This window comes from Patella vulgata, chromosome 7 (genome assembly GCF_932274485.2).
Source record: "Patella vulgata chromosome 7, xgPatVulg1.2, whole genome shotgun sequence".
In the NCBI taxonomy this organism is placed as follows: Eukaryota; Metazoa; Mollusca; class Gastropoda; family Patellidae; genus Patella; species Patella vulgata.
This window is the reverse complement of record NC_065885.2, coordinates 62,038,721-62,110,809: the sequence shown is the minus strand read 5'-3', so window position 1 is coordinate 62,110,809 and position 72,089 is coordinate 62,038,721. Positions and strand designations below refer to the sequence as shown.

Sequence of the window (72,089 nt, the reverse complement as noted above, 5' to 3'; positions counted from 1 at the left end):
TTTATAAAGATGATCCCATCGCTACACCGTGTTTGCGAGATTTTCTTTTCCTTTAATAATTGGCGGGCTTTAAAAGCAATTAGGGTAGATCTTAGTTTTGTTAGATCACCATTAATAAAAATGTTATTCCTTTTCATCACAACAGGTACGAGAGAAAAAACTTTATCAACAGTGCCGCTTGTTTCCTGGGTCTTCAACGATGTTTCTTTACTTGAGTTGAGTCATTATTTACATTATTGACACCTGCATTTGTTTTTGGGGGTCGAATATTTTTATGTCTTTTGGCGTTTTTCATGAATGCTTGTTTGGTATAGTAGCCCTTGAATCTCACTATGATAGATCTAGGTTTGGAAACAGAATCATATGCGCCAGGGGGGCCTACCCTATGACTTCTATTTATGTCATTTCTGGTTATTGGTACATTAATGATTTTACCTACTTCGATCACTAGCTAGTCTGTGTCTTCTTGTCTTTCTACAATTCTTGAAATACGCACCCCTTCTCTCCATATTGTTCCAGTTCATCACACTTATTGTAGGTTTTCTGTCCCACCCAAACGACTGCATATTTTCCCTTGCCAGGCCCACTCTCCTGATCGCGGGAACTTCGATGAGAAATTCTGATGAAGTATTTGACAACACCAGGATCGAACATGACATACACCAACGTCTTATTCATTGAGCCACCACGGGCCGGACCCGCTATGCATCTTAATACTAGTAATAGTAAATTGAAATAAAAAAAAAAAATATTTGAAAATTTATTTTCCAATTTAATCAAAAAGTGAATCCAAAATATTACGTAGCGTAAATATTGTAGTTTCAGACTTTTCTGTAGGCCTGACTAATCTAAGTACTAAATATATGGGGCGCTTTCTGGTGACGTGAAAGCCGTAAATGTCAGGAATTGTCATTGGGAAATGAAAAAAAAAAATCTATACAAAACCATTAAGAAGATGTGTAGCCAAAAAACTAACAGATCAGCGCAATGGGTATTCAATATTTTATTACATGATAATGTCACTATCTAATCTATTAATTATGGTAGTGTTTTGACATAAAGTAAAAGTTCTGAAGCAATGCCTATTCAGAATATGTGTTTGTTTTTTAAAAAATAAATAAATAAAGACCTCTCTCTCTCTCTCTCAACTGTTTCTAATTTTTATTAAGTGGCCTATTCCAGCAGTTTGTGATCCTGCTAGATATATAAAAAAAACTACCACTCAGAATAAATTATCAACTCACATTGTATTTCCACTCTATTTGTCTATGTCGACAGCAAGCCTGGAAATAAGGCACCTCTCACAGACAATGTCAGGTACAGATTCAGGCTTTGTCAGGCACAAAACCTCTGGTGCCTGTCATTTGTCCGGCACTGATTTGTCTTTTAGATTGATATTATTAATACTTGTCCGGCACTAAGTTGAAAATGTCAGATACTATTTCATTAGTGCCTGACATTTGGTCAGGTACATCTAAAAAAATTATTTCCAGGCCTGGTCGACAGACAACAATCACATCAACCAACAAATGTCAACATCATCATCAACTTTACACAACACAATGTTACATTGTAAACAATGGGTCTATCCTCAGCGTTGATTCCTTTGCAGCCTTTAGGTCTATATAATCCGTACAGCCATAACATGCTCTCGCTTCTTCAAATGATTTTTCACAAAAATAACATCTACAGCTCATAGGTTTGACGTCGTCTTCATTTACAGCTTCTGCGAATGGTTGTTCATGGAGGCCGCCATATTTGGGACTATTTCGTGCTTCGGTCGGGTCTATTTCAGATATACATAATCAATTCTGTTAATATTTTAGCCTGGGGATTGACTAATAATAGTTAATTTATTTCAGTTTTCAACAAATATTAAAAACTTTAACGCAATTTAAAAAAAATGGCCAAATTCTGGCTGGGATTATGAGCAAAATGGCCATTCACTGTATACGTTCGAAAAAGAAAGCTAGGTACCATTTAATTTTCGTACTTTAGTTACGTACGTAGTAGCCAATGACGTCTATACTAACCGACGTCATTGGTAGTAGCTTGCCGTAGCGACCACTGATCTATATAATAATATTGTTTCAATATTACACCGAGTAGATCTATCTGATAAGGCCGACTTCAAGTTTGGTCAAAGGTCAGGGGGTGTAAACAGGGCTAGCGCTAATCCCAACCCTAACCCTAACATTAATGCTTACCATAACCCTAGCCTACAATCTCGCCAACAGTCACGTGTCCTAACCTTATTTAGGCTACATCTCCCTGACCTTGAAGAAAATTGAGCTGGCCTTAAATAGATTTAGGCCTAACTGTTCTGAGCCGATTCTTGCATTAATAGAACAATACAGAGAGCTGCAATATTGACAACCTAGACGTTTGCATTGACCTGGTCTGAACTTTCATCTTGCTAGTGAACAGACATTTTGGTTTTACAAGAATGAGTTGAAATTAGAATGAAAGTTAATTTTCCGGGGTGGATTCATCCTTGTCAGTGTTGCAGGACAGACAGTCTGGCACGGGACAACGTAAAGTCGTTCGGGTGGGACAAAAAAACGAGGTTCCGTGTACACATTGGCGTACACGTAATATATCCCTTGGCAGATGGAATTCGATACAAGAGTGGGTCGTAGCCCCGCTGTCCGGGCAAAATTTCCCTCATAGCACACTGTATAGCGTATGTCCGTTTTCATTAGCCCAGTTCGGAGCAGAACAGTAGGACGTTAAACCCCATTTCATTTCATTTCATTTCTCAGTTTTCATCCCATCCGTACGACTAGACTTTATATCATGTCTAGTCGTTCGGATGGGACGAAAAACCGAGGTCCCGTGTACACATTGGCGTGCACATAAAAGATCCCTTGGCAGTTGGAATTCGATATAAGAGTAGGCCGTAGCGCCGCTGCCCGGGCAAAATTTCCCTCATAGCACACTGTATGGCGTCTGCCCGTCTTCATTAGCCCAGGTTAGGAGCAGAACAATAGGACGTTAAACCCCATTTCATTTCATTTGGTTGTGAAGTAGGCCTAACATCTTTTTTGGTGAATTGATAAGATTGCCGAATTTCTGCTTAAGCTAGAAATGTTGAGGATGGTGGAGCTATTCGTGTTAGTCCCAAATTAAACTAGTTTTTGTCCAATGGACTTGAAAGGCTCTTCCTCCCTCTCTTCCTCGGCCCACACAGCCAGGATTCTCTCTCTCACACTTCGTATATCGACTGTGTTGATTTAGATTATGTTCTACTGGTGTAAATACTTACCATAGGTAACTGCACAGCATTTGATGTCAAATACATTATCCACAACAGCTGCGTTAAATGTACCACGTATACCTGCTATAGCACCACTGTCTGGACATTTAAAGTCCATCATTTTACCTGCTGTATTAACACTACCTGAAGAACAAATAATGATAGCAAGGATAATGGTTAGGGGGGTAGAACTACGTTCTACGTATCGCCACGGAGCGTCAGTGTTTCGTCCTATCCAACCGTCTTGGCGTTTTCCCTACCCCCGGGATCAAACCAGCGCCCAAAAGACCGAATCACTATGATCCCACAATATGTGTGCATATGCTAGAAACATCAGGATAGATCTCGTGCTCTTGACATGTTTACCCCCGAAGCCCCCAGCCCACCGCTGATTCCATGTCTCTATAGAAACGTGACGACATGCCTTGCTAGATGGAACAAACGTGTCAAATTACAATTGGCCATCATGAAACAAGAATCATCCATTATAATATATACATTGTGTTATAATTTGTGCCTGGCGGTGTCTGTTGCAGGTGCCTCATGTTAAGTACACGTGGGCATCATTTAACTTTACCGAAGCATGGCATAAAAAAAGATATATATTTATGTACATAAATGAAATGAAATAGGGTTTAACGTCCTACTGTTCTGCTCCGACGGGGCTAATGTAGACGGACATACGCCATACAGTGTGCTATGAAGGAAATTGTGCCCGGATAGCGGCACTACGGCCTACTCTTACATCGAATTAAAACTGCCAATGAATCTTTCATTTTCATTTCATTTACTTTGCATATGGCGTATTATAGGACTGATGGGGTTTCGATTCCCCGGTTGTACGTCCAACCTCTTGGGTTTTCTCCGGGAGTCCGGGACCTCCGGTGTCCTCCCACTACTAAAGACCCCTGCGCCCAAGCGAATTATTCAAATAAAATTGAACCATGTATTACTCCCGAAAAGCCCCCCCCTCTCTCTCTCTCTCTCTCTCTCATTTTAAACAATTGTGGGCCTACCCAAAAAAAATTTTTTTTGGGGGGGGCAATTAATTATTTGAAAATAATATTATTTATACTTGAATCATGGTAATATATAAAATAGTAACAAAGAGTTTTGAGGGTTTTTTTTTCGTTCTTGGGCCGCAGCTATATTTCCCATGCAATGAAAAAAAAAGAATGAAAATTATTTTTGTGAATGATAGTATGTTTAAATTATACAACCCGGGCCATTGGCAATATTATCATTATTCCAAATATATCCATATGTCGCAATAGATCCCACAACGTAGCTCTCATCAATGTTTGTTAGTTAATGTCGTGATTTTAAGTTAGGAGAGGGTGACGGCTGTCCTAAGTTAAAATTGATTTTAGTTAAAATTGTCCCTAAAATAGCTTTGTGAAACGCCACTATTTTAAGTTAATATATACGAACACTTCTATTACTACAGGTAGATATTAATACAACATAACGTTAGGACTGTTGGGATTAGCACTAGCCCCGAGAACTGAACACGGTTAAAGGGAGATAACTCTATTTATCATGTTACTCTTCGCTGTCGCAGGCGACTTTCGTCGACTAGACAGGTCGCTGCGGCAGGCGACTACGTATGTAACTAACGTACGAAAATTAAATGGTACCTGGCTTTTTTTTCGAACGTATACAGTGAATGGCCATTTTGCTCAAGTAATCCCAGCCCGAATTTGGCTATTTTTTTTTTTAAAAATTGCGTTAAAGTTTTTAATATTTGTTTAAAACTGAAATAAATTAACTATTAGTCAATCCCCAGGCTAAAATATTAACAGAATTGATTGTGTATATCTGAAATAGACCCGACCGAAGCACGAAATAGTCCCAAATATGGCGGCCTCCATGAACAACCATTCGCAGAAGCTGTAACTAACGTACGAAAATTAAATGCTACCTAGCTTTTTTTTTCGAACGTATACAATGAATGTCCATTTTGCTCAAGTAATCCCAGCCAGAATTTGGCTATTTTTTTTTTTAAATTGCGTTAAAGTTTTTAATATTTGTTTAAAACTGAAATAAATTAACTATTAGTCAATCCCCAGGCTAAAATATTAACAGAATTGATTATGTATATCTGAAATAGACCCGACCGAAGCACGAAATAGTCCCAAATATGGCGGCCTCCATGAACAACCATTCGCAGAAGCTGTAAATGAAGACGACGTCAAACCTATGAGCTGTAGATGTTATTTTTGTGAAAAATCATTTGAAGAAGCGAGAGCATGTTATGGCTGTACGGATTATATAGACCTAAAGGCTGCAAAGGAATCAATGCTGAGGATAGACCCATTGTTTACAATGTAAAATTGTGTTGTGTAAAGTTGATGATGATGTTGACATTTGTTGGTTGATGTGATTGTTGTCTGTCGACCAGGCCTGGAAATAATGTTTTTAGATGTAGCCTTCGATATCGACTGGATTAGAATCCTATATGCTGCTAACGCTCATTGATAATTAAATCAAAACAGTGGATAATCGAGACTATGCTTTTTAACGTACTAACTTTAGTAATGATGAACGAGGCTATGCGCAAATTTCCAAAGCTGATATCTCGGTTCATAGTGGATCAATTTGACTGAAATTTTCAACAAATTACCTTAACATTATCAAGTTGTTAACTAGTATAGCGAGAACTGCCAACTCTTCATCTAATCTCCCATAATGTATCTTTAAACTGGAAAATAAATTTTCAAACATTTTTTTTAATTTCAATTTACTATTACTAGTATTAAGATGCATAGCGGGTCCGGCCCGTGGTGGCTCAATGAATAAGACGTTGGTGTATGTCATGTTCGATCCTGGTGTTATCAAATACTTCATCAGAATTTCTCATCAAAGTTCCCACGATCAGGAGAGTGGGCCTGCAGTCGTTTGGGTGGGACAGAAAACCAAGGTCCTATGTTGTGCACGTAAAAGAACCCTTAGCAAGATAACTTTTTTAATCTTTAGAATGAGTAAAACCAAAACAGTTATAATTTTTACTCTGCTCTAATACAATGTACTTGTAGCTGGACCCAAATGTACCCAAAGTAAGAAATGAAATGAAATGAAATGGGGTTTAACGTCCTACTGTTCTGCTCCTATACTGGGCAAATGAAGACGGGCATACGCCATACAGTGTGCTATGAGGGAAATTTTGCCCAGGCAGCGGCACTATCGACTACTCTTATATCGAATTCCAACTGCCAAGGGATCTTTTACGTGCATTCCAATATTTACACGGGACCGTGGCTCCCCGAAAGTAAGATATTCAATCATAAATTATTTCATAATCATAATAATATTGAATATTTTTTTTTAGGTTGGTTTGGTAAATGTACATATACATGGTCGAGTAGGAAGTGGAAACAGACTGATGTTATCTTGTCCGAATTAAACTGGTTTATCAAGAATCCTGAACTGCCCATACCATTCTGTCTCACAGATAATGGCAGTACTGCTACTCTTTACATAGAAACATAATATACAGTTGTTATCTCAAATATTAGCGAGAGAGAGAGAAATGGGGTTTAACGTCCACTCGACACAAACTAGGTCATTTCGGGACTAACATATGGTTTAATTTTATTTACATAATTCGCTTGCGCGTAGGGGTCTTTAGCAGTGGGAGGAAACCGGAGGAACTGGAGAAAACCCACGAGGTTGGACAGGCGACCCTACTCCTTGTCACGTACAACCGGGGATTCGAAACCACGCCAGTCGACTCAATGACAGATTTTATGATACACCGCGCGCACGCTAACCATTCAGCCATCCAACCCCCCTCAAATATTAGCAACTGATAGTCAGTGGTTGTTCGCAACGAAATCCAGACTGGTTGCATTGATTTAGGACTTTGATAAGTTAAAGGCTTTATCAAGGATGGTTTTTAACCAACTGCCGCATACAACATCTACAATTAATACAATAAAACCAAGACAAATTTGTTATAATGCAAGACTGATACTGCTACAATTATAGATATACCAAGAATTATATCAGATTTCTACAATATGATACAATACTTAACACCGAATCTTGTATATGAGAACACTTATTGACCCCCCCCCCCCCCCACACACACACACACACACTTTGATTTAAATACATACAGTTTTGATAAATTGTAATGAAATGAGACATTGGGAGTGGAACATCTTTTTCTTGTACAGATACCATTTTCTTACCAGTAATCATAAACAAACCGTGAAGGTTAAGAAGAAAAACAACAATCGGTGAAAAATCACATTTATCAATCAACAGAATAATAAATCATGTGACATATCAAGAAAAACAGCATTTAACTGTGTACATTGTCATCTACAATTCTACACAAATACCAAATACATGATCAAATGGTACATTTATTTCAAATTCAACTAATTTTAAACATCAAGTGGTTTCAACTTGAAGTCTATTTAACACCTGGATGTGGACCAAGGCCTAACTAAATATTTGTTAGTGCAACATACAGTTCAAAATACAAAAAAAAACACTTCTCATTCACTTTGACATATTCGATCATTTGTACACTGAAAAAAAACTTGTGTATAAACAACACAAACTTGTGTTGTTTTCAACACAAGTTAGGTGTCTCTATCTAACAACACAAAGTTGTGTTGAAACAACACAAACTCGTGTTAAATATTGAAACAACACAAAACTTGTGTTAAAATTTATCAAACAACACAAACTTGTGTTGAAACCTGTGTGAAAATCTACACATCACTTGTGTTAAAATTTCTGAAACTTGTGTTTGAATTTCTGAAACTTGTGTTAAAATTTCTGAAACTTGTGTGTTTCATACAATTTTGTGTATAACCACCAATAAAAACTTGTGTTGTATTTTACCAATTCATATCCCGTATAGCAACCTTAACCATGCAGCCCTTTGTTCTGTTTTAACTGTAATGTTTGATAAATGACATGACAATAATTGTGTTTGTTAAATTATTATTTATTCATTAAATTATTATTTATTCATTAAATTATTATTTATTCATTAAATTATTATTTATTCATTTATTTATTAAATTATTATTTATTCATTTATTTATTAAATTATTATTTATTCATTTATTCATTAAATTATTATTTATTCATAAAATAAACATAGCTAATTAAATTTGAAAAAAAACCCTCAAAGCAAGCACTGAGACATTTGGAATACTAATAAACAAAGTTAAGTCCAATACTAATAAAATTGTGTTATATCATAACAAAATCCCCCCACCCCCTCCTCTCCCAAACTTTCAAAATAAAAAAAGGCTATTTAATTTTTTTTTATAAATTACCCTTAAAAAAATAAATGAGAATTTAATAGTTATGTACACAATATCCCTACTCCATGCCCCCTAAAAATAGAATTTACATATATCTGAATTTAATAACAGCCAAACCAAGCACTAAAGACATTAATTATGCACTAAACCGAAATACTTTCAAAAACTGAAAAGCTACAAACAAATGAAGTATAAGAGACATGTACAAAATATTTATATACAAGTCATAAGCAATGGGGAGCCACGGTGGTTCAGTGAGTATAAGGAGTTGGCTCGCTTATATGGAGGGCCTTTTTTGTTCCCGGTTTGGGCCGAGAAAGTGCATGGCAAGGGACAATGTATACCGGTCATCGCTCAGATGGGATGACAAACCAAGGTCTCATATACACTTTAAAGAGCCCTTCACAGTTGAAATATTTAATAAAAGAATAAGTTGTAGCACTGCTGCCTTGGCAGAACTACCCACATAACATAGAAAAGTAGGATGTTAAACCCCTTTTAATTTTATAAGCAAGGGAAAGTCACCTTAATGTACCTCAAGGGTTTTTTGTAGTTCTGTGTATATTCGATCTACATTTGGTTTCAAGAGAGTGTCCTATAAGTGATTTAAAGGTCACTTTACAGTCTGTTTTTTTTATACAAATTTCTAGAGAGAATTACAATATAATTGTGTTTGGGAAGGAGAGAGAGAGAGAGAGAGAGGTTGGGGGGGGGGGAAATGGGGTTTAACGTCCTCTCGACACAAACTAGGTCATTTCGGGACTAACATATGGTTCAATTTTATTTCAATAATTTGTTTGCGTGTAGCGGTCTTTAGCAGTGGGAGGATACCGGAGGAAACCCATGGGGTTGGACAGGCAACCCTACTCCTTGTCACGTACAACCGGGAAATCTGTTTGAACAGGGTAGAAAGACTCTCATAACATAGAAAAGTAGGATGTTAACCCCCGGAATGGTGCTGGGAGGGTGGCCTTGCAAGAAACAGCGTGCACGTAAAAGAACCCTTGACACTTGAATGCAAGTCCTTTATGGGTAAACTTTCCGTCATAGCATATGCCCGTCTTTATTAGCTCAGTCAGTACAGAACAGTGGAACGTTAAACCCCATTTCATTTCTAGAACCCGCAGTATCAATTCTCATTTATAAGGGACGTCAACAGGCCCGTAGCCAGTGGGGGACAAAGGGGGGGGGGGCAAAAAAACCCTCTTTACATGACCTATACATCATCGAGAACTTCCCTTCATGGCAGAGGGGGAGGGGGACGATCATAAGGTCTGTCTCTCCCTTCATGGCGTGTAATAGAGCGCCTTCTATAACAGTTGTTGTTAGTTTTAAATAGGCCATGTTATAACCATCTCTTTTCACATTTAGTTTAACCTTGATTTATATTTTGTACAGACTCTTTATTAATGTGCATATCATTATGTACATGCCTTTGTAATCCACTTTTTATATATTTTTCATTCATAATGTATAATTTACATGCTGTACGAAAAGGGTGTTTTATGTAATAATATATATATCTATCTATATAGTTATATGACACTTCAGGCATGTCACGGTATAAGACAGGCTATACCTCACCGAATAGCATGAATTTAATTTTATACAACAAAACAACAAAATAAAAAATCTGCTAGTGTTATACAAATTATAAAGAAATGAAATGGGGTTTAACGTCCTAATGTTCTGCTCCTAAACTGGGCTAATAAAGACGGGCATACGCCATACAGTGAGGGAAATACAGTGTTATACAAATGATATTGAAATGAAATGAAATGGAATTTAACGTCCTGCTGTTCTGCATACGCCATACAGCGAGGGGAATTTTTCCCGGGCAACAGCCTACTCTTATATCGAATTGACGAATTCCAACTGCCAAGGGGTCTTTTACGTACACGCAAATGTGTACAGGGACCTCGGTTTTTCGTCCTATCCGTCCTGACATGGGGAAACCACGCCGGAAAATCTGGATGAACTTTCTTGGCGAATGCAGGGATCGAACACCCGACCTCCAGACTATCGAGCTAGCGTCTTACCCACTTAGCCACTATGATCCCCCAAATTATATAGAGAGGGGACATGTATTGTGACAGGACGATTAACAAAATACCACCCAATACTTACTAAATACTACTAAAAACGACCCCAGCATTGAGTAAATCTCCCGTCCTATATATTGGACTTAAAGCAACGGGTATCTGATTGTCTACACACCGCAGAATGTAAGTAATTCTCAACACGAATATTCGCTAATATTCGCTCGTCGAATATAACATTCGAATAGCAATCACCATATTCGAATATTTTCGAATATCTACATTATTTATTCTATTTGCTCTCAGATATTATAAAAGACAACTTTCCTTACATTCGAAACTTAAGCTTGTAAGGGTGTTACCCTCTAAAGGCCTACCGTCTTCAGAGACGGTTCGTATTCAGTGACAGTCATTCGGTAGTAGCTTGTTACCTACTATAGTTAGTCATTAGGGTCGAGATGGAGTTGGCTGTAGCTAAACTAACTTTAAGACATCGTCTATCTATACCATTGCGATGAATTGACTTGGATTCGTCAAGAAGAAACAGCTGGGTGAACCCACATTCGTCACCAACACGAACTTACTCTTTTCTGCAACTTGACCACGATGACATCAGTGCAATGATGAAAACAGCTGCAGTGCTAGGCCCGCGAATTAGAGGACATGTCCATATAGGCGCACGAGCCAGGGAGCAGGGCGAGTGGGGGAGGGGAGCTGCCCCCTAACTTTCAGGCAATCTGACTTCTTGGGCAGACGGGTGAAAACAAAAATTATTATTTCATCTAAACACTAAATTTACTTTTCTTTTACATGAATGCCACGATTTTGTACTGATTTTACTATGGATTAAAGGGACAATAACACTCTTGCTGGCTTGACAGCTCCAGAAAAAAATATAATAGCCTTATTCTAAGTATTAGATGTTTAAGTGTCCTACCTGTTGTGTAAATTATCCATTACATCCTATTTTATTTGTCCAGAGGGTTCGAAAATATTTTTAAATCCAAGTCACATTTTTGAAAAGGTTTACGTTAGGCTTTTCAAATCATTTAGTTGAATTTTTCCAATTTTTTAAATTAGATGTGTTAAGATGAAATTTGTATCATCAATTAATTGGAATATTGTAAAATAGTACAATTTTATGACCAGAATAAAGATTGGGACATATTATTCAGTTACAACAAGAGTGGTATTGAGCCTTTAAAGCATTTTTGTAGCACCATGGGTCGTTTGTCAGACGTGCTAAAATCAGGCGTATGACCCATGCATTCTTTTCTTACTACATATCTTAGTAGCCTTGTGATCGTCTAGTATTTGCACTTGTCTGCTTTGGCTTCCTTTTCATAACGTTATGTATTTTCTTCTTACTATCTCATTAAAACGTTTATCTTTTCATTAGTTAAGCAGTTTGTCTCACCAGGAATAACAATGCAACAGTTAAGTTCTACATTTTATATAAAGCACTGGATACATATGGTACAATGCATAATAGATTACAATAAAGTCATTCTCTCAAACCTAATCCACCCGACTCGCTGGAAGAGAGTCTGCTGATAGAAATTGCTACATCTGACGAATGCTCAGAGATATGATAGTCTTGTAGCTTTGGGTTTGGACCTTCAATTATCTAATTGGTCAAATATGACGTTATTAATTATAACGATTGGTTACTTAGTCTAATGACGTCGAAAACCACTCTTATATGGACAGTGGAAACTTACCACCAGAATTGTCACACGTGATATTTTGTTATTAACCCAGAATTAAATGTTTACCAAATTATAACTGTTTTTATGTCTAAATCCATCACTCATTATTTTAATGCATATGAGACACGACTTCTATACAACATGTTAATCTAATAATTATTTAAATGAAATGAAATGAAATGGGGTTTAACGTCCTACTGTTCTGCTCCTATACTGGGCTAATGAAGACGGGCATACGCCATACAGTGTGCTATGAGGGAAAATTTTGCCCGGGCAGCGGCACTATCGCCTACTATCGAATTCCAACTGCCAAGGGATCTTTTACGTGCATTCCAATGTATACACGGGACCTCGGTTTTTCGTCTCATCCGAAGGACTAGACAGCTGTCCTTGTCAGGCCCACCGTCCTGCATCACTGACAAGGGTGAGCCACGCCGGAAAATCTTGATGAACTTTCTCGGCCAATGCAGGGATCGAACACCCGACCTCCAGGCTAGCGAGCCAGCGTCTTACCCACTTAGCCACGTGATCCCCTAAATAACAATTATTTAAAGATATATACTATTCAAAAAAAGTAGGGGATATTTGATTTTGGGGACATAATACTAAAATATGCAAATGACTACGAAAAAAGTCACTATAGAACCTAACAGAAGAAACATTTCCAGTTACATGTGACGCCCAAACGCACCAATAGCTACCGCATGGAATGCAGGTGATGCTTGGGATCATCACGGGGGTCCAACCCAAGATTTGCACGACTCTGACTTTGAATGTTACAGTCATTGTGGCATTGAATTCCAGGGTGGAAACGCCAGTTTAATTGTTTTAGTGACCAGAAAACAAATTTTGATATGCGTCGGCTTACCCAAAATGAAAGGTTACGTGCCCTTGGCATGCTACAGATCGGCACAACACAGGCGGTTGTGGCGCGGACGATGAATGTTTCTCAGTCTGTCATAAGCAGGCTATGGTCCAGATACCGTGATACACAATCTGTACAGGACAGACCACGCTCAGGTCGACCAAGGGCGACAACTCAAGCCCAGGATCGATTTATCCGTACCTTGGCCTTGAGAAATCGTGTCATCACAGCAAATCAGATCAGCGCTCGTCTTCAAACAGACACTGGTGTGAGAGTGAGTGGCCAGACGATTCGGAATCGACTGCATAGGGGTCACCTTCGCGCCTGACGTCCTTGCGTGATCCCTTGTTTGAGAGATCATCACATTCAGGCAAGACGTCGTTGGTGTAGGGATCATCAACACTGGGATAATCGACGCTGGAGCAATGTGATGTTTTCAGATGAGTCAAGGTTCACTGTTGATTTTTTGGACAGACGTAGGAGGGTGTGGCGTCGTCGAAACGAGCGCTTCCAAGACGTTAACGTCATCAGACATGATCGATTTGGGGGTGGTTCTGTTATGGTGTGGGGAGGCATCACTGTTGCTGGAAGAACGGCTTTACATGTTGTTGCAGGGCGTGTTACAGGCCAGTACTACCGGGACAACATCTTGGCAGTCCATGTTGTGTCGTTCGCACGACGTCATGGCCGCCGTTTCATCTTCCAGGATGACAACGCAAGATGTCACAGGGCCAGGATCGTTACAGGTTACCTCCAACAACAGAACATCACCACATTACCTTGGCCAGCACTGAGTCCCGACCTCTCCCCCCATCGAGCATGTCCGGGACATGCTTGGACAGAGGTTACGTCAACGTCAACAACGTCCTGCCAATGTCCAAGAACTTGCTGCTGCGTTGCAACAGGAATGGGACAATCTGGACCAAAATGATTTAGACGTCTCATTAGGAGTATGCCACGTCGGATCAATGCTTGTTTGGCAAACAGAGGAGGATTTACCCGTTACTGACTTGGTTGTGATGCTGTGGTAACTTTGCTGTTTGATCCCGGGTATCATTTTACCCTTATAATGGTCAGTCTGTGCCTTACTTAGTCTAACGATCATTTGGAATAAATCGATGAATGTGAATTTCATTTCATTTTGTCATTTGTTTCTTCGTTAGTTTCATTAGGTGACTTTAATAACACTTAAAAATCAAATATCCCCTACTTTTTTTGAATAGTATATTATTAATACAATGCTATTAATTTAAAGAGCAAAAAATCTACCAAGCCTACTACATTTTATTTGGAGCCACTCTACTTTGTGCGACAATTTTCGGCATCGATTATTATTTGTGAATATAGCTGCAACATTCTGATCGGATGAATGGATTTCAGGTCGGCATAAAGTGAGATTTCGGTTGCAAACCGATTGGAAACTTTGAAGTTGCTTCATTTGCGGTCTAGAATAGCAGAAAAATGCATTTGTGGCGGTTAAATTTTCAAAATTTTCTCGGGGAGCGCGAGTCCCCCATACCCATCGAGGATTGATGGGTTGTTTGGGATTTGGAATTCAGGAAGGTCACCTAAGGTAGGCTATACTGGACTATATTGAGGTTGCTGTATTCACGGGCTGGAAAAACAGGAAAATGCGTTTGCGGCAATTAAATATTCAAACAATCATCGAGTTCGTACGCCTATGCATCACGGGACCATTTTATGTATAAACTTATCTGATATTTCTAGGTTTATTTTGGTAAGATGACACCGGTGAAACGTGAAATGGCTTACTTATTCAACAAGGACATTACTCAAATATCTATTTTATTTTTGCACATGTGACGGCGTTAAGGAGCATAAAAGGTCTAACAATTCATTTCATGCGTGCAAACCAGTGAGATTTTACGTTAGAAATAGACGATGTTAATACAACCGTCTTAATGCAAGGTTCCCACTATCACGATTCGCGCCAGGAAAACGCGTTTGCGGCCCGTCAAACTTTCCAAATTTTCTTCTTTTTTTTTGGAGGGGGCCCCGCTCCTTCGCCTCTCGCAGATGACCGGCACCGTCGTCTGTAACCCGAATTTTTTGGGGGGCATTTAAGATTCTGTCCCTGACGAAAAATGAGAAGCTCCAAGCCCTTTGCGGGCGTTTATCTTTCGATTGTTATACTGGAGGACCCACTGCGCCCATGGTGACAAAAAAAGCTAAGCAACTGTCAAGACTGTGTTCGAGAACTGATAAAACTCGGAAAATCGTTTCCCGTGATTTCCGGGGAATGCTCACTAGTCCGCGGGTTCACCAGTCCGCGGGTTCATTAGTCCACCGATATCTATCATTAGGGGTTAGGTTAGGGTTGGGGTTAAGGTGCACTAGTCCCCGGGTTCACTATTCCACCGCTATCTATTATTAGGGTTAGGGTTAGGGTTCGGATTAGGTGTTTTGATACCTATATTTCCTATATTTATAGTATTTCTTACAGCGTCAGACTAGCAAACCCACGGACTAGTGAACCCCTCTCGGATTTCCGAGGTCTCCGACTTTTCGGTATGGCCCCTCTTAGGACCAGATTTGAAATGAATATATTATGGACTTCCTGACAAAAGCGACAAATTTTCCTCAAATGCTATCCATAAGTTTAGCTTTCCATCTTGGATCTTCAAGATTTCTGCTATGTGAAAAAACTATGTCTGCCGAAATTTCAGCTCCCAAGCCACTTAGGATTGCAATTTTAGGTCACTCTCACTGGTAGACCATATTCCATAATGCAATAGGTGAAAATTTGCTTTTGTCCGGAACGATGCATATAAGCAGCATGACTAAGTTACCGTGTATTTAACCTGACACTTTAATTTGCATAAACTATAGTCTCTATTGACATGCGTACATCGTTATGCGTACATCGTGAAGTACATAGGACACCCTGGAAAACTGTGCGTGGTATATTATATTCACAAAGGAAGAATCGGACACAACTGACCATTGTAAGTTTAACTTTGAATTGGAGATAAGGAAAAGTGGAATGACCGCTTGATGTAGACACAATACAATCATTTATTCAGCTCAGCATATCAAATTAATCTGTGAACCAGAAAAGTGTGTCAATAGTTATTATTAGGGGCCTATTCTGGGCATTATCTGTCTCACACACATAAATGCAATTTGTATTTCAGTATACTGAGAGAGAGAGAGAGAGAGAGAGAGAGAGGAGAGAGAGAGAGAGAGAGTTTAGCGTCCACCCGACACAAACTAGGTCATTTCAGGACTAACGTATGGTTTAATTTTTTATTTCAATAATTCGCTTGCGCGTAGGGATCATTAGCAGTGGGAGGAAACAGGAGGACCTGGAGAAAACCGTCGAGGTTGGACAGGCGACTCTAATCCTTGTCACATACACCCGGGGGAATCGAAACCACGCCAGTTAACACAGTGACAGACCTAATGATACAACACGCACGCGCTAACCATTCGCCCCCCTCCACCCCCACCCCCTGCAGTATGGTAGATATTTATTTGGCACAAACATATTAAATAAAATCATAAAGTTACAAAATTATAAATTACACGCATTATATAAATAATCAAATTTCCAACGTGCTCCCTATATTTATTGTACAATTTATTTTTAGAAAAACTAATTTGGTTGCAGCCCAGTTCCCTGCTCCCCAAATCTTTAATCTGAGCGGGGGGGTGGATGGGTGCGCGCGCTGTATCATAAAGTCTGTCATTGAGTCGACTGGCGTGGTTTCGAATCCCCGGTTGTACGTGACAAGGAGTAGGGTCGCCTGTCCAACCTCGTGGGTTTTCTCCGGGTCCCCCGGTTTCCTCCCACTGCTAAAGACCCCTACGCGCAAGCGAGTTGTTGAAATAAAATGAAACCACATGTTAGTCCCGAAATGATCTAGTTTGTGTCGAGTGGACGTTAAACCCCATTTCTCTCTCTCTCTTTTAATCTGAGCATGTGTAAAGAGAGAGTAACACATACATAAGATTTATTACCAATATCATAAACAATTTTTTTTATGTATTAAGAAATCATATAGACGTCTACTTGCATAGCAAATAATAATTGCATTATGTAGTGTTCCGCTCCGACGGGCATTATTTGAGATATAGATAACTAGCTGGGACCGGTTGCTTAAAACTAAGTTATTTTAACGATTCGTAAAACTCTAACGGATCGTTATCTCGCTAACATGTTGTTTGTTAACGGTCCGTTAAATTTCTGTTGCAATATGTAACGGTAACGACCCGGTTAATTTCATTGCGGGGGGGGGGGCATTGTGAAACGACATGACGATTTACCAAATATTACTCAATACCACCCAATACAAATTAAAAATTAGGTGGTTAAGGGAGATAACTGGAATGGCGAGCCGTTTGAATTTGTCTTATTTCTTTTGGGCAATTTTTCCACGAATGTTTTAAAAATAATTGAAATATTCTGTCAGTTTTTATACTCCCACATGGAAATGTGGTGGTATACCCCCGTCGTCCACAATTGCTTTACAGTCTACATTTATCACCTGATATTTTTAAACTTGATACGTGTAGCTTACATTGGGGAGATGAAGAAGTCTATTTAATTTCAATAATTCCCGTTAATTTATTCTGGAGTTATGACCCTTGTTTCACTTTGTTGGACCGTGTGAACGCTCTAACGACAAAAGTTATAACCCGATCTGTATGGAATTTGTATGCACCATTGAAAACCGTGGCTATTGAATTTCAGAAATTTCTATTTAGTACGTCTAGAGCAGTGGTTCTCAACCTTTTTTTGCCAACAGCACACCTTGGAACACATGAAAATATAGCGGCACACCTAGCTATATATATATGAAAAATATTTGAATTTTTCAAAATAAAAACATGGCAAGTCATAGACGGCATACAACCGTAGACACAGACTAGTCATAGACACATAGAATGACTCAAAATAACTATAAAGAACTTACTTTTTTGCAGTTCTTCGAATTTCATCAATCAAATAACTGGCTTCTTTAGTCAGAAATTGTCTTAGTGTGCCGTTCAAAATTTCGCGGCACACCTAGAAAGATTTTGGGGCACACCTGTGTGCCGCGGCACACTGGTTGAGAATCACTGGTCTAGAGTTATGGCCCTTGTTTCACTTTGTTATACTTTGTGAACGCTCGAATGACAAAAGCAATCACCCGATGTGTTTTGAAGTTTATATGCATTATTAAGATTAGTGAAACGAAAAAGCCTGCTGTCAAATTTCAACAATTTCTGTAAACTACTTCCAGAGTTAAGGCCCTTGTTTCGGTTTGTAGAACATTGTGAAACCTCAAACAACGATAATTATAATCTGAACTGTATGAAATTGTCTTGTAAATGTCCACCATAACCTACAAGAGAATTAATATGCGACAACCTTTGCCCCCCCCCCCTCCCCGCCACCCAGCCACCGCCACGGACGATTTAGCTGCTATGGGCGTATTCTTCATTGCCTGGCAACCTAGTTTTTACAATGAGGTAGTATTTGTTGGTAGCATTGGGTAATCATCCCGCCCTTGTGATATAAGTTAGAATGACGCCTACGGTTTTATTTTACAGAAAATGGCAGCCAGTGAATATGCAGCTCGTTTATCAGGTTATTTAAATGGCGCTGCAGCATGTTTAGCTTTGTCTATAACACGAGAATCTGGATTATTAAAGGTTTTTATTGAGCCACATGAACCTATGACAATTCCACAGATAGCTTCTAAAACTAATCTTAAAGAACGGTAGGTCTATAATACTGTATCACAGATAGCTTCTAAAACTAACCTTAAAGAACGGTAGGTCTATCATACTGTATCACAGATAGCTTCTAAAACTAACCTTGAAGATACATTATGGGAGGTTTGATAAAGAGCTGACAGTTCTTACTATAATAGTTAAAAACTAGATAATGTAAAGGGAATTTGCTGAAAATTTCAGTCAAATCGAACGACTGTGAACCGAGTATTTAGCGATTGAATTTTCGTCCTAGCCTCGATCATCATTACTAAAGTCGGTACGATAAAAAACATGGTCTCGATTATTCATTTCATGATTAAATCATGAATGAAATTTGCGCCGATCCTAATCCAATAAATATCGCAGGCTAGCCATGACATCGAAAGTTGACTATGGTCTGGATAAGTTAATTAATGTCTAATTAATAATTTAGATAAGATTTCAGGCCTAAAGAAAGACCTGAAACAGGCAGATTTAGCTCTTGTATTATGTATGTTTAAAGAACGGGTAGGTCTATCATACCTTTGTCACAGATATTGTTTTTACTAATCGTAACGGTGGATCTATCATTACCATAAAATTGTTATAAAGTAGATGAGGGGGTGGGGGGGATCCTGGATAAACTTCACGATGTTAGGCAGATGAACACACACCTTGTCGTACACCACCTGATGAGGCTGGTTGTGTTTAAATTGTACATTACCAGGTATATAAAAAAGTAATTGGGTTGCCTAGTAACATCGAGTATAATGTTGTACGTTACCAGGTATATAAAAGAGTTATTGGGTTGCCTAGTAACATCCAGTATTATATTGTATATTACCGGTATATAAAAGAGTTATTGGGTTGCCTAGTAACATCCAGTATTATATTGTATATTACCAGGTATATAAAAGAGTTATTGGGTTGCCTAGTAACATCCAGTATTATATTGTATATTACCAGGTATATAAAAGAGTTATTGGGTTGCCTAGTAACATCCAGTATTATATTGTATATTACCAGGTATATAAAAGAGTTATTGGGTTGCCTAGTTGCATCGAGTATAATAGAAATTGATGAAGCATCAATCAAATATTTTTTACCAGATGAACTCCGATCAACTCTGGTTCGCGTGATGAATTTCCAAGCGTTGATAGATTTTGCTATACAACGTAAAGAAGATGTTAAAACCTGTCTGAAAATGGATGGACCAAAGGGTAAATACACCCGTTTTAGTTTAGTATATTATGGGAATGGAATTTAAAATCTAAATATAGATCATTTTTGGGACGTCCATGATATAGATCTTTTTTTTTTCATCCATTCGCAGCAGGAGTACGCTTTCCATGGCCCTACTGCAGCTGATTGAAACCTTAATACAATCAGCCCTCACTAGATCGAGCTTAGACAGCAACATGTAGCTTATCGGACACTGAAGGTTAAAATTCACGTTTGCGCCTTATTTAAGGAAATTAATTGGAATTGGTGCGACAGGCTCTTCATTCCAACACCAGGACATCCTGAATTGCGAGTCAACTCTATATTTACTGAGCCTCCGCGGCTACCAGGCGTGTGACCTTTAACCTTGGCTTCTTGCTAATGTCTTGCGATATGATTCCTTTGAAAGCGGACGTTAAATATTACCACGTGTCTTGCATAGCTATACCTCTGAACACCTTTGAGACTGGAGCGTTCAGCCATTTGACCAACGATTCAGAACAAAATGTGATATGGTCTTTCCAACTATCCTATGGGGCATCCAGAAAGGAACAATGCTAGGATCAATATTGGTTGTTCTTATAGAATTGACAGCAATGTCCATAGCCTGAGTCCTCAGTTTCAGTACCGACTTCCAGTATATGTTTCGTCTTCACCACCATGCTATGTTACACGGTGTTTTATATTGCAGGATATTCTGGACAATCGTTTCCCAGATTTGGAGAAATCCTCAGCAATATGTTATGTTTTGATCTAGACGCAGTTATTGAGGACGAAATCTTTTCTCGTACTCCTGAGGTTAAACAGAAATTGGGTAAGTTACTTAAATTATGACAATATAATATCCCGCACTCATGTTCGTCATGTGCCCAAGATTGGACGTCTGTTTTTAATACTAAAACAATCCATGCAAATGGTAAGATTGCAAAATCATATTCTAATATGTTAAAATACAGGAACAACCTTTGCCTTCCCCTGGATTTTGTCTCGTGATATCATCATTGTGGAAGCAGACGTTAAAAGAACAGTCGAGTCCAGTACAGTACGTTCTTGAGGTTCCAAAATCGATATGACACGATTGTTCCAATACACGTTTTGGAATTGATGTCTTAAATGTAAACGGCAAAATATTTCTGCTGAACGCATTTTAATTTTATGATCCGAACATTTTGAAATTCCATTAGGCCCTTTCTTAACTCCAGGGAAATACATGAGGTGGCTGGTTTTAACCTCGCGGAAAGACAAGACGTGGTGGGTTTTAACTCCACGGAAAGACAGGACGTGGTGGGTTTTAACTCCACGGAAAGACAAGACGTGGTGGGTTTTAACTCCACGGAAAGACAAGACGTGGTGGGTTTTAACTACACGGAAAGACAAGACGTGGTGGGTTTTAACTACACGGAAAGACTGGACGTGGTTGGTTTTAACCTCACGCAAAGACTGGACGTGGTTGGTGTTAACTTCACGCTATTTCGTAAATAAGAGGCGGCCTTTTAAATGTAGATGGGTAAAGAATTTAATAAATTGATTACTTTGTATGCTAGTTGATATTTTGCAGAGAATGGAATAGATTTTGCGGAGTTTGGTTGTGGATTGGGTCCAGTAATTCTAGAACTAGCCAGTAGATATCCTAACAGTAGATTTATAGCAAGTGATTACTCACCGCAAGCCATGGCGACCGTCGCTAAAACTATTGAAGACAAGGGTTTGAAGAACATCAAGGCCCAGCAAGCTGATCTTTATCAACTCCCGGACGAATGGGTGGGGAAGTTTGATGTGGTTTATATCCGTGATTGCTTACATGATATGGGCAGTCCATCGAAAGGTGCAAAGGGATTGGTCAAGGTTCTGAAAGATGATGGAGTCCTTTTAATTGTTGAAATAGTAATCAAGGGAGATAACCACCGTGAGAATAAGGAGGATCCCATGGCAACAAAGTGTTTCATACCCAGTACTACCGTGTGTGTTCCAGAAAGTTTAAAATTTCAAAACAGAATATTATCTCTATAAGATGCAGATCTGAAAAAAATGAAATGAAATGAAATGGGGTTTAACGTCCTACTGTTCTGCTCCTAAACTGGGCTAATGAAGACGGGCATACGCCATGCAGTGTGCTATGAGGGAAATTTTGCCCGGGCAGCGGCGCTACGGCCTACTCTTATATCGACTTCCAACTGCCAAGGGATCTTTTACGTGCACTCCAATGTGTACACGGGACCTCGGTTTTTCGTCCCACCCGAAAGACTAGACAGCTGTCCTTGTCAGGCCCTCCGTCATGCATCACTGACAAGGGGAAACAACGCCAGAAAATCTGGATGGACTTTCTCGGCCAATGCAGGGATCGAACATCCGACCTCCAGGCTACCGAGCCAGCGTCTTACCCACTTAGTCATCTGATCCCCCTGTGCAGATCTTTGTTTTTGGTCCCAAATGTTATATAAATCATTAATTAGACATTTATTTACTTAAATCAGTTCATAATCAACTCTCTAGATCATCGAATGGTTTTGATTTTCAACGGATTTAAACACGATTGACAGCTAATAATTTAATTATAAAATGGATAATCGAGATTTTGTTTATTATTGTAACAACGGTAGCAATGTTAATCAAGACTACACTGGTCTTCATACACAATAACTCTACTCATAGTGAAGTAATTTGCCTGAAATATTCACCATATTCACATTTCATTATATATTTTTAAACTATTATAAATAAAATAAAACCAAGTACGAACAATCCAAACCATAAGACAGAATTCGAAGTCCTAAAAAACGTTATAGGCAAAATAGTGTATTCAAGCAAAATAGTGTAATCGGCAAATGGACTGCTCCTCGTGTACAAAATACACGACAAACAATGGTAACAGGGGTTAGGGTACTGTCAGCTCTTTATCTAAATCTTATCTTAATTTGAATATATGCAGGCGTCGTTAAGAACATTTGAGCCTGGATCTCCACGCTCGTCCTTACTATACCAACATGCGGATAATTGTACTCTAACTTTAGCAGATTAGGGGGGTTGGACGGCCGAATGGTTAGCACGTGCGTGCTGTATCATAAGGTCTGTCATTGAGTCAACTGGCGTGTTTTCAATTCCCCGGTAGTACGTAACAAGGAGTAGGGTCGCCTGTCCAACCTCGTGGGTTTTTTTCCAGGTCTTCCGGTTTCCTCCAACTGATAAAGACACCTCAGCGCAAGCGAATTATTGAAATAAAATCAAACCATAGTAATGTGGACGTCGGGTGGACGTTAAACTCTCTCTCTCTCTCCCCTCTCTCTCTCTCTCTCTCTCTCTCTCTCTCTCAAGGTGGCCTAAATAACCCAGACAAACGGCCTTTAGACTCTTTTACCTTAAAGCGGAAATTGCAAATTTTTAAGTTATATTTTTAAAATTTATTAAAATAAAGCCTGAATATAAATGATATCCATAAACAGTCCTACCTTGTTAAAGAATAATCCTATTAATCCTATAATTCACTATTGCCAGCTGAGAAATTGGCAAAAATATCATTTTCCTCTTCATTTTCAAACGTTTGAATATCGCTACTCCATGGTGGAGAATAGAAAACAAGGGGGGTAATTGGGAGGTAATTGTGTTATTATTTCCTGTGTAAATGAATCTTAAGTGTGAGAATGACACCTATAATCGTATAATTGTGAGTTGACAACCTATTGAGCAAAAGACATAGAAATAATTACGTTTTGACTTTCTTAGAAAATTTGCAATTTCCGCTTTAAGATGTTTTGCATTAACTCTGTGTTAAGTAAAAGCCACGTTTGATACATATCTCTTCATTGTAAATTATATATTTTATATTATTTTCTTTTTTAAAAAAAGGGAAAAAAAAGGGTTTTAACTCTACTTACACAATTTTGAAATTTTTAAGCTAAAATGCAAAAGACCAAAAACAAGATTTTATATTGTAAATAAATTAATGAGTAATTAATGATTCTATCGTAATTGTAATTGTATTAATGTCTTTCTGGGAATAAATATTACTAAAAAAAACAAACCTAATCTAATACTACTTTTATTTTTCGAAAGAGCGGCGGTGGCTCAGTGAGTATGCCGCTGCCTCGCTACCGGTATTGCCCGATACAGTTCCTCGTGGTTTCCTCTTGTCGCTGGTGCACGATGGAGGGCCTGGCAAGGTACAATGTTAATTTAAATTGACCATAGTCGTGGTTACATTGTCGAAGACCGTGGATGATAATGAGTTAGGGACTAGCCTTCTTTAAACTAAAGATATAATGAGCTAACAATCTGTTATTATTCAACAGTCGGCATCTTCCTTGCTAACGATATATATGATATGTTCAAACCCAACCAGTCCCACTTATAATTTTCGCTGAAATCAGCTGACAGGCTTCATTTTAATCCGTCTGAATCCACATCGGGAGATTTTCAATTTGATTAAAATACAGATATATATTTCGTTTCGTTTTATTATACCCTACAGTATAAAAAATAAGTAAACAAAATTTTGAACTATAAGAAACGATACGAAATAGGATCTGTGTTTTAATCAGATTGGGTGATTTTATATTTTGTACGTTTAATATTTTTATGTTATTGAATAAACAGAGTCGGTGAATTTTAGCATGGGGGAGAGAGAAGGGGAAGGTAAATGGGGGACCCGGGGACAACCCACGAGGTTCAGCCGTGACAAATTACACATTGTGCGAGTTATAAAGATCAATGACTTTAAAATACAGAAAGATATAAAAAAAATGACTACAATAAATTTGTTACACTGTGATTCTTAGATACACTTCCTCGGACTTTTACGACATGATTTCCCCAATGTTAGTGATGCAGGGCCAAGAGTCTGGCACTGACTGGTGTCTAGTTGTTCGGATAGAAGGACAAACCGAAGTCCCGTGTACACATTTGCTTTGCACGTAAAAGAACCCTTGACAGTTGAAAGTCGATATAAGAGTAGGCGCCGATATCCCTGAAAACGTTCCCTCATATAGCACACTGTATGACGTATGCTCGTCATCATTATCCCAGTCGGTGCAGAAAAGTAGGACGTTTCTTTTCATTTCTTGTTGTTAGATGCCGTTTCTAGCCCGAGTATTGTCGGACTACAACAAGGGCGAATTTTTATACTATCAGGTTATCGAGTCTCAGGATATACTGTTCTGTTTAGTGTATTAGGGAGAGAGAGAGAGAATTGGGGTTTAACGTCCACTCGACACAAACTAGGTCATTTCGGGACTAACATATGGTTTAATTTTATTTCAATAATTCGCTTGCGCGTAGGGGTCTTTAGCAGTGGGGGGAAACCGGAGGACCCTTAGAAAACCCACGAGGTTGGACAGGCGACCCTACTCCTTGCCACATACAACCGGTGATTCGAAACCACGCCAGTTGAATCAATGACAGACTTTATGGTACAGCGCGCACGTGATAACCATTCAGCCCCCCCCCCCTTAGTGTATTAGGGCCATTACCTACAAATGATCGACGTGTGATGTTAATGGATAATATATGGCTATACAAATATAGATGATTGGAATGTAATTAAATAAGACAGTTGAAATCGTGCATATTGGAGGTCAATCTCGATTGTAAATAAGATTTTGGGTTAATCAAGCGTCCTGGTAATTTACTGGGTCGGTGACATAAAAAGTCTGGTTCTACAAATTCATCAATACTTCTTTTGGGACCATCATTTGCGACAGACGAACTTACAAGAATTCGGAACAGCTCCAAGTTCGTACGCCCGAATATTGTAAACTGGTATTCCGGATTGGTAAATAACGTTTTTCAGAGACTTCATCCCTGAAGTGCTACCAAGTCCAATACCCCCTTTCTGGCACAAACTTTCAGGAACACACACCGATGCACTCAACATAAAGTGTAGCGGTGCATGAGGGTCTTCCTTGTTTTCACGGTGGTTATCTCCCTTGAGAAATAGTTCTACCACGAGCATAACACCGCCATCTTTCAGTTCTTTTACTATCTCTATGGCAGTTCTAATCGGCTGGCCTAGATCATGCAGCGTATACCGTATATAAGCCACATCAAACCTTCCCGCCCATTTGTTCGGAAGATGATGAAGGTCGACTTTCTTGGCCTTGATGTTTTTCAGGCCCTTCTGTTTTATAGTTTTAGCGACGTTTGAAATAACTTTTGCTGAGTAATCACATGCAATAAATCTACTGTTAGGATATCTACTGGCTAGTTCTATAATTATTGATCCCAATCCACAACCAATCTCCAAAACATTTATTCCACGCTCTGAAAAATACAACGATAGTTAAATTCATTTTCATAAAATATACTGTGCTATTTCTTATTTGGACATATCACACGGCTGCGTCCATTTCGTACTATGGTCAAATTATCTGCGCTGTATCATAAGATCTGTCATTGAGTCAACTGGCGTGATTTAGATTCCCTGGATGTACGTGACAAGGAGTAGGGTCGCCTTTCCATCCTTGTGGGTTTTCGCCGGGTGCTCCGGTTTCCTCCCACTGCTAAAGACCCCTACGCGCAAGCGAATTATTGAAATAAAATAGAACCATATGTTAGTCCCGAAATGACCTAGTTTGTGTCGAGTGGACGTTAAACCCCATTTCTCTCTCTATCTGCATTGGAATGGTTTTTAGTTCTGACTATCGTTGACTGACTTTACATTAACGTTCCAATCAATCCCGTGAAAAACATTGGAGTTGTCTACAGGCTTGGTAGACTGAAGCCTAGGAGTTCGATATCAAGGATGCTCTGACCAATGACTACACGCACTGTAGCAATCTGTTTCACAGAGAATTACGAGTCTAGTGATATATCTCTGTCAAAGATGACTGCCTTAACACGTGCTGTCACAGCACGCGGCGTCAATCATTGGCTGAATGGCGCGTGCATTGTTTACATAAGACGTTACTGCTTCGGAGAGAATGCTGCATTTTAGTCATTTTAATACCCATTTACACTAAATAGGAAATACTTTTTACCTACAAATACGTCAAACGCCTTTATTTATTTTTCCAATACATAAAAAAATGTTTTAGAATTTAATTTGTCGCAGGAAAAAAGTTAATATTTCTGGCTCATTAAGCCGCATCGACGTCATCCTTATCAGTGATTGTAGCGGCCTAGCAAATATTCACTGCGGATCAGTGTGGCACTGTAGTCGTAAACATCCGGTATCATCCTCAGTTTCGCTCAGTTGGGTTTATGAAATGAAATGAAATGAAATGGGTTTTAACGTCCTACTGTTCTGCTCCTAAACTGGGCTAATGAAGACGGGCATACGCCATACAGTGTGCTATGAGGGAAATTTTGCCCGGGCAGCGGCACTACGGCCTACTCTTATATCGAATTCCAACTCCCAAGGGATCTTTTACGTGCACGCCAATGTGTACACGGGACCTCGGTTTTTCGTCCCATCCGAACGACTAGACAGCTGTCCTTGTCAGGCCCTACATCCTGCATCACTGACAAGGGGGAAGTTGGGTTTATAACGCACTCTAGTCATGAAGTGGGGAATGTGAGGGGAATACGCTGGTGTTCTTTTCCATCATATGCTAGGTTTCCACTATCACGATTCGTGCTACGATTGAAATCGTGGTTTTAATCGTGGATTGAACGTGGCGATCCTATCAGGTCTTATCATATATTGAGGCCAGTCGTAGCAATCGCGTTATTCGTATCGAAACGTATCCAAACGTATCTGCACATAACAGATCGTGAACTCAATAGGGACAATCCTATCGTGACGCATCGCGTGGCAGTGGGAACCTAGAATTATGTTAGTTTCCCACTATCCCATAAATGCTTTATCTATCCAGCCATGCTAGATTCCCAATAGCGCGAATCGTGATAGTGGGAACCTACAATTATTTGATTGGCTATCCTATCGTGGTATTCTACCGTCGTCACAGACCCAGGACGAGTTTTACATATTATTCTAGGTTAATGGTGTGACCAATTAATCGAGTAAACAGAACGAAATTAGTTTTAATTGGATTCATTTAATCCGATCTACTTTCATTTTAACTGACCTAATTTTCTTTCTATATCCGGTGTATGGTTAAAGAATTCCTCTTGGATCACAATATCCATATCTGTACATCGGAATTTCTTTTGTAGTTCGGCGTAGCCAGGTTTCGTCTGTGCGATAAACCCTGAAATATACAACAACACCTGTATTGGTTTAATGGCCTTAAACATTTTAAGATTTTTATTATGCAAGAGGTAAATCTGCCTATTGCAGGTCTTTCTTTAGGCCTGAAATGTTATATTAACTATTAATTAGACATTTTTTAACATGAAAAGATCTTAATCAACACTCGATGTCATCTTACGTGTCGGATTGTCACTGGATTTGAACCCGATCTGCTGCTCAATGCTCATTGATGATTACATCAAAAATTGGATAATTGAGACTATGATTTTTATCGTACCGACTTTAGTAATGATGACCGAGGCTAGGCCGAAAAATCAATCCCGGTTCAGAGTCGAGCAATTTGATTGAAATTTTCAGCATATTCCCTTTACATTATCTAGTTTTTAACTATTATAGTGAGAACTGCCAGATCTTTATCTGATCTTCCATAATGTATCTTTAACTAAAGTAAGCCAGTCTACATTTATCTGATCTTCCATAATGTATCTTTAACTAAAGTAAGCCAGTCTACATTTATCTGATCTTCCATAATGTATCTTTATATAACTAAAGTAAGCCAGTCTACATTTATCTGATCTTCCATAATGTATCTTTAAAGTCTATGGACGGCATTGGTTTGATTGTTAATCTGTTGCAAACTAGAATATTGTTAAAGTTGGACATCATTCTAACAATTACCACCGTATTATGCACCAGATGCACCAGGAACTGGCTATGACGTCATCGCAGCCATCTTGGAATTTCGGCGTCATATCACAAATTTTCAAAATATTTCTCGCGCCCCGCCCGTGTTCCGGTGCCACCCATGTCGCTATCCGGGATTCCTTTTTTTTTTGCTATACTTGTGTATTTATTTAAACCACTTAGCTACTGACTAGTAGATATTGGTTTTAAGCTGTCATTCGTGGTTGATGTCATACACGAGGTGGGCTAGGTAACATTACCCGATTAGGCCTATGCTTACTTACCATTTGGTCCACCAGTCGCTAAACAGGCTTTAACGTCTTCTTTACGTGCTGATGCGTAGTCCAATAATTCTAGATGTTCCAGTTTACCACCCAGAGTTGATCTGAGTTCATCTGGTACAAAATATTTGACTGATGCTTCATCAACTTCTATTATACTTGATGTTACTAGGCAACCCAATAACTCTTTTATATACCTTGTAATATACAATATAATACTCGATGTTACTAGGCAACCCAACAACTCTTTACCTACCGTTCTTTAAGGTTAGTTTTAGAAGCTACCTGTGATACAGTATGATAGACTCACCGTTCTTTAAGATTAGTTCTAGAAGCTATCTGTGGAATTGTCATAGGTTGATGTGGCTCCATAAAAACTTTTAATAATCCAGATTCTCGTGTTATAGACAAAGCTAAACACGCTGCAGCTCCGTTTAAACAACCTGACAAACGAGCTTCATATTCACTGGCTGCCATTTTCTATAAAATAAAATCCATTATTTAAATGTAGTTGGTATTGAGAGAGAGAGAGAGAGAGAGCGACTAGGTCATTTCGGGACTAACATATGGTTCAATCTTTTTTCAATAATTCGCTTGCGCGTAGGGGTCTTTAGCAGTGGGAGGAAACCGGAGGACCCGGAGAAAACCCACGAGGTTGGACACGCGACCCTAGTCCTTGTCACGTACAACCGGGGAATCGAAACCCCCGAGCTTTAAAGGCTCAATACCACTCTTGTTGTAACTGAATAATATGTCCCTATCTTTATTCTGGTCAACAAATTGTACTTTTTTAGAATATTTCAATTAATTGATGATACAAATTTCATCTTAACACACCTTATTTAAAAAATTTGAAAAATTCAACATAATGGTTTGAAACGTCTAACGTAAACCTTTTCAAATGAAACATCGATTTAAAAATATTTTCGAACCCTCTGGACAAGTAAAATAGAATGTAATGGATAATTTACACAACAGGTAGGACACTTAAACATCTAGTACTTAGATAGAGATATTATTTTTTTTCTGGAGCTTTCAATCCAGCAAGAGTGTTATTGTCCCTTTAAAAGAGTAAACTAATCAATATGTAGTTTGTCTTGTTTATGACCCACAATTTTTATATAATCAACAACTGCATTATAGGCTACGAATGACTGAAATTGAATTATATTTAAGGAGAGTTCCGTTTTGCCTACACAGCCGAGATAAAAGAAATCTGTTTATCGGTGTAAACACTGTTATGTATAGATATGTTGTGAATAGTACGTGAATAGCACAAAATACCAGACATAATATACTAAATATATATTATAATAAAAATATTAATAATGCACTTTTAAAGCCGGGGTTTGATGGTCGAATGGTTAGCACGTGCGCACTGTATCATTAGGTCTGCCATTGAGTCAACTGGCGTGGTTTCGATTCCCCGGTTGTTCGTGACAAGGAGTAGGGTGGACTCTCCAACATCGTGGGTTTTCTCCGGGTCCTCCCACTGCTAAAGACCCCTACGCGCGAGCGAATTATTAGAATGAAATTGAACAATGTGTTAGTTCCGAAATGACCTAGTTTGTGTCGAGTGGACGTTAAGCCCCATTTTATCGTACCGACTTTAATACTGATGACCGAGGCTAGGCCCCAAATTCAATCGCTTAATTCTCGGTTCAGAGTGGATCAATTTAACTGAAATTTTCAGCAAATTTCCTTCACATTATCCAGTTTTTAACTATTATAGTGAGAACTGCCAACTCGTTAACTAACTAAACTTAAGACATTGCGTAATATATTGTAACAACAAGATAGACTAATGATTTTCTATATTCTTTCGACACACGAATTTATATTGAATGGGTAAATTTTCTAACTAATATATTTCTATATGTAGACATTTTATCTTAAATGATTTAGGTCAACTTCAACTAAATTAAGGGGAGTTGTATGGCCGAATGGTTAGCGCGTTGTATCAGAAGGTCGTATATTGGCGTCGGGGGGGGGGGGGGCTGAATGGCTAGCGTGCGCGCGCTGTATCATAAAGTCTGTCATTGAGTCGACTGGCGTGGTTTCGAATCCCCGGTTGTACGTGACAAGGAGTAGGGTCGCCTGTCCAGCCTCGTGGGTTTTCTCCGGGTCCTCCGGTTTCTTCCCACTGCTAAAGACCCCTATGCGCAAGCGAATTGTTAAAATGAAATTAAACCATACGTTAGTCCCGAAATGACCTAGTTTGTGTCGAGTGGACGTTAAACCCCATTTCTCTCTCTTTTTCTCAACTGGCGTGGTTTCGATTCCCCGGTTGTACGTGACAAGAAATAGGTTTTCTCAGGGTCCGTCGGTGTCCTCCTGCTGCTAAAGACCCCTTCGCGCAAGCGAATTATTGAAATAAGATTGAACCATATGTTAGTCTCGAAATGACCTAGTCTCTCTCTCTCTCTCTCTCTCTCTCTCTCTCTCTCTCTCTCTCTCCCCGTTGCTGATTGTCAATACCAACTACATTTAAATAATGACCCCTACGCGCAAGCGAATTACATGTATTAGAATAAAATTGAACCATGTGTTAGTTCCGAAATGACCTAGTTCGTGTCGAGTGGACGTTAAACCCTCTCTCTCTCTCTCTCTCTCTCTCTCTCTCTCTCTCTCTCTCTCTCACTTTTAAAGCGCTAAGATCCTTACACTAAGTATATGACTATAGCGCTACAAAAGTTATAGACGAAAATACCCAAAGACTCACCTGATAATCGTCGTAAATCCAATGGCTCTTAATGTTCTGTTTAGTGGGTGTCTCTAGAACTTCACACGAAACAGCAAAACAGGTCTTCTGACTGCGTATATAAAGGTCTTTGTATGAATGAGATGTGACGCGGATCTGCTGAAAGAAGTTGACCGAAATAAACGCGGTTATAAACTTCAATGACTAAAGTGTTTACCTTTTTAAAAAGTACGGCTCAGTGACCCAACAATAAGTCAACCAATTCTCTCTAATTATTACCCACACTGATCAGGCCGCTACAATCACTGATAAGGATGACATCGACGCGACTTTATGATTCCCAAATTAACTTTTTTCTTCCGTCAAATTAAATTCTAAAACATTTTTTTCATTTATTAGAAAAATAAATACAGACGTTTGAATTATTTGTAGGTAAAAATCATTTCCTATTTAGTGTAAATGGGTATTAAAATAAGTAAAATTCACCAATTAGCCCGAATCAGTAACGTCTTATGTAAACAATGCACGCGCTATTGAGCCAATGATTGACGCCGCGTGATGTGACGTCATGTGTCGAAACAGTCATCTGTTACAGATATATTAGAAGATCTCTGTGAAACAGATTAATTATTACCAGTTACACAATCGAGTCTTCGGAGTTTATTTTTTAAAAATGGTAGTCTCGATTATCTAACACTATCCGGTGGTGTAACGCAATTAGTTCATTGATAGGTGAGGGCGGGATGGCCGAATGGTTAGCACGTGCGCGCTGAATCATAAGGTCTGTCATTGAGTCAGCTGGCGTGGTTTCGATTCCCCCTCTCTCTCTCTCTCTCTCTTCTTTCTCTCTCTCTCTCTCTCTCTCTCATGTAAATAATACAATACCAGTACTGTACATACTACCAGGCAAAGTCTAGAGGTCAACACAGTTGTCTCCCCGTGGAATCAGGCGACTGGGGGCAGACCACAATTAAATTTCACCATCTCGGTACCCACAAATTGTAGTTTGTCTATTTATAGCAATTCTCTCTCTGTCTTTTTCCCCCTTTTGTATGTCCATTTTTGTTGACTTTATGGTCTAGAATGGACGAAGAGGGTTTGAATTAACATTTTCTGCCAGGTTTTGGTAAATATTCATGATTTTGAGGCGGAAGGATAACAGAATTATCAGGTTGGTTACGGTGATATGTACGGCAATTAGTTACATGTTTTAGTATGCTTCTTCAAGTTTGTGTATCTCAAAATTTTGGTGTCAACCTCATACAAATTTTAGTACAAAGACATGACCATTTGTTCCTCTGTCTGTAGTGAAAGGCATTCAGCCCAACGAATATTTGGAGAAAAGTTGGAGGTGGCAAAGAGGCCAGAATTAACATTGAAGTCAATGGGGAAATTAATGGTGGTCTGCCTCCGACTGTACTCGCATCCTGTCAGCATATCTTCTTCCCTCCCTTGCTATCACCTGTTATCATTTTAATCAAACTCATTAAAACACAAACCCTATTTCGTTTCGTTTTTTATAGTTCAAAATTTCGTTTTACTTGTGTTTACTACACTAGGATCTGGAAGAGTTGTTGTATCCGCGTTCTAGGTGATGTTAGGGGTAAGCCAATGAAACGGTCTGTTACGGAAAGTTTTTGGCGTGAAGTGCACGGAATTGTGGGTATCTCACTAGAAACATAAAATTTGGTTAATCAAACGTCTGACGTCATAGGGTCAAAAGCCGCTCGTATGACCCCCTGATGCGACCTCCCGCTACAACTGGTCAGATCTTCATGTAGTAGAGGCAAGCATGTACCATATCGTTTCATATCTGAGAAAATAAAAGAGGAAGACACAAGTGTTTCTTGAATTTTCAATATTTGTATTGATAAAGAAGCTGTTTCAGACGTGTTGTCTACCCCAGAATTTGATTATCTACCTTATACAAATATAGGGGGCACGGTGGCTCAAAGAGTAAGACGTTGACTCGCTAACCTGGGGGTCTCGAGTTCGATCCCTGCATTAGCCGAGGGTCTGGCACGGGACAGCGTATAGCCGTTAGGGTGGGACAAAAATCAAGCTTAACGTTATTTTTAAAAGAAAGTTTCTATATTTACAAGAGTCTGTGATTACATTATTATGATATGTTTCATTTGTACATTAGGTTTTTGCAGAACGAAGGGGGTCGGCGCTCGCTTAATCATGTTTGAAATTATAACGATTTGAATGGCGTATGGCACATGGCACAAATGTTTTGAACCTTAAAATAGAATAAAGGTGGTCTAAAAGCACATATTAATGTCATATGAATATATATAAAGTGATTTACATTCATTTTGTTTTTATTGCCATTGCTAATGAATTAAATTCGGTTAAATATGTGAAACAGGCATAGCATTTAAAAAAAAAAGAATTTGTTTTAAATTTTCACGCTAATCAATTATTATATAATTTGTTGGGGGGGGGGGGGTCATTTTTACCCAATTTTCCCCCAAGTGATTTTTGATAAACCGCTCCCACCCCCCACCCGTTAAATAACCAGTGTAATTTAGGATATTAGGTTTTTAACGTCATCATATAAAATCGATGACCTGAACCCCCCCCCCCAAAAAAAAAAAAAAACTCGCGCATACTAGGCTTAATCTACGTCATAATTTACCTTTACATGGAGGTGCATACCCTTGTGTTATCATCCAAATCGCTGTCTGTAATAGATTAGTACAATTTATTCTATTACCTGAACATGTATACAGCATAAAACATGTGTATCACTTGACAGAACATGAATAGAGTGATTATTATTCAGGTATAGCATAGACTTAAATAGTCTATAAACTAACAAGAGTGGTATTATAAAGACATATTATGTTTATGTAAACTGGGGTGAGTATGATGTGACTTCTCAGTTCGGCAAGATATAATGTTACATTCTTTTTTAAAACTCGTTCTATGTTAATACATTTTGAGAGATGGACCCGAATATTAAGATTGAGATTGTACCTATAGAAATACACTGATTGCGTCACTGATCATTAACGAAGGTGGCTTGCGCTATAAAAAGGTGGTATACACACAATTAAAATGCGACATGTACTTGTAGAAGGTAACGTGTACTTGTAACATGGATGGGAAATCTTCCTTTGTTCTTTTCGTTGAATAAGCAGATGGTTTTCCCTCTAGTAGATTGGGGGGAGCTTAACCGTGCAATAACTAGACATGTTCAATGTTATTGCACACTTTTGCTGGTTTACACTAGTTTTAGTAGAAATCATATAGAGAAGTGGGGTGGGTTTGCTGTGCAATAACAATAAGCATGTAGGTGATAATTTAACAAACTTAAAATTCATATTAATAATTTCATGAATTACATGTTGCAAAGGCATAGGGGCAGACTAAGAGACAGAGTCTTGCCACACAACAGCCCCCCCCCCCCCCACTTTAGGGGACGGAATGTCCTCTTCCCCCCCACCCCATGACGCGAGAAGTGTTTGGATAAACTGATTGTAATAGGTGAATTCTGGAATATATACTGATCTTTGATCTTATGCACAAATTTAGCGTGTGGCAATCTTACCAATTCTTACAAATTCTTGTAAATGATGCAAATTCATGACTGAAAAGGGCCCCCAAACGTCTTTACTTAGGGGACCCCGACGCTACCATACTTACATACTTCTTTTCAGGATATCTTACAGCATATCAAATAGGTCACATTTAGTGGCGGGCGTACAGGATTTCCTTTGGGCGTGGCTTGAGGGAGGGGCCGGGGATCGAGGGTCCTCCTCCGAGAAATTTTTGAAATATCGGAGTGTAACTTTCAACAATTTCATCAGCTACATCACCCCAACCAACACAAAGCTCAAATTTATAGAAACAGAAATAATAATAAGTGGATTCGATAGTGTTATTTAGCCGGGGGTGGAGTGGCGGGAGGGGGAGGGGGGTAGAGTCCCCGTCTGGATTCACCACTGGTCACGTTATAAGTTGGTTGGAATGTTCTTGGTTATTAATTAGCTCAGTCGAAGCAGATCAATAGGCCGTTAAACCCCATTTTATTTCATTTCATTTCTTGGTTGTTATTTAAAGGAGCTAGATCGCTAATATTTGGGATCTAGAAATTGAAACAAATGGGCCGCAACGCATATAATAAAGTACGTGTTTTGAATGTATATAAACTGATTTACATTCAATTGTTTCCGTTTTTACTCTAATTTCAAATCAGTTATGTTCGGCGAAATACGTCAGAAATCTCAATCGAATGACCATCTCTAGCGTCTGGTTATCCCAGTCTATACCGATAGTATTTATCTCCAGATAAGAATATGGGTCACCGTTTGACATGACTTTTGGAATATGTCTAGCCTCGTTCTTCGAGTCCCTTGTTACACATGGCGCTGAAACGCATTATGGTACACGATTCGTGTACCAATAGTAAAATGTTTATTTTGTCTTAAACATTGGATATCAGAAGCCAATCTTTTCCCGGTAAGATCACAACATCAATGTTGTTTTAAATTGACAAATAATTCATGTTTTCAATGTCGAAGACTTTGGATGACACTGAATTAGAAACTTAGCTACTTTAAGTAGAGAGCGTTTAATGAATGGTTGCATTCACCATCGTCACATTATAGATTGGTGGGAGTTCTTCTGGTTAATATTTAAGTAAACATTTTTTAATCGATGGTTGGATGAGTTTTAATATTGCGTATAAATGATCAACACCTTTATAATGTTATGTACCTATTTGCGACAGGTACATACATTGATAGCTTCACTAATCATGATAACCATCTACAATTATATTTATCACACTACAAGTATTAATATACGGACAGACATTACAATAAAAGAATGTACTTGTACTGGAAATTGGGACATATTATTGGACAAATGGTGAGATCGATAGAAGGTGAATAAACTTCGTATCAGATATAATATCTAGGGGAGTGACCGGTCTCACGGTTTCGTTTAGTTTCTTAAATAAAAACTACAACAACAAGAAAGAAGTGAAATGGGGTTCAATGTCCTACCCTTCTACACCAATCGGCCCTACCTTTCTGTACCAACCGGTCATACGTTTCTGTATCAACTGGTCCTACCTTTCTGTATCAATCGGCCCCACATTTCTGCATCAACCGGCCCTACCTTTCTGTACCAACTGGTCATACCTTTCTGTATCAATCGGCCCCACCTTTCTGCATCAACCGGCCCTACCTTTCTGTACCAACGAACGGGGGCATACGCCATGCATCGTGTTAAGAGGGAAATATTTAATTTAACCTAGTCTCTGTTGAATTTGCCGGTTGTACGTGACAAGGAGTAGGGTCGCCTGTCCAACATCGTGGGTTATCTCCGGGTCCTCCGGTTTCCTCCCACTGCTAAACCTCCCTACGCACGAGCGAATTATAGAAATAAAATTAAACCATGTGTTTCACCGAAATGACCTAGTTTGTATCGAGTGAACGTTATACTCTCTCTCTCTCTCTCTCTCTCTCTGTGTTGAATTTGAACTGGCAATGGTTGTTTACGTACACGTTAACAAGACTGTTTCCACCATAAAAATACGAACTATATATGATGATGAAATAATTTCAGGATTTCCCAGTTTACACGCGCTTGTGTGCTAATTGCATCTGAACACCAAATAGATTCTTGGAATGGGTTATGTTCAGGTATGGGATGCTGTCATTTTAATTGATAGGGTGAAATATTTCAGAAAGTAATCGGTATTCCTATGGGCACCTTTTATGCTACGCTACTTGCAGTCTTATTTCTATATTCTTGCGGATCAAGAAAGGTTTCGTCAAGAAAAACTAATATATAGGTAGCCAGGAAACGAAACATGCTTCCACAGTCGCTAACTCGTCCGATCAGTCCACAAAGGTTCCAAGGAGTATTTACATGACATTAATAATAGATCAGGCGTAATAACCCGTTAATATAATTGTTAGAAATACTGAAAGATACATTATGTAAGATTTAGATAAAGTACTCTAGAACTTATTGACCCCAGCTAGTTTTTGATAATAGATGATGTTGACTTTTCAACTCTATATACTTCTGTTTAGTCACGTTCTAATTAAACATGTAATCAATCCCATGTGTTATTTACAAACTACATATTATGCTCTGTGTTCAAGCTCCGCATGATTTCAATGGAATACGCACTGGTCAGTAATCATACCATGACGTGATAAGAAGACAATTCCATATATGATCATGAGTCTTATCGATTACCCCTATTGTCAGACCCTATATAACTAGGAGTTTGCTGACAGTTTGATAGACGACCAAAGATGAGCGTGGAGGAGAAAAGAGGCTTGGACGAGTGCATGGACTCACTCGAGTTCAGTTGCTGCCTTGGCAGAGGGACAGAATGGTGGATTGAATATAGTCATGTACCGTCCTGATGTGTTCCTATCGTAGTCTACTTCCTGTATAGTTTAAGTTCCTGTATTGTTGTATGTGTGTAGCTGTTTTATATACCTAATTTAAATAAATCATATATCTCTGTTAGCACTTGGGGATCATGGTGGCTAAGTGGGTAAGACGCTGGCTCGCTAGCCTGAAGGTCGCGTGTTCGATCCCTGCATTGGCCGAGAAAGTTCATCCAGATTTCCGGCGTGGTTTCCCCACTTGTCAGTGACAAAGACAGCTGTCTAGTCGTTCGGATGGGACGAAAAACCGAGGTCCCGTGTACACATTGGCATGCACGTAAAAGATCCCTTGACAGTTGGAATTCGATATAAGAGTAGGCCACAGTGCCGCTGTCCGGTCAAAATTTCCCTCATAACACACTGTTTGGTGTATGCCCGTCTTCATTAGCCCAGTTCGGAGCAGAACAGTAGGACGTTAAACCCCATTTCATTTCATTTCCATTTCTGTTAGCACTAAGATAGTGTTACAAGATTTAGATAAAGAGCTGACCGTTCTTACTACAATATCTCAAATAAAGATAATGTAAAATGAAAATACTGAAAATTTCATTCAAATTACTTCATTCTGAGCCATGTTATCACTGTTTGTAGTTTTGACTCAATGACAGGCCTTACGATACAGCGTGCACGTGCTAACCATTCGCCCTCTCCCCCTCATTGATGCAAAGCATTAATTGTGATATCTTATGTCTATATCGTTATCTTGGACTTTGAATGCCCATACCCTCCATCTGACAATAAAGGATAAAGCACACCACCGTGACACTTTTACAAAAAATATTATGTAGCCCCGAGCGCGGTGGCGGGGGGATCGAGGGGTCTGTCATAGAGTCAAGTAGTGTAGATTCGAGTCCTCCCACTGCTAAAGACCCCCACACATAACCGAATTATTGACATAAAACTGAACCATATGTCCCCAAATGACCTAGTTTGTGTCGACTGGACGTTAACCCCCTTTAATAGGCAACTGGTGGGATAGTGACTACTACTGCAGTTTAAGACCATACAAAAATTTAAAGTACTTTTATTTTAAACACAATAAACGTGAAAAACAGTATCCTAATGTGCTAATTAAAGTCGAAATGATAACGTCACATACAGTATCCTAATGTGGTAATTAAAGTCGAGATGATTTGCGTACATCGTTGTGAAATTTTAGATAATATTTCAATATGAAATAAAAAATGAAATATAAAAGACAGGACTTTGCTTTAGATAAATAAATGCTGCTACCTTTAACGTATAAGCTGGTCAATAAATTTAACACAGTTTTAATGTTTACATGGGTGTCCACTGTACATGGTCATCCATGTTCCATAGATAATAAAATAACAATAATACTGCGTTCTTTTCGGTATCTTTTGTGTTGCGTACAAGCCAGTCCATTCTTTGTGAAGCCGCGCATACCAAGGTAAGCAACCTCTTAACTCTGTTATCCATCCGCCCGAAAATCATGAATATTCACCAAAGCTTGGCCGAAAATGTAAATTCAATTTCATGCAGCAAAAAATCAAACACATCCGCCTTGCAGAAGGGGAAGAAACTATAAATAAAAGAAGCTACATTCATGGGTGGTCTGTATCCAGATGTTCATCTGTCTATTTGCGACAGACGAATTTACAAGAAAACGAGGCAAGTTCGTGTGTCTCTATATTGGCAGCTGGGATTCCTGATTGATAAATTATGTTTTTCAGCGACTTCAACCCTGAAGTGCAACCCAGTCCGATACCCCCTTCCTGGCACAAACTTTCAGGAACACAAACCGAGGCACTCAATATAAAGAGTAGTGGTGCACTGGGGTCTTCTTTATTTTCACGGTGGTTATCTCCCTTGAGGACTATTTCTATTATTACGATCACGCCGCCCTGTTTCAGCACTTTCACCATCTCCGTGGCACCTTTTAGAGGCTGTCCTAGATCATGTAGCGTATCGCGGATATAAATCACATCAAACTTCCCCACCCATTCGTCCGGGAGTTGATAAAGGTCAGCTTGCTGGGCCTTGATGTTCTTCAACCCCTTGTCTTCAATAGTTTTAGCGACGGTCGCCATGGCTTCCGGTGAGTAATCACTTGCTATAAATCTACTGTTAGGATATCTACTGGCTAGTTCTATAATTACTGGACCCAATCCACAACCAAACTCCACAAAATCTATTCCACTCTCTACAAAATATCAACAAGCATACAAATGAACAAGTCTATGAAATTCTCTACGCGTACATTTACGTTCAAATTTACGAAATCGCGTGAGCACAATGCACGACGGAGTTCTGGAATGATTTCATTTGAAACTCTGTAAGGTTCTCCAGGGTCTTTAACAAATAGCCCATTGGAATTTCGGATCAACTCTCTGAAAAAATTCAACTTTTTAATAATGTTCTGTGTGTTATTTGGAGAGAGAGAGAGAGGGGGGAGAGAGAGAGAGGGAGAGAGAGAGAGAGAGAGAGAGAGAGAATGGGGTTTAACGTCCACTCGACACAAACTAGGTCATTTCGGGACTAACGCATGGTTCAATTTTATTTCAATAATTCGCTTGCGTGTAGGGGTCTTTAGCAGTGGGAGGAAACTCGAGGACCCGGAGAAAACCCATGAGGTTGGACAGGCAACCCTACTCCTTGTCACGTACAACCGGGGATTCGAAACCACGCCAGTTGATTCAATGACAGACCTTATGATACAACGCGCACGTGCTAACCATTCGGCCATCCAACCCTCGTGTTATTGGGACACATCACACCACATATGGGGTCTTTCGGAGGCGCTGAATACCGTACAATAGTCAAACTACCTGGTCGTGACTAGCGGAACACTATGATAGAATGAATGAATGAGATGGGGTTTAACGTCCTACTCCAATCAGGCATACGTCATGCGCAGCTGTAATTAATGTCCAATTGTCATGTGTTCTTTTACGTGTGCGCCAAGAAATACACGGGACCTCGGTTTTTTCTTCAACTGCGGACGACAAGACGCTGTCCCTTGTCAGACTGACACTGACAATGGGAAACCGCGCTGGAAAATCCCGAGGAACTTTCTCGGCCAACACCGATATCGAACCCGGATCCTCCTGGGCAGTGATACAACGCCTTACTGTGGCCCAACCATACCGCAGAGCACAATAGGGCTAGTTCCAAGATGGTGGGCGTAAACCTTGTCCTTCAGTGGTGAAAATGAAAATGAAATGGGTTTAACCTCCTACTGTTCTGCTTCGACTGGGCTAATGAAGACGGGCGACAGTTTGTATACGAGACCACGAGTTTTCGTCCCATTCCAACGACTGGATGCTGTTCGTTGTAAGACCCTCGTTCCTGAATCATTGATATGGGAAAACCACGACGAAAATTTCAGCAGAAATTTTTCTGACAACACCAGAAGCGAACCTTAGATAGACCTCCTGAATACCGAGGCAGTCCCTTACTACCTGATCCACCGCGGCTCGGATTTCAGTCGAAAGACCAACAAAATAAACGCAACGAAATTAACATCTACTTTTAATCGGATTCATGTAATCCGATCTACTTTCATTTTAACTGACCTAATTTTGTTTTTATATCAGGCGTGTGTTTAAAGAATTCTTCTTCGATCAGATTATCCATATTTATACATCGGAATTTCTTAAGTAGTTCTCCGTATCCAGGTCTGGTCTGTCCGGCAAATCCTGAAAAGTACAAGAATATTTTAGGTTTGAGTTGTTATTTGAAGAGAGTGGAAGATGGGGTTGTCCATGGATTCGATGAAAGGTGGGGTCGTCCGTAGATTTAATGGTAGATGGGGTCGTCCATAGATTCGATGGAAGGTGGGGTCGTCCGTAGATTTAATGGAAGGTGGGGTCGTCCGTAGATTCGATGGAAGGTGGGGTCGTCCGTAGATTTAATGGAAGGTGGGGTCGTCCGTAGATTCAATGGACGGTAGGGTCGTCAATAGATTCAATGGTAGATTGGGTCGTCCATAGATTCATTGGTAGATTGGTTAGTCCGTAGATTCAATGGGAGATGGGGTCGTCCACAGATTTAATGGACGGTGGGATTGTCTGCGGTAGAAGCGGACGTTAAATAAAACTATTCCACACACGTCCGTAGATTCAGAGTGGATAGGCCAGCTAGATGAACGATGATTGACAAGATGTTATCACACCAGTATAATCTGAAGATCAGTATCAGTTATCTAAAGTTACTGACATATTATGACAAATGGAGAAAATGAACCAACCTCTCTTCTCACCGTGTGTTTAAGTGACACTTTACAAGAACGTTTTCTCTTTTTTATTTTTCATCTGTTTTAACCCATTTTTGTATTATTCCTTCCTATGTTAATTCTGTATTTTTATTATGACAAAGAGAGAAGATGACCCGCCCTCTCTTCTCACGACACCGATTTTATACAAGGACTTTTTTTATTTTTGTGTTTTTACCAATTTTTCAACCCTTTAAGTGTAAATAATTTAAATATATCAACCCGCCATACAATCATATACAAGAAGTCATTCAAATGACGTAAGGGTAAATTTGAAACAAGTCTGTATTTAAAGATACATTATGGGAGATAAGATAAAGAGCTGGCAGTTCTCAGTAAAATAGTTCAAAACTAGGTAATGTAAAGGGAATTTGCTAAAAATTTCAATCAAATTGATCCACTCCTCGCCTCGATCATCATTACTAAAGTCGGTACGATAAGAAACATAGTCTCGATTAGCCATTTCAGGAATTAATCATGAATGAAAGTTGAGCACCAAATCGGGTCCTAATTAGTCCATGTGACAGGCAGATATTCATTACCAATTTGATGAATTGGTTTAACTATGATTTTCAGTTAGCCTTAGGTCGAAAGTGTCCAAAATAGGTTGATGGACTTCCGGGTCACTTTGCCAAATGTCAGTTTGGCGGCCATCTTTAAAAAAAATGGCCGCCGTTTTTTTTCTTATTTGAATTAGTGCGAGTCGGGGAAGCCTTCATAACTCCTCAACAGTTTCACCTATATGGATATGTAATATATCTCAAAATGTTCATAATATAATTCTGCATCTGCTGGTATATGATATATGTTGTTTAATCAATACTATCAGTTTTAAAATAAAAGATTAATCTGAAAAAAGCAACATTTTCGATTTTTTTTTTCATGTCTGTTCGTATGTTTACTAACAAATCGTGTTCAGACCCATATAAGCCAAATTATCTGTTTGGTCAACTTAAGTGATTGAATAGATATCAGAAACATTGATCATAAAAAATAATCTCAAATATGAGTGTCCCAGATCCAAGATGGCGGAAATTCAAAATGGCGACAAAATTTCCTAAATTGGCCAATATGTCAGATAATAGTCATTTCATTGTTTGATATGACATGTACTATCCAATGAGCTTACAATTAAAGATTCATTACGTAAGATTTAGATAAAGAGCTAGCCATTCTTGCTACAATAGTTCGAAAATAGATAATGTAAAATGAATAATTTGACAATTTCATTCAAATTACTCTATTGCAAGCGAAGATATTAGCCTTTGAAGGTTTGACAAGACACGTGCGATAATTTCAACAACTGTACTGGTTGCTCGAAGCTAAGTCTCGCTCCTCCATTTTTAGATTAAATCAAAATATGACTGATACGTTCTAATTTATTTAATATCGGAGAAATCCGATGCCATCGAGAGTTGATTATGGCCTGGGTCAGTTAATTAATGTCTAAATAATAATTTAGAAAACATTTCAGGCCTAAAGAAAGACCTGCAATAGGCAGATTTAGCTCTTGCACAATGTTTGTTTAATCTAAACAAAGAGTTTTAAAAATCCAAGATGGGGAAAATTCAAAATGGCGGTCAGAATTTCCATAACATGAATGACTGTTTTATATAGCTTATAATGTCTCTTTTATAAGGTTTTCAGAGTCACTGAACATGAATAAAAACTCAAAAATAATGCTGAAGAAAATGATGTTAATGATACTGCTAAAAATGACACATCCTATGCGACCCCCCCCCCCCCCACACACACACACACACACACACCCCATAAACAATACAATGGGGCATAATATGGAATTGATTATTTTGTATCTCACAGATCACAAGACATTTCACCAAAATAGTGAGTCATTTTAATTTCATCTACTATGCCTTTGCACCATTTTAAGCCGTATAAAAATAAGATCTCTTATTCGTTCAGAAATGGTAATGTGGTCCGTTTTTACATTAACGCCTCTATGCCCGGCAACTTTTGTCGTATAGTCTAGTAGGCCTGCAACCAAAATTTTTAGCTTGCTTAGAAACACAGTTCCCCTACAAGGTCCTCCCTATTAAACAAACTATACATATTTGGAAAGCTTATAACACTAGGAACACAAATCCAATTAAAATGTTTTAAGGCCAGATGAAAATTGTGATAATTGTCAAGTAAATGTTATATTTATACTGACAATTGTGAAGTTGACATAAAATTACACATATGATACCTAGGATAGGACAGGCGTATCTTTGCTCCGTGAGGTGAACGACGGGGTTCTCTACAACCAGGCTCGAAATTTCTTTTGAAAAAACTGACTGTAATTTAAATGGTACTTTCTAGAGTATATCCTGGTGTTTTTAGCTTATGCATATATCTTAATAATTCATCAAAAACGACATAAATTCATAACTATGCGAGAACATTGACTAGTTTAGGGACCCCCGAAACTACCATACTCCTTTTGAGTGTCCATCCCTGAAAAGGGAGGCAAAAGATATGATGTTAAAACGATAATTCATATATTATTTTACAGTTATATATATAAAAAAAATGTCTCCTTTTTATCCAATGGACAATTTATTGTTAGTTCATGTAGAAAGATATGGTGCTTATAAACGTGTTGCAAATTTCCGTATTACATGGTAGACTTCAACGTATCATATACACAAAATAGCTTATAATGTCTCTTTTATAAGGTTTTCAGAGTCACTGAACATGAATAAAAACTCAAAAATAATGCTGAAGAAAATGATGTTAATGATACTGCTAAAAATGACACATCCTATGCGACCCCCCCCCCCCACACACACACACACCCCATAAACAATACAATGGGGCATAATATGGAATTGATTATTTTGTATCTCACAGATCACAAGACATTTCACCAAAATAGTGAGTCATTTTAATTTCATCTACTATGCCTTTGCACCATTTTAAGCCGTATAAAAATAAGATCTCTTATTCGTTCAGAAATGGTAATGTGGTCCGTTTTTACATTAACGCCTCTATGCCCGGCAACTTTTGTCGTATAGTCTAGTAGGCCTGCAACCAAAATTTTTAGCTTGCTTAGAAACACAGTTCCCCTACAAGGTCCTCCCTATTAAACAAACTATACATATTTGGAAAGCTTATAACACTAGGAACACAAATCCAATTAAAATGTTTTAAGGCCAGATGAAAATTGTGATAATTGTCAAGTAAATGTTATATTTATACTGACAATTGTGAAGTTGACATAAAATTACACATATGATACCTAGGATAGGACAGGCGTATCTTTGCTCCGTGAGGTGAACGACGGGGTTCTCTACAACCAGGCTCGAAATTTCTTTTGAAAAAACTGACTGTAATTTAAATGGTACTTTCTAGAGTATATCCTGGTGTTTTTAGCTTATGCATATATCTTAATAATTCATCAAAAACGACATAAATTCATAACTATGCGAGAACATTGACTAGTTTAGGGACCCCCGAAACTACCATACTCCTTTTGAGTGTCCATCCCTGAAAAGGGAGGCAAAAGATATGATGTTAAAACGATAATTCATATATTATTTTACAGTTATATATATAAAAAAAATGTCTCCTTTTTATCCAATGGACAATTTATTGTTAGTTCATGTAGAAAGATATGGTGCTTATAAACGTGTTGCAAATTTCCGTATTACATGGTAGACTTCAACGTATCATATACACAATAGGTATTTATTTTACAAGTATAAAAAATGTTTCCGTTTTATCGAATGAACAATTTATTGTTAATTCGCGTGGAAAGATATGATGTTAAACATGTTACAACTGGTATATTAGTCGAGTATTTTATATTTTACAGAAAGTTTACGTTTAATCGAAAATTCCAATAAACAATTTATTTTTAAGTTGAAGGGAGTGTCCTACAGGCGGTAGACCATATTAAATGCTGCTTGAATGTGTATTTTCATAAACTTTGTATGCATATAGATTATTATACTGAAGGTTCGTCTGGATAGAAAATAAGATTTCGTGTGAAATAGGTGTCCTAGAAAAAATGGGTTCACTAACATCAAATATCTGGTTCTACAAATTGTATTTGTCCTTTCTAAGCTAATACCTGTGCGGAACAAACCTTTCACTATAATTACACACAAAATAAAATAGAATGCAGTTGCAAGTTAAAAATAATAAGTATGTCATCAGTTGAATATTATGGTTCCTTCAGTGTGCAAAATAAATGACTTTTCAGTTTAATCTTAAAATTTTCAACATTTTTACACATCTTTATATCAAAAGGCAGATTGTTCCATAAAAGACATGCAGAATAATGAAAAGTACGTTTCATGGATTCCGTTTTGCAATTTTGAAGAAAAAGAGATTTATTGGTTTGTGAACGGAGCAAGATATCCGTTTTGGAAACAAGAGATTTTTCAATAAAATAGAAATTTAGATAAAGTGGAGTATTAAATGTAATAATTTTGAATGCTAAGACAATTTTATTGTAAAGAATCCTCTGTGTAAGGGTAAGCCAACCGAGTTTAGTAAATAAAGAGGTGGACGGAGTTTCAATCGGTGCATCAAGAATAGTTCTTGTTGCCCTCTTTTGTAATTTTAAAAGAATGTCTAATCTACTTTTGGTAGCATTTCCCCAAATAATAGAGCAATAATCAAATATTGGTAGTATGTAGCTGTTATAAAACAAAAGTCCTGTCTCGTAAGGTAAATGATCTTTTATCTTATTTAGGAGAAATATTTTTTATGCAAGTTTTTTAGACATATCTGCTATCTGTGCTTCCCAATTAAGGTCTTGGTCAATTTGAATTCCAAGTAATTTTGCGGTAGTAACCGTCTCAATTTTCTCACCATGGAGTGATAAAGTTAGGTTTTTCTGATTTCTTTTGTGTTTTGATGAAATCAGCATTGATTTTGTTTTCGAAGGATTGATTACCATCCCATTGTTTTCACACCATTTAGCAACCAAATAGAGATAATTTTGGAGATTATTGGCGATGGATTAAATATCTTTGTGTGAACAATGCAGGGTACTGTCATCAGCAAACAAATCTATCTGACTTGATTCAATATTGAGTGGGAAATCATTTATAAAAATAAGGAATAGGAGAGGACCCACGATCGACCCTTGTGGAACCCCGCATTTGACTGTAGTAATTGAGGAGGTAATTGATCCTAAACATACTTTTTGCTTCCGTGAGTCAAGATATGATTCAATCAAAATTTGTGAATTATTATCAAATCGATAAAGATGTAGTTTTTCAATAATAAGCTTATGATCAATGAGATCAAATGCTTTGCTAAAATCAAGATACACTATACCACTTATCGCACCATTATCGATAGCATCAAGCCAATTATCTGTCATTCGGATCGGTGCAGTAGCACATGAATGATTTGATCTAAATCCAGATTGGTAAGCATAAAGAACATTGAAGGTTTCCAAATAAGTTTGAATTTGAGTGCTCAAGTGCCTTTCGAATATCTTTGAAATTGTGGGGAGAATTGAGATTGGCCTATAATTGTTTGGATCATCTTTAGCTCCCTTGCGGTCATTTTGGACATCGGACAGAACCCCAACCGAAAATGGCGTCACAGAAGTGACATAATCTCAAAATTGTCTTTAGGGACAAATTTTGACACAGAAACAACCCGTCCCCAAATATCGTTTCGATTGTGACACACTAGCTAAAAGTTCACTAAGTTTGTGCCCTGCCTCGCCGACGTTCAACATTTTAAATTTGACAGTCTACTTACGACTTTTGTTGAGTTTGCGGCCACCGCAGCTGTATAGGGAGGACCACTGGGCGTATTTATTTATGCTAATTGAATAACTTAAGAAGACCACACACATAATTTGGCTAAAATTACTCTGAACAGGATTTGGTAGTAAACTTATAAAATAAATCATGAAAACCTGGGAAAATAAAAATGCCAAAAGGTTGCTTTTTCCAGAATAATCTGTTGATTTGGAAAATATATGATTCATTCAACAACAAGTATCATATAGCACCAGAAGAAGCATTTTCTTGTGAACATTGTAAGCCACATTCCATATCCATAGGTCGATCTTTTCAGGAGTTGTGAAGGTTTCCCCATTGGCTCAATTTTAATGAAATAACGGCGGCCATCTTTAAAGATGGCCGCCAAAATGCAATTTAGCAAAGTAACCCGGAAGTCCATCAACCAAATTACAACACTTCAGCCACCAGGCTAACTGAAAATCATGGTTGAATTTATTCATCAAATTGGTAATGATGTTCCAAAATCCCAGGTCTGTCACATGGACTAAATCCAGTAAATATCACAGAGTTGATAATGGTCTGGATAAGTTAATTAATGTCTAATTAATAATTTAGATAACATTTCAGGCCTAAAGAAAGACCTGCAATAGGCAGATTTAGCGCTTACATAATGTATGTTAAATAAAGTGATCGAAGCTTGTTTGCTTCAAATAAAGAGAGATAGGGAAATGGGGTTTAACCTCCACACGACACAAACTAGGTCATTTCGGGACTAACATATGGTTTAATTTTATGTCAATAATTCGCTTGAGCGTAGCTGGGGTCTTTAGCAGTGGGAGGAAACCGGATGCTTCAAACAAACCTTTAACATTAGTAAAACGACACAAATCGACACGTTGAGCTCTGAGATTCTCCAGTTCATCACCTTGTTCAGTGGTTATCAAATAGATAAAGTCAAAATTTTCTGGTGTGGAGAATTTATCAATGACAAATTTATGTGTTTACATACCATTTGGTCCATCAATCGCCATACAAGATTTCAGGTCCTCTTTACGTGCTAAACCATAGTCAAATAACTCAATAGAATTCAGATTTGAATCCAGGGTCGATCTTATTTCATCTGGTACAAAATATTTAACTGATGCTTCATCAACTTCTATAATACTTGATGTTACTAGGCAACCCAATAACTCTTTTATATACCTGGTAATATGCAAAACAAAACATGGTAATATTCTCAGCAAGTGACAAGGTGCTGTTCATCTGAGTAATCTGTGTTGTCTTCTAGATCTCCTGTTTCCCTCAATTGTTAGATCTGATTTAGAAGCTATCTGTATCAAGACTATAACAAACACCTATTGTTCTTTAAGATTAGTTTTAGAAGCTATCTGCGGCATGGTATAATAGACAACAATATGATAGAAGCTATATGTGGCATTGTATAATAGACAACAGTATGATAGAAGCTAAGACATTGTATGAAAACCTTTAAGGGTGGTTTTAGAGTTCTAGGAGCTATCTCTGAAATACTATATGATAAATCTAACGTTCTTTAAATTTCGTTTTAGAAGCTATCTGTGACATAGTATTATAGACCTACCGTTCTTTAAGATTAGTTCTAGAAACTATCTGTGATACTGTATAATAGACCTACCGTTCTTTAAGATTAGTTCTAGACGTTATCTGTGATACAGTATGATAGACCTACCGTTCTTTAAGATTAGTTCTAGACGTTATCTGTGATACAGTATAATAGACCTACCGTTCTTTAAGATTAGTTCTAGACGTTATCTGTGATACAGTATAATAGACCTACCGTTCTTTAAGATTAGTTCTAGACGCTATCTGTGATACAGTATGATAGACCTACCGTTCTTTAAGATTAGTTTTAGAAGCTATCTGTGAAATTGTCATTGGTTCATGTGGCTCCGTAAAAACTTTTAATAAACCAGTTTCTCGTCCAATAGATAAAGCTAAACATGCTGCAGCTCCGTTTAAATAACCTGACATTCGAGCTTCAAAATCACTGGCCGCCATTTTCTATAAAATATATTATATTAAGATCACACATTCAGTATAGTAAGAAACTTTATATACATGTAGCAAAGGGGAGCCGCGGTGGCTCAGTGAGGAAGACGTTGGCTGCCTAACCTAGCCTCGAGTTCACAAAGCATTCTCTGGCTTAAGTTAAGAATTTACTCAACTTTTAATCACTATGTTTATGAGAAATATATTTAATCCAGAAAAACAAAACTTTGCACATAGTTTTTTGTTGATGTATTTGATACATTAAAACAACAAAAGTTTTATAAAAGACTATATTTTAGTTAAAATAAGGTGAACAATTTGGAGTAAAGTCTTAACTGAAGTCTGAGAATGCTTTGTGAACTCGGGACTTGGGAGGTCCCACGTTAGATCCCGGTGTTGGCCGGGACAGTTCATCAGGATCTTCAGGTAAGGTTCCCCCTAGTCAGTTGTGCAGGACAGGGGGTCGGGAAACATTTCCCTCACGGTACAGTGTGTGGTGCAATCTGTTTTACAGACCTAATGCGACATCCGTCTTTTATCTCTGTCCAAGATGACTGACCTTTAAAAGGTCAGACCGCTGTAATTCTAAGGGTGACGTCACATCACAATGTTTACCAACAAAGCAAGATGGCATCGATAACGCCAAAAAAGATTACTTCTGTGGCTTGTTTTTGTTGTTTTAAAACAAACACGAGCAGGTCAATCAGATTAGACGGTAAAAAATGTACTTCTGAAAGAATTCAGAGTAAACAAACAGAAAAAAAAACTCAAATTGATGGTCACACGTGCGTTGTTTACATCGAACGTAGTAATATGAACTGGTACGGGCAGAATTATATTGTTTTACCCATTTTACGCCTCCGCGTACTATTTTCTGTACCTATCTACGCTAAATATTTTTTATCAAGATATACTTCAAACACCTTTATTTATTTTTCTAATACTAAAAAAAATGTTTCAGAATTTAATTTGTCGAAAGAAAAAAGTTAATATTTTGTAGTCATTAAGTCGCATCGATGTCATCCTTATCAGTGATTGTAGCGGCCAAGCGAATATTCACTGCGGATCAGAGTGTGTGTGGTGTATACCCGTTTTCATTAGCCTAGTCGGTGCAGAAAGGTAGAACTTTAAACCCCGTTTCATTTATATCGCAGAGAAAAGGGTGAGAGAAAAGAGAGAGAGAGAGAGAGAGAGGGGGGGGTAATGTCCACTCGATACAAACGAGGTCATTTCGGGACTAACACATGGTTCAATTTTATTTCAATAATTCGCAGTGGAAGAAAACCGGAGGACCCGGAGAAAACCCACGAGGTTGGACAGGCGACCCTATTCCTTGTCACGTACAACCTGGGAATTGAAACCACGCCAGTTGACTCAATGACAGACCTTATGATACATTATGATGCATTACAATATCTGATTAGATATCTTACAAAATAACATTAATATTCAAGACATGTGGTACATATTAATGTTGATGTAATCAATATTGAATGTTACATATCAATTAACAAAGCTATATTTATATTCCTCTTTTCTTAAAGACATTCAATACAAAACTTCCAACATTTTCTATGTACTCTTCATTATTCATTAGTATCAGTGGCGGACCCAGGATTTATTCCAGGGGGGTGACTAAAAGAGGTCAGGGGCGAAGCGCGGTCGACCAAAGGTGGGAGCACTAGAAGGGGGGGGGGGCGGGCATAGGGTGTCCAAAGGGGTTAAAACTATTTTGTTCTATCTGAGGTATCTTCTGGGCAATAGTTCTCATTTTGTGTCTACATGTATGTATACGTATTTAACTTAATTATTTAATAAAAAAAAAAAAATACCACCCCCCCCCCCCAAAAAAAAAAAACTTGTCCGATTTTGCGTTTTTTAAATCTCTCGGGGGGGGGGGTGTGACTAGTCACCCTAGTCACCCCCGCTGGATCGGCCACTGAGTATATAAAAGTTGAATTGAATCAGTTATATGAGGTTATGGAGAGAGATATCGTTGTCTCAAATCATCATTAGATGCACAATAATATAACAAGAAATGTTTTCATCCGCTACTAGTTGAAGCTGTAAGTAATGACATGATAAAAATGACGTGTCTGTAATCCCCGTTTTCGAAAAATAATGGAGAGAGAGAGGGGGGGAGAGAGAGAGAGAGGGGGAGAGAGAGATGGGTTTAACGTCCAAACTAGGCCATTTCAATAATTCACTTGCGCGTAGGGGTCTTTAGCAGTGGGAGGAAACCGGAGGACCCGGAGAAAACCCACGAGGTTGGACAGGCGACCCTACTCCTTGTCACGTGCAACCGGGGATTTGAAACCACGCCAGTTGACTCAATGACAGGCCTTATGATACAGCGCGTACGTGCTAACCATTCGGCCATCCAACCCCCCACTCTGTATCGGGAAGTCGTGGAACGCTGAATATCAATAGGGTCCGTCCTTGATTTATGACCCCATTTTTTTATAAGATACAAATTGTAGCCTCTATGGCGTTAACGAGGACTGAATACGCTTAAATGTGGGCGTATACAACGCAGTCAAATTTGTACCTATTACCTACCGGACACCACACAATTATAAAGAGTTCCTCAAAACACTATACCAATTTCTAACCCTGTCTCGTTTAGCTTTCCTTACGATTAGTAGTGGAACTCACGCCATATATACGAGCCTATTTATAGTGAACGTGATTATGAATGACACAGATCTGCTGATGCGTACTACAATATCAACACAGCCGGTTTAAAATAGGGTTAATTGGTTTACATATTATATTGACACCAAGCCTGTTAACAGTAGCTAAGTCTTTTAGATCTGTATAGATAAATATTACACTTACTTGATGCCGTTAAACTAATCCACTATTTAGTTGATGTCGATATGTCTTCACTGTATATATATATCTATATACATGTATCTATGGTGTTCTATTTCGGCCACTTCCCGCGTCGCGTGTCGCCCTTGAAAAAAGTGACGCGCGACGCAAAATTCGCGTGGCGCGTCGTGTGTCGCCTTTTTAAATGTTAAACTATAGAGAAAAAAAGAGACTTTGGCTTTTTAACACGACGTCGTGCGTCGCTTTTTCTAAAAGGATTTTGTTTATAGTTTTGGTGATGAAATGCGCATACTTGGAGAATAATTCATTTGCAGTTTGGTATTTTAACTTCAATACAGTAATTTATATTGGACACAAGGAACTGTCAATATTATCCTTCATATAACAAAACATTCTATAATATCCAGATTATATGTTACATTTGTGAATGAGTGATCGCGTGCTCTATGCAGATTCAGTCACACACAGTTCAGTTGTTCTTAACCTTTTTTTGCCAACGGCACACCTTGGAACACATAAAAAAAGAGCGGCACACCTGGCTAAATATATATGAAAAATAATTGAATTTTGCAAAATGAAAACAGGACAAGTTATAGACGGCATACAATGGTAGACACAGACTAGTCATAGACACATAGAATGACGTACACACAGCTATGAATTTACCAGTAGGAACCAGGGTACTGATAACGATGTCGCTTTATAAAGGGCGATTTATAGCTTAACATTTTGCGTCGCGCGACGCGGGAAGTGGCCGAAATAGAACACCATATGTATGGGTGTTCTGACTGGGTCAATATATAGGTTAAGTTGTGAACGTGATAAAGTGTGACACAGATATGTTAATTATTTTTCAAAACATGTATTCCAATCCGCTAAATATCGCAGGCTAGCGATTACATCGAGAGTTGATTATGGTTTGGATAATTTAATTAATGTCTAAATAATATAGATAACATTTCAGACCTAAAGAAAAATCTGTAATAGGCAGATTTATCTCTTGCATAGTGATAATAATTTATGTAATGCTAAGAATAGTGATCATTTCCATAACAATCACATTTTATATTTTATCATGTAATAAGATAACATAAGATAAATTTATTGCATAAATTACACAATCACATTATTACATATACAATAAACTACCATTCCTAATTAAAATACAGATCTATATTTCGTTTCGTTTTCTTATTATACTTATGATGGCCTCCACACTACATGCAAATCTGTCTAGTTGTAATGGAAAGTCGCGTCAGAGGTCATACGAGCGGTTTTTGACCCTATAACGTCAGGCGTTCCTTAATCAATGTTGACGTTTCTAGTAGTTTACCTACAGTTCCGTGCATGACACGCCAAGAAGTCGCCGTAACGGGCCGATTCATTAGCTAATCCCTCACATCATCCAGAACGCGGGTTATATACATGTAATAACTTTTCCAGGTCCTTAAAGTAGCTAAGTCTCTAACTCAATATCATCAAAAATCTTCGACATTGAAAACACGAATTATTTGTCAATTTAAATTAACATTGATGTTGAGATCTTACAAGGAAAAGGGTTGGTTTCTGATATCCAATATTTAAGACAAAATAAACATTTTACCATTGGTACACGAATATGAATCTTGTACCATAATGCGTTTCAGCGCCATTTGGAACAAGGGACTCAAAGAACAGGACTCGACATATTCCACAAGTCATGTCAAATGGTGACGCTATATTCTTATCTGGAGAGCATGCGCAATAAATACCATCGGTGTAGACTGGAAAAACCAGACGCTAAAGATTGCCATTCACATATAAGACTTCTGGTGTATTTCGCTGAACATAACTGATTATCAATTTCTAGGTCCCAAATATTAGCGATTTAGCTCCTTTAAGTAAGAAATACAAGTAAAACGAAGTTTTCAACTACAAAAAAAACTAAACGAAATAGGATCTGTGTTTTAATCTGATTGTAATGAACATTGACTTTATTCAATGGGATCAAGATGGCTATAAGTGGGTAAGGCGCTGGCTCGCTAGCCTAGAGGTCGGGTGTTCGACCCCTGCATTGGCCGAGAAAGTTCATCCAGATTTTCCCACGTAGTTCCTTTCTCCCTTGTCAGTGATGCAGGAAAGGGGACCTGACAAGAACAGCTGTCTAGTCGTTCGGATTGGACGAAAAACCGAGGCCCCGTTCATGGTTTGAATTCGATATAAGAGTAGGCCGTAGTGCCGCTGTCCGGGCAAAATGTCCCTCATGGCACACTGTATGGCGTATGCCCGTCTTCATTAGCCCAGTTAGGCGCAGAACAGTAGGACGTTAAACCCCGTTTCATTTCGTATTCAATAGAACTGTGTCACGTGTATTTCCAGTTCCATAAACCACGTGATCTGTTATGCTAATAAACAAATAGACTATAATATAACAGCTAGTTACGTTAATTCACTTTACTATTTGAAAGAATAGCAATGTAGTTCAGGTAATCTCCTGAATCACCCCTTTGTAGAGTTGTTCCCCTTTAGTCACCAAGAAATAGAATTTTCCCACGGTTGATCCCGCTCCTCAATATATCGTTCAACAATTATAAATAAAATACAAACCATCAAAAATAAATTTATCGAGATTAAATTTTAATTAGTAGCACGATACAAGTTGATTTACAAGCAATCGATAACTAACAGTCTATATTTGGAAATGACATGGGTTTTAACTTTTATGGTTTTTACCGATAACAGTTTATCGAGTGGTTTAGTCTGGCCAGGTAACTGTCGTTTGAGTTTATGTAGGTCAACTTAGATTAAAATGGCCGACAACATCAACAATAGAACAATAATATAAGGTTTTAAAACCGTTTTACGAAGATATTTATTTACAGTTATAAGGAATGATAAGCTCTCAGACAGGTGAGTTAATTTACAGGTGAGCGGAGTTCACACACCTGGGTCCCATCGGGTTTTAAATTGCAGATTAATTCATGAGACTGTTTTCACTGATGACGGATTTCATGTCATGAGTGTCATAGTGTAGAACGATGCTTCGGCTACCTCTGATAATCTACGAAAATTCGCACCACCTGAACTCGTCGATTACAATGTATAAAATTACACCAGTATTTTAAAGTAGCTAAGTCTCCTACTCAATATCATTCAAAATCTTCAACATCGAAAACACAAATTATTTGTCATTGATGTTGTGATCTTACCGAGAAAAGATGGGTTTCTGATATCCAATATTTAAGACAAAATAAACATTTTACCGTTGGTACACGAATTGAATAAAGCCCATGGCAGGATTCGATTTTTGATAGGACATCACAATATTATAATAATATCATTTTTATTGTCCATTTACTAGAAGACACTTTATTGCCTATTTACTTATATATATTTGTATTGTCCACTTATTAATATACATTTGTCCATTTAATAATATACATTTGTATTGCCCATTACTATAGGTGTTTGTATTGGTCATTTACTAATATACATTTGTATTGCCCATTAAGGGCAAGGTAAAGTGACACCATTTTGTCACAACACCTGAAAAGATGAAAAAATTATTTCAAAAACCACAACAATGGCCCTTGGATACAAAAGTCTAAAAGAAAAAACATTACTCACAGACCATTTTTTTACCACCACTGACCCTTTAAACTGATCTTGTGATTACTGAGGCGTAAATTTATGGTGAAAATATAGCAAAATGTCCAACAAACACGGTTACACCTACAAGAATTATTTGAACTTTCTGACGTTACTTATCACACTCAACTATTATCCCATGGCGTGTACAACAACCGTCGAGACTCGCTTTTTCAATTAACCTCTCTCTATTAATGTAATACGTATTTCATTACGTTAGGTACATACTCGTATGTGCTTTAGCCATTTTGTTTTTTCGTCTCCGCCTTCTTCTCCAGTGACCCTCTGTTGACATATCACTGAAGCACGAAAAATCGCCAGGAGAAAATTTGAAAGGTACTGTGGCATCATGTAGCATCGATGTCGTGTGCGATAGGATAGTCGATCCCTGGAGATGTGGGTCTTTTTAGAAAGATGGGACGAACTGTCAAAAAAGTTGGTACATGTGGTTTCGTCGTCAAGTGATTTCAAATTCGTTGAATAAATTTTATTTTCATATTGGTAATTTTAAGTACACACTTAAGTTAAAATTTTCAAGTTTTTTCCTCTATATTAATATTAAATTAGTTTTTGTGTCTTATTTTATTTATTTAATGGAGCTAAATCGCTAATATTTCAGACCTAGAAATTGACCCAAATGGGTCGCAACACATATATAATCTAATTGTACATAAACTGTTTTACATTCAATTTCAAATCAGTTATGTCCAGCGAAATACGGCATGAGTCTCAACCGAATGTCAATTTCTAGCATCTGGTTATTCCAGTCTATTGCGCATGCTCTCCAGATAAAATATGGCGTCACCGTTTGACAGGAGTTGTCACATGTTACAAATGACACTGAAATGCACTATGGTACATGATTCGTGTATCAATGGTATTTTTTTTATTTTGTCTTAGATATTGGATATCAGAATCCCATCTTTTTCCGGTAAGATCGCAACATCAATGTTGATTTAAATTGACAAATAATTTGTGTTTTAAATGTGTAAGACTTTGGATGATATTGAGTTAGAGACTTAAAGCTACTTTAAAACATGGTTTGTTGGGTTTTTTATGTTTGAAATTATTATATAATAATTATACTTCTGTGTCGTTTATTTAAGATTTGTTTCATATAAACTTTTCATTGATATACCGTACATTTTTATTCTTATTTTACAGAATTGGACAAGATAATCTACGCAGATTATGGTGAACGTGTTGCTTTAAAGGAGGTAAATTCCTAATATTTGAGACCTAGAAATTGACACAGATGGGTAGCAATGCATATAATAATGTAATATGAATGTATATAAACTGATTTACATTCTATCTTTTCTGTTTTTACTCAAATTTCAAATCAATTATGTTCGGCGAAATATTCCAGAAGTCTGCATTCAATGGCAATCTCTAGCATCTGGTTATTCCAGTCTACAATAATAGTATTTATTGTGCAGGCTCTCCAGATAAGAATATGACGTCACCGCTTAACATGACTTGTGGAGTATGTCTAGCCTCGTTCTTCGAGTCCCATGTTACAAATGGCACTGAAATGCATTATGGTACACGATTCGTGTACCAATGGTAAAATGTTTATTTTGTCTTAAATATCTATATCAGAACCGTTTTTTTTTAATTCTAGCATACGTAAAGCAACCATCACATACATGTACATGCCAATCAAGAACATTCCCTATCTAGACAGTAAAGTTACTCTTTTGCATAGTGATGAGTGTTATGCATGGGCAGGGTATGCCCACAATATCAATATTACACAAACCCTGTGGGCAAGTTTACAAATCTACATCGTACCAACCCTTCTAGAAGACGTACATTCTACATCTGTGAATGGTTGTGATTCATGTATATCAGCATCTAATTAACTAGAACATCTGATATCACATGTACATGTATATTGATGTTTAATTATAGAATTTGTGTATGTGTTGGATTTGGAAAAGAATTGAAACATACACCTTTAAAATTTGTATTTTTCAGAAATATAGGAATACTTGTCTAGTGAATGCCAGAACTGAAATGTGATTTAGGATTTGTTGACTTATGTAATAACAGGTGGGTATAACAAATTGTAAATAATGTGGATTATTCCATTTGATGTACATACCTGTACATAAGATGAATGCTTTTAAAGTAAATTGGGTGGCCGAAAGGTTAACACGTGTCTGTCATTGAGTCAAGGGGCGTAGTTTCAGTTCTCTGCTTGTATGTGACAGGCAGTAGGGCTACCTGTCTAACCTTGTCGGTTTTCCCCGGGTCTGTTTTCTCCGGGTCCTCCCACTGCAAAAGACACCTATGCACAAGCGAATTATTGAAATAAATTTGAACTATGAGTTAGTCCCGAAATGACCTACAGTAGTTTGTATCCAGTGGACATAATTAAACCTCTCTCTGTCTCTATCTACACACAAATAATACATTCATCATTATGGTATCACTATATACATGTAATGAGCCTTAGCAGACATACATACATTGTAATATACCCCTGCATTCAAGTCATGAAAAATCCCCCCCCCCCTCACCTAAAAAAGACTGCTATTATTGTAATCAGATGTCAAATCAGGAATATGAAGGCTATAATGTAGCACACGATATGTTAAATGCAGTCACATTCATAGCTTTGTGTACCTCATATCATAGGGGAAATATTGCTGTTCACTATGCCACTAGTGGTACACCATACATCTGCAGTGAAAGTAGTGCATGAGACAAAATGACCTTTTGTTTACAAAATATTTGAAAACTATGAGGTCCTATAACTAAGTTTTGATAAAAAAAAATTCAGATTTCAAGTCTTGATGGTTGGAGTTTGATTATGGCAAGGTGTCACTTTACCTTGTCCTTCCTTATTGTCCATTAACTAATTAATAGACATTTTTTTTTATTGTCCATTAACTAATAGACAGTTCCATCCGATGAAAAACAGAGGTCCCGTGTACACATTGGCGTGTACGTAATCCCTTGACAGTTGGAATTCGATATAAGAGTAGGCCGTAGTGCCGCTGTCCGGGCAAAATTTCCCTCATAGCACACTGTATGGCGTATGCCCGTCTTCATTAGCCCAGTTCGGAGCAGAACAGTAGCACATTAAACTCCATTTCATTTCATTTCATTTCATTTCATTTTCATTTCACAATTAAAAAAGACATGTGGTGTTACTGTATAAAAAACAATATTTTTATTTTATTATTTAGAAATGGTAGATCTTCATTTCATGTGACATGAATAAAAGAAAGAATGGTTTTATATGTGAATACAAACAAGATGCTGTTGGTGTTCTTGGGTGTCGTTTTTCTGATATCATCGTCATGGGGACAAAGAAATTGTAAGTGATAATTCTAACTAACTGACCCAACATTTTGGTGTAATCTTCAATAAAAATGACATTTGCAATGAATGTTACTTGATAATTGAGAATATGTGGGTGGAGGTATTGTCTGTCAATCTAACGATTGGCAACTATGGGAGACGGTGCGGAGACAGTTGATGCCTACATGTATTTCTAGTCCAAACTTCTAACAGTGACAACTCCGTTCAGAATAAAATAATGTACTGAAATTTTCAATATTTTCTTTTTTATCATCTATTTTTGAATTATTATAGCAAGAATGAACAACTCGTTATGAAAATCTTAGCTAATGTATCTTTAAAAAATATTTCGCTAGTCTGTTTGGTACAGTAACGGAAGTAAGAGAGAGAGAGATGGGGTTTAATGTCCGCTCGACACAAACTAGGTCATTTCGGAACTAACACATGGTTCAATTTTATTTCAATAATTCATTTGCCCATGGGGATCACAGTGACTAGGTGGGTTAGACGCTTGCGAGTTAGCATGGAGGTCGGGTGTTCGATCCCTGCATTGCCGCCCGAGAAAGTTCATCAGGATTTTCAGACGTGGTTTCCCCTTGTCAGTGGCGCAGAACGGAGGTCCTGGCAATGACTGCTGTCCAGTCCTTCGGATGATACGAAAAACCGAGGTCCCGTGTATACATTGGAATGCACGTTAAAGATCCCTTGGCAGTTGGAATTCGATATAAGAGTAGGCGATAGTGACACTGCCCGGGCAAAATTTACCTCATAGCGCGCATACGCCTATGGCGTATGCCCGTCTTCATTAGCCCAGTATAGGAGAAGAACAGTAGGACGTTAAACCCCATTTAATTTCATTTCATTTCGCTTGCCCGTAGGGGTCTTTAGTAGTGGGAGGAAACCGGAGGACCCTGAGAAAACCTAGGAGGTTGGACAGGCGACCCTACTCTTTATCACGTACAGCTGGGGAATCAAAACCATGCCAGATGACTCAATGACAGACCTTATAATACAGCGTGCACATGTTAACCATTCGGCCATCCATTCCCCCCAGGAATGTAAGAAGATAAACCTCATTTCATTTCGGGGGGGAGGGGGGATGGCTGAATCGTTAGTGTGCGCGCGCTGTATCATAAAGTCTGTCATTGAGTCGACTGGCGTGGTTTCGAATCCCCGGTTGTACGTGACAAGGAGTAGGGTCGCCTCTCCAACCTCGTGGGTTTTCTCTGTGTCAGGTTTCCTCCCACTGCTAAAGACCCCTACGCGCAAGCGAATTATGTAAATAAAATTAAACCATATGTTAGTCCCGAAATGACCTAGTTTGTGTCAAGTGGAAGTTAAACCCCATTTCTCTCTCTCTCTCACTCATTTCTTGGCTATGTTTCTTTTCAGATGATTTGGAATTTATCTGTGGTCAGACTTTACCTGTGTTTGATACTGACCTAGTTATAAATGGTAGAGCATCGTTCGTCCCCGCTACAATTCCTGTCGAATGTATTGTTAATCTAGAATCCGGCTATACAGACGGAGCATATCGACTTCAGATTATTATCGAGGCCATCGACATCCAGAACTGTGCCGTCAAGCTAGATGTCTTTAATGGTAAAGGAGCCTTTGGAAATTATTTGGTAAGTATTTATTTGTCCCCCGCCTTTCGAAGAAAGCAGGGGACTATTAAAATGGGTTCGTCCGTCTGTCTGTCTGTCTGTCTGTCTGTCTGTCTGTCTGTCTGTCTGTCTGTCTGTCTGTCTGTCTGTCTGTCTGTCTGTCTGTCCGTCTGTCTGTCCGTCTGTCTGTCCGTCACACTTTTTGGGACACAATAACTCTCTTCCTAATTGAGCTAGAATGTTCAAACTTGGTGTATGTGTTTATTAGGTCAATGCCTTGATGGAGTTCGAAGATGAGCATTTTCCGCTTAGGGTAAGCAGAGATAAGCAATTTGATTGGCTGATGCTTTGGGACACGATAACTCTCTTCCTAATTGGGCTAGAATGTTCAAACTTGGTGTATGTGTTGATTAGGTCAATGCCTTGATGGAGTTCGAAGATGAGCATTTTCCGCTTAGGGTAAGCAGAGATAAGCAATTTGATTGTTTGATGCTTTGGGACACGATAACTTTTAATTGAGCTAGAATGTTCAAACTTGGTGTATGTGTTTATTAGGTCAATGCCTTGATGGAGTTCGAAGATGAGCATTTTCCGCTTAGGGTAAGCAGAGATAAGCAATTTGATTGGTTGATACTTTGGGGCACGATAACTCTCTTCCTAATTGAGCTAGAATGTTCAAACTTGGTGTATGTGTTGATTAGGTCAATGCCTTGATGGAGTTCGAAGATGAGCATTTTCCGCTTAGGGTAAGCCGAGATAAGCAATTTGATTGGTTGATGCTTTGGGACACGATAACTTTAGTTCTAATTAAGTGAGATTGATGAAACTTGGTGTATAGTTTCATTACAGTAATACCTTGACTAAGTTTGATAATGAGCATTTTCTGCTCAGGGTAAGCAGAGCGATACGCAATTTGATTGGTCGAGACTTTGGAAAACAATAACTCTCCTACTTTGATTGTCCCCCGCCTTTCGAAGAAAGCAGGGAACTATTAAAATGGGTTCGTCCGTCTGTCTGTTTGTCTGTCTGTCCGTTCCGCTTATGGTAAGCAGAGATAAACAATTTGATTGGTTGATCTTCGAATTGAGTAAATGTTCATGCTTATTGTCCCCCGCCTTTCGAAGAAAGCAGGGAACTATTAAAATGGGTTCGTCCGTCTGTCTGTTTGTCTGTCCGTTCCGCTTAGGGTAAGCAGAGATAAACAATTTGATTGGTTGATGCTTTGGGACACTATAACTTTATTATATCATTACCTTGACTAACACTGGTAAGCTGATACCGTTGACTAATGAACCTGGGCCTTTTAGTAATGACATTTGTAGTTTGATTGCTGGAAACTTTTGAAAAAAATAAATGTGCAATTAATTAATATGTGTCATCTATTTATTTTTGGATTTCGGCGGGGGACATCAGCCTCACTGTTGGCTTGTTTTTCTGGTGAAGTACAAATCTGGGGGGGGGGGGGGGAGGGGATATTTTCAGACCAAAGCAGAAATTCAGGCATTTATTGCATCATGTTCGCGCTTCAAGACTAATGCTTTCGCCGTAAGCTTGTTTCATTAGGAGACAATTGAGAGACAGACAGAGACACAGAGATGGGGTTTAACATCCACTCTACACATATTAGGTCATATCAGGACTAACATATGGTTCAAGTTTATTTCAATAATTCACTTGCGGGTCTTTAGCAGTGGGAGGAAACCGGAAGACCTGGAGAAAATCCACGAGGTTGGACAGGCGACCTACTCCTTGTCACGTACAACTGAGGAATCAAAACCACGCCAGTTGACTCAATGACAGGCCTTATGATACAGCGCGCAGGTGCTAACCATTCGACCATCCAACCCCCCGAATATCAACAGGAGAGATTTAGCCAACTATACATAGGTTGTTTGTTTTTTTTAAGATATAAATATTGATAACATCTACAAGATTCGTGTAACTATAAAATGTAGGGGGTTTGGGTGACGGAATGGTCTAAGGCATTTGCATTGGATCATAAGGCCTGGCATTGAGTCAAGAGTTTCGATTCACTGCTTGTATGTGACAAGGAGTAGGGTAGCCTGTCCAACATTTTGGGTGTTTCTCCGGTTTCCTACTACTGCTAAAGACCCGCAAGTGAATTATTGAAATAAACTTGAACCATATGTTAGTCCTGATATGACCTAATATGTGTAGAGTGGATGTTAAACCCCATCTCTGTGTCTCTGTCTGTCTCTCAAATGTCTCCTAATGAAACAAGCTTACGGCGAAAGCGAATTATTGAAATAAAATTTAACCATGTGTAAGTCCCGAAATGACCTAGTTTGTGTTGAGTGGATGTTGAACCCCATTTCTCTCTCTCTCTCTATTGATATTCTGGCAAAAATAGATTATCTCCCTTGAGTATAAACGTAATTTGGCTTCAGCCGTTACGCATAGTGAAATGAAATGTTGTTTAACGTCCTACTGGGCTAATGAAGACGGGCATATGCCATACAGGGTGATATGAGGGAAATTTTTTCCGGACAGCAGCACTAAGGCCTACTATTATATCGAATTCCTGTCAGGCCCTCCATCCTGCACCACTGACAAGGGCAAACCACGTCAGAAAATCCTGATGAACTTGTCCGGCCGATGCAGGGATCGAACATGCGACCTCAAAACTAGCAAAATTTTGAAAGAGATTTTCCATTTATCACTCCAAAAGTTTTATTTCTAGCAGGACAAAGGAATTTGGTTTTAAAGATACATTATAGGAGATTTTTATAAGGAGTTAGCCATTCTTGCTATAACAGTTCAAAAATAGATGATGAAAGAAGAATATATTGAAAGTTTCAGTCAAATTACTTTATTTTGAACATAGTTATCACCAGTGTAATTTTTGACTAGAAATGGGATTGAATTCCATCTTCACTGATTCTTAGTATGGCCGATTGTTTGATTGACAGGTGTTAACTCCACCTACATAATCTCTGCTGTCTTTTGTCTGCTGTCATCATATCCGAATTTGTGTTTTACCTTTTTGGATTTTTATAACAATTGAACAAAATGAGTGAGAGGGTAAATTTTCATTCTTACTTGTATTTTGGGCATGCATTAAATCAATTGAATATAGGACATAATATTATAATACAATTATGATAAATCTATAGGTATACACCAGTGGCGTCGTGCCTATTGGGGAAATAAAAATATTTTTATTGATATTATTAAGACAGAAGACCTCTCCGTCTGTATCACACGGTCTCCAGGAATTGTATAATTTGTCATTATCTGTGTTTAGTTTATTGCACTTTAATTAGTTTAGATGTCATTTGTTAAGGCATTGTTCAACAGCGGCCTCGCTTCATACACTCTATCATTTAGCCTCGATCCGGGAGTATGACGTCAACGTAACGGTTAATCTCCACTCACGACGCCATTTAGAATTAAATCAGTCAACGAAATCCTGTTTAAATCCAAGCTCCAAAACCATCCGTGGGTCTACAGAGTTGATTTTGTACTTGTTGTGTAAATAAAGATCTAATTTATAATTTCTTTGACATCTGAAGCCTAAATAAAGACTTGCAATAATCAGATTTAGCTCTTGCATAATGGATGTTTAAATATAATGTTCAAATATTTTGTTTGATTTCAGCGCCAGTTATCATGTCGCAGTATGAGTACAGACACGCTTTATACAGAAAGTAATTTTGCCACGATAAGATTGTCTAGACCATACAATCTTGAGGAAAATGCTTATGTCTTCAACCTTAATATAAGAGCCTACAGTAAGTCAGTTGATTCTCATATTCCTAAACCATTGCCGTACTGAGAGGGATTACTTGGGTTTTTGATGGAATGTGTCTATTTTTATCGTCCAATCAAAACTCTCCTGAGTCTTGGAAATTGTATTTCTATCCAATTTGTTGAAACACAATAAGTAAGATGACAGTCGGTCTTTTTAATCTGGGGGTTCTTCCCTAAAACTTCAAACAGTTAATTTAATTTATTAAAGATGGTGAAAATATTGTTCGTCTGCTAATAAAAAGAGATTATAAGAAGATTCTACGTGTGGTGATTACCCATATTTTATGTTTGTAGCTATTCAGGATAGCCTTGTTTGTCACACAATTTGTTTTTCTGCAATATTCTACAAATCGATATAGGGATAATTTTGGTGTGTGTGAGTGAGTGAGTGAGTGAGTGAGAGAGAGAGAGAGAGAGAGAGAGAGAGAGAGAGAGTTTAACGTCCACACGACACAAACTAGGTCATTTCGGGACTAACATATGGTTTAATTTTATTTCAATATTTCGCTTGCGCGTAGGGGTAGGGGTCTTTAGCAGTGGGAGGAAACCGGAGGACCCGGAGAAAACCCACGAGATTGGACAGGTGACCCTACTCCTTGTCACATATAACCAGGGATTCGAAACCACGCCAGTTGACTCAATGACAGGCCTTATGATACAGCACGCACGAATTTTGGTGGGAAAACTGTGAGAAACATAGCAAGCAAGACTGGAAGAAGGGTTGCCAACATGGGGTATATTTCAAAAAAAGAAACGCACAATGACATTTCGTCGTCGGTATACCTGCGCTCTACCATCACGTCGTTGTAACAGTAACCGCAAATCATCGCTGAACCAAACTGTTCTCCAGCGTTGCTGTGGCCATACCTTGTGTGTCTGAACCCATTGAAGTCGGATTTGATGGTGTCTGCGTACATGTATTTCAAAACAAAAGCTCTAACGGGAACTCTGGCTCGTAATCCAGTTTCATGTAGGCGTTTATGGACTGTCTGGTCTGAGATCCTACTTAGTGCAGGAATTGCTGCTGCAGTAGAGGTCGCTGTTGTGAACCGTTTCCCAAATGACGTAACTGGATGTGACAATCCAGGGCAGGTGGGGTCACTCTTGTTTGGCCTGAGCTTGGGCGGTCACGTATCCCAGAGGCGAGAAATGGTACTCTGGGAAACATTCAGACGCCTGACTACATCTATCTGGGATTCACCTGCTTCTAACCGACCGATAGCGCAGTTGCGTTGGTCATAGTTCAGATGTGTTATCACTTGGATCGTTAAATGTTTACATCTGCAACTGATTTTGAAACCGAGAACCCCAGGATTTTAAAGGCCTTAGATTTGGGAAGTATTTAAACTCGTGTGTCTTGGCACAATCAAGCGAAAACGAATTTCTGCAAAAAGTATGACCCATCATAATTAGTGACCGTACATTTAAAACCAATCATGAATTTATTTTATCCTTACATAATGACATTAAAAACAAGTAAGATTTATGGAGACAACGATCTCGTTCAAATACAAAAATGATGAAAAATGGGCTGTGCATTTCTTTTTTTGAAGTGTATATATATTAAAAAATAAATTTCAGAACAGAGTATTAAAGTACAGGTCATCATTGTCTATGTCTTTTGTTGGAAAGCGGGGTTCCGTGGAGGTAAAGCACTCTTGTTAGAAATCGAGGCCATTGTTGTATGGCACTCTTATTAGAAAGCACTGGTTATAAGGCACTGGCCTCTGGAGAAGAATGTCCTAGGTCTGAGCTACAATATCAATAAAGACCTGCTGTTCATTTTCATTTAATATCTTTTACATTCTCCGTTACAGAGCTGGATCGCTGCCTCTAACGATGTACATGTACTCAATTTCTCAATTATTTCTATTTTCAGAGGATGATGGTGAATCATCAATATTTCAAGGTGGAGCCAATTTACCAGTTGGTGCAATAGTTGGTATTATTATTGGTTTGTTGGCGCTTGTTCTCCTGATGTTTCTGTTGGTCTGGTGTTGGAAATCAGGAAGACTCTACGACTACACTGGTTGGACTGGAAAAAATGACGACGACGACAAGGAAGGGAAAGAGAATTTCGGTGTGGGAAATTCAGACAGCATGGTTACTTCTTCGGTTGCTTCTGGACTGGATCATAAAGATCCATCGGTATGGAATACAGCAGTTAGTGGTAAATACGATCCATCTATTCCCAGAAGAACCGATGGTCCCCAGTTTCTTGGTCGTAGATCATATGGACGAAATGGAACTACTAATGGAGTTGTCGTAACTACGTCTAAAAATGGGGATCCTGCTGCCACCTATCAGAAAGAACAGACTGATTTAAAGCAGTTGCTAAACAATGAGATACGTCAAGGGCAAGGGCCAAGGGGCAGAGGTCAAAGTGCAAGAGGTGACGGTGGCGATAGTAAAGAAACATTAATTGATGATGTTTTTGAAAGTGATGATAATAAAAATAAAGACAATAGACTTCTATCTAATGGAGGTGATGATGCTTATGAAAATGTAGCGACTCCTGCATATTTGAAGAAAAAAGACAGTGGGAATGAGTTCTTTAAGAGGGGGGATCCTACTAGGGGGTCATCAAGAAGGGGAGAGGATGGTTCCCCTACAAGAGGATCGTTACGAAGAGGTGACACAGGGAGAGGTAGTAATAAAAGTACAGGATCTCATCACGATGACATGAATAAAGCCAAGAATCTGGCTGATGAAGCTACTGCAGTAAAACTAAAATCTTCTAAATCGCGATCAGGTCCTGGGGAAGGGGATAGCAGAGGGAAGGGTGAAAACCATGGTAATTCCGGAGGACAAGTTGACCCACCTTCTGATTTTGATTCCAGTAGTTTTATGTCAGTACCAGAACCAGCAACTGTTACAGCATCCGTTCATGGACGATCAGGCCCTGGTGGACCATCACAAAAGCCTACAGATAAAGCTTCAGATGATTCAGAGTTGAATGAAATCAACTCCAAAGCTAAACACGGTGAATCAGAAAGGGTGCCCAATCCAAACATTCCACAAAATCAAAATGCAGATTCCCACAAATCACCAAATTCTAAGAAAAAGAAGAAAAAGAAACCAAAACAAGAAGAAGTTAAAGATACACTCCCTCCTGAAGCTTTTGAACCTTTGTTTGACCGTCCAGTTTCCGAAGAACCCTATCCTGCAGGGATGCAACCTTTAAATGCTGGGTACAATCCATACGGTGTACCAGGAGGAATGTATCCCTTACAGCAATATGGAATGCCATATGGTATGATGCCTGCACCAGGAACAGTACCGCCAGGAACACAAACCTACAGTTATGCTTATCAAACAATGCCTGCACCAGGTGCACATCCCAACACAGCACCACAACAAATGGCAGGAAAAGCTGCTTGGATTGTTCAAGAAACACCATCTAAAAACGGTCCAGTCCAAAAAACCTCTTTTATGATGGCTACGCAAGAATCACGACCAGGAAGTCAACAGAATAAAAATCATAATGGTAGTCCAGGTCAACCTAGTTCCTCTTCCACTCCATATGGAGATATACCACATGGTCATGGCCCAGACCGAAGAAAATCTAAACCTCGAAATCCTGGTGATAGTAACAATGCATCTGTTGTCCCTGCTGGAGTTATGTCCCCAGATAATGGTCAAGGTCACAGAACAGCCATGATGAAATCAGGAGTTGACCCAGTTACTGGTATAGAGACACATCAGGCTTTATGGACAGATACAACACAAGATCGGACGGATCCAAGACCAGAAGATAATCCTAAAATAAATCGTAAGACAGTTACCAGGACAACCAATAGAGGGGGTTATGGTGACTTACCACAGCATGTAGATAATAGTAAGTTTGTTTTATTAATATAATCAAATCTTCCATGTCTTAAACTAGGTAACAAGCAAAGTTCTTACATCTAGCTAACAAGCAAAGTTCTTAATCTAGCTAACAAGCAAAGTTCTTACATCTAGCTGACGAGCAAAGGTCTTCCATTAGCTTACAAACACAGGTCTTACACCTAGCTAAGAAGCAAAGTTCTTCCATCTAGCTAACAAACAAATTATTGAAATAAAATTGAACCATATGTTAGTCCTGAAATGACCTAGTTTGTGTCGAGAAGACTTAAACCCCATCTCTCTCTCTCCCTGTCTCTGATAGAGACTTCACTTAGTAATTACATGTTCTTATTTTTCTGCATTTCAGTTACCGATCACCTATTTATATCAATGGATGCCGATGACCCAGCTTTCTTGTCCCCATCAGGAATGGGTGCTCACGCCATGACATCGACTGAGACTCCAGAAGGAAACAATGCATTGTTTTATACAGGTTTACATCGTGGACATGGCACATCACCTCAACATGCCATTCATCCAGCACCAAGTAGACATAATGCTATACGTGATAATATATCTATAGCTTAGATCAATGAGACTAGTTAGATCATATCATATATCGGTGGATGCTATATCGTTGCCCTCAGGATACGGAAACGGGGCAGAGCTTAACCATTGGTCCTCAAGATATGAATACAGGTAGTAATGTATTAGTTAGATGCAAATTAGAAAGCATATCACAGCCCATCTTCGCTAGCCAAGGATTACGATTCACTTCTCTTCTCTTCACCCATGGCAGATCTCGAATACATTTTGGAGTTAGCGCGCAATGCCACCTGGTGATATATCACAGTTGCACCCCTTACATAGACGTCATCGCTAGCCAATCAGAATCGTTTTGTTATACATGTACGTATGTTGGAGAGTCTAAAATGGCTGCGCCCAGTATAGCAAAATTGATATGTGAATTTGGGGAATATCACCCAACGCTTTTCTTAGTTGTTGACTGCCTCCAAAAGTATCTCCGAAAATGGTTCTTCTGTGTTGTTTAGGCAATATGTTGTCGTGGCAGAGGCGACAAGACTCTCTGTCAGCTGCCATGTTTGTTTACATTTCGCCGATATATACATGTGATAAGTCTTCTGATTGGATACAGCTACTGATAACTGTAGCCAATGAAATCTTGATCCACGAATCCTCAAAATGTATTCGAGATCTGCCAAGAGGGAAGAGAAAAGAAGCGAATCGTAACTTTTGGCTAGCGAAGATGACCACACCCTAACCGCTGTCATCAATCTGTAATCAAGAATATGTAAACCAACTGTGGGGGCCAGTCTACTCCTGACCATTGAGGGAACCAATATAGCATCTATGGAGTATAGTTTAAGATTATTTCTCACATTCTACTCATGTGTATATAGAACGGATAAAAATCATAAGAGTGCTATCAAAGAATCTATATTTAATCGGGTGCTATCGAAGAATCTGTATTTAATCGGGTTGTGGACGTTGAAAATTCCTACACGTCTGGATGGAAGCGTTCTGAAGAACTTGTGCGATCTGTGACGATCAATCAACCAATCAGAAAAAAGCTTTGTTTGCTATGTAGGATACGAAAAACAAGCATAAATATCGCTTCCCGAATGGAAAAAATAACATTGTGCTCCTCTATGGAAGGAAATGTCTTTTTGTGATTTGCTCTTTTCAAGTCACGCATAACCTAACTTAAAACCTCCACAAAGGTCCAACCCTCAAACAATTTATATCTAACTTTGAATTATATTATTTTGAAAAATCTGCTCCCAAGCAATTACGGTCATGTTTCAAGTCAACTTGAAACCTCCACAGAGGTCCAACCCTCGTGAAATTTAAATCTAATTTGAAAACTTATCTGTTTGCATTATTTTGAAAAACCTGCCCCCAAGCAATTTCGGTCAATTTTACAAACAACAGTCAAGACTGACACCTGCACGTCAAGCCAAGGTAAATCCTATGGCACGTTGCAATAACTAAAAAACATTGAAAATTACCAAAATATTTCATGTCATAATTCTTTAATCACTTTTTCATTTTACCCAATCATCATTGCTTTTATATTCTAATTATAATTGTAAATTGTGGAATTTTGTGGACTGAGTCCTAATATTTAAATATTGTAAATAATTTTTTAAAAATAAATTAAAACTTTATTACTGACAAGATCAAAAAGCTGGGTTTTTTTTAATTGGACAGGACTGTGGTAACATCAGAATATATGGATAGCAATCAACACAGGCAGACCACCATCGATTTCTCATTGACTTTATGAAATGAAATGAAATGGGGTTTAACGTCCTACTATTCTGCTCCTAAACTGGGCTAATGAAAACGGGCATACGCCATACAGTGTGCTATGAGGGAAATTTGGCCCGGGCAGCGGTGCTACGGCCTACTCTTATATCGAATTCCAACTGCCAAGGGATCTTTTACGTGCACGCCAATATGTACACGGGACCTCGGTTTTTCGTAACATCCAAACGACTAGACAGCTGTCCTTGTCAGGCCCTCCGTCCTGCATCACTGACAAGGGGAAACCACGCCGGAAAATCTGGATGAACTTTCTCGACCAATGCAGGGATCGAACACCCGACCTCCAGGCTAGCGAGCCAGTGTCTTACCCACTTAGCCACGTGATCCCCTCATTGACTTTATGACCCCAACAGAATATTGCATTCAAAGAGGGGGGGTAATGGTTAACGCATGCATGTTTGGTCATAAAGTCTATCTTTGAGTCACGTGTTGGATCGCCTGTCCAACCTCATGAATTACTGAAATAAAATTG

The 72,089-nt window shown here is 38.5% G+C and overlaps 4 protein-coding genes across 4 annotated transcripts; 2 read left to right on the top strand and 2 right to left on the bottom strand.

The window, feature by feature from the left end:
• The first annotated feature begins 16,031 nt into the window (after nt 1–16,031).
• On the top strand, nt 16,032–24,096 carry LOC126827579 (S-adenosylmethionine-dependent methyltransferase Rv2258c). Its single transcript, XM_050557065.1, has 5 exons — nt 16,032–16,123; nt 18,714–18,883; nt 19,884–20,077; nt 20,770–20,892; nt 21,637–24,096. The coding sequence occupies exons 2-5, from the start codon at nt 18,717–18,719 to the stop codon at nt 22,086–22,088; spliced, it is 936 nt and encodes a 311-aa protein (XP_050413022.1). The 5' UTR covers nt 16,032–16,123; nt 18,714–18,716; the 3' UTR covers nt 22,089–24,096.
• A 1,496-nt stretch (nt 24,097–25,592) lies between these two features.
• LOC126827568 (S-adenosylmethionine-dependent methyltransferase Rv2258c) lies at nt 25,593–34,646 on the bottom strand. The gene is made up of 7 exons (XM_050557051.1): nt 34,529–34,646; nt 33,429–33,700; nt 31,909–32,046; nt 29,497–29,666; nt 29,190–29,383; nt 28,097–28,219; nt 25,593–26,330 (listed from the first exon to the last, which is right to left on the bottom strand). The coding sequence occupies exons 4-7, from the start codon at nt 29,661–29,663 to the stop codon at nt 25,759–25,761; spliced, it is 1,056 nt and encodes a 351-aa protein (XP_050413008.1). The 5' UTR covers nt 29,664–29,666; nt 31,909–32,046; nt 33,429–33,700; nt 34,529–34,646; the 3' UTR covers nt 25,593–25,758.
• Nucleotides 34,647–39,317: 4,671 nt separating this feature from the next.
• LOC126827570 (S-adenosylmethionine-dependent methyltransferase Rv2258c) lies at nt 39,318–53,201 on the bottom strand. Its single transcript, XM_050557052.2, has 5 exons — nt 53,127–53,201; nt 50,131–50,300; nt 49,270–49,463; nt 41,846–41,968; nt 39,318–40,473 (listed from the first exon to the last, which is right to left on the bottom strand). The coding sequence occupies exons 2-5, from the start codon at nt 50,295–50,297 to the stop codon at nt 39,908–39,910; spliced, it is 1,050 nt and encodes a 349-aa protein (XP_050413009.1). The 5' UTR covers nt 50,298–50,300; nt 53,127–53,201; the 3' UTR covers nt 39,318–39,907.
• A 2,672-nt stretch (nt 53,202–55,873) lies between these two features.
• On the top strand, nt 55,874–71,476 carry LOC126827516 (uncharacterized). Its single transcript, XM_050556941.2, has 8 exons — nt 55,874–56,012; nt 57,915–57,967; nt 58,731–58,805; nt 59,948–60,078; nt 61,455–61,690; nt 65,289–65,421; nt 67,320–69,278; nt 69,636–71,476. Exons 4-8 carry the CDS (start codon nt 59,991–59,993, stop codon nt 69,854–69,856), a joined length of 2,637 nt encoding a protein of 878 aa, XP_050412898.1. The 5' UTR covers nt 55,874–56,012; nt 57,915–57,967; nt 58,731–58,805; nt 59,948–59,990; the 3' UTR covers nt 69,857–71,476.
• The last annotated feature ends 613 nt before the right edge of the window (nt 71,477–72,089 follow it).

What these genes read in the sequence shown, in the direction of transcription:
- LOC126827570 (XM_050557052.2), bottom strand. Translation starts at nt 50,297, where the DNA reads ATGGCGGCCAGTGATTTTGAAGCTCGAATGTCAGGTTATTTAAACGGA. An exon ending in AAAACTAATCTTAAAGAACG is followed by an intron (nt 49,464 to 50,130) that starts GTAGGTCTATCA and finishes GCATATTACCAG; the next exon opens with GTATATAAAAGAGTTATTGG. An exon ending in GGCGATTGATGGACCAAATG is followed by an intron (nt 41,969 to 49,269) that starts GTATGTAAACAC and finishes TGTACTTTTCAG; the next exon opens with GATTTGCCGGACAGACCAGA.
- LOC126827516 (XM_050556941.2), top strand. Translation starts at nt 59,991, where the DNA reads ATGGTTTTATATGTGAATACAAACAAGATGCTGTTGGTGTTCTTGGGT. An exon ending in GAGCCTTTGGAAATTATTTG is followed by an intron (nt 61,691 to 65,288) that starts GTAAGTATTTAT and finishes GTTTGATTTCAG; the next exon opens with CGCCAGTTATCATGTCGCAG. An exon ending in ACCACAGCATGTAGATAATA is followed by an intron (nt 69,279 to 69,635) that starts GTAAGTTTGTTT and finishes TCTGCATTTCAG; the next exon opens with TTACCGATCACCTATTTATA.
- LOC126827579 (XM_050557065.1), top strand. Translation starts at nt 18,717, where the DNA reads ATGGCAGCCAGTGAATATGCAGCTCGTTTATCAGGTTATTTAAATGGC. An exon ending in AAAACTAATCTTAAAGAACG is followed by an intron (nt 18,884 to 19,883) that starts GTAGGTCTATAA and finishes GTATATTACCAG; the next exon opens with GTATATAAAAGAGTTATTGG. An exon ending in TGAGGTTAAACAGAAATTGG is followed by an intron (nt 20,893 to 21,636) that starts GTAAGTTACTTA and finishes GATATTTTGCAG; the next exon opens with AGAATGGAATAGATTTTGCG.
- LOC126827568 (XM_050557051.1), bottom strand. Translation starts at nt 29,663, where the DNA reads ATGGCAGCCAGTGAATATGAAGCTCGTTTGTCAGGTTGTTTAAACGGA. An exon ending in AGCGACTGGTGGACCAAATG is followed by an intron (nt 28,220 to 29,189) that starts GTAAGTAAGCAT and finishes TGTATATTTCAG; the next exon opens with GGTTTATCGCACAGACGAAA. An exon ending in GGATATAGAAAGAAAATTAG is followed by an intron (nt 26,331 to 28,096) that starts GTCAGTTAAAAT and finishes TGTATTTTTCAG; the next exon opens with AGCGTGGAATAAATGTTTTG.